Source organism: Phragmites australis, chromosome 21 (assembly GCF_958298935.1).
Source record: "Phragmites australis chromosome 21, lpPhrAust1.1, whole genome shotgun sequence".
NCBI lineage: Eukaryota > Viridiplantae > Streptophyta > Magnoliopsida > Poales > Poaceae > Phragmites > Phragmites australis.
This window is the reverse complement of record NC_084941.1, coordinates 20,219,334-20,291,422: the sequence shown is the minus strand read 5'-3', so window position 1 is coordinate 20,291,422 and position 72,089 is coordinate 20,219,334. Positions and strand designations below refer to the sequence as shown.

Genomic DNA, 72,089 nt, shown 5'->3' with positions numbered 1-72,089 from the left:
TCTCGGGACTCAGGGACCCCCGGTTCCTAATACACCGACAGTAGCCCCCGGGCCCATTGGGAGGAGATGGCACGGAGGCTGCGGATGGGCCCTTCGTCGCGGTCGAGGCCGAGGCTGGCGTGGACGCCACATGGCAGGCTTTCGAGAGGTGGCCTTTTTAGACCCGGGCCTCGGGTATGATCCAGCGGGGAGACGAGTAGACGCGTGTCCACACAACTCCCGAAGGGTATGACGACCGTACGGGCGGCACGCGCGGCCGCCGCGCAGATCGAGGAAAATACGCCTGGCAGCCGCTGACGCCGCACGATCGGCGGGAGATTCGCCTGGCGGTTGCGCCGATCGAGGGGGCGTTTCGCCGAGCGAACCGTTGGGCAGCAACATTTGAACTTTGAGATATAAAAAGGGGGAGGGGATCGGTCCGTCCCCCTCTTTACGCCTTCTTGCACTCCTGCTCTTGCCTCCTTCGTGCTCCGAAGCCCTTAGGAAACTATCAGGCGACCGGAGCACTTCTCCTTCCCTTTCTCCACCACCAAAATACCTCCACTCCTGCCGAGATGCCGAGGGTCGGAGGAGGCCATCGCGACAAGGCTCCGGACAACATTCTGCTGGAGTCTCGTCTGAGGAATGAAGAGGCGGCGGCCAAGATCAGGAAGTTGTTGGTGCCCGAGGGGCAAGAGGGAGCTGAGCCGTCGAGAGGGCGAGGTTGCCGCGGCGGCAGCGGCCGCCGCCACCAGGGGGGAGGAGAACGCGAAGCACGAGGCAAAATTAACCGCCCATGAGCGCGCCTTGTCCGAGCTGGTGGCGCAGACGAGGCAAGCTGCCAGCTCCGCAACCGACGGCAGTTCTTCTGGCCCGGCCGGGGACCAGGGACTTGAGGCGCAGCTGCGAGCTGCGAAGGAGAAGCTCGAGACCGCGTTCGTCTCGCGGGTCAACCTGCAGCACATGTTGGAGGATATACTCCGGTGGATGCGGCGGGCCGTGGAGAAGGGCGGTCTCGGACGGCTCGTCGAAGACCAGAAGAGTGACAGCCCCGCACGACAAGTCCTAGGGCTTCAGCTGGTTTGCGAGCGCCTCGAGGCCCTGCCCTGGGCCGTCCAGGAACTCGCCGCCCGGGAGGGACGCGGCTTGGCCCATGCGGTGGCCGAGCATGTCCTGGCCTGCTACCGAAGCAGAGACCCGAACTTCCCGCTGGAGCCGGCGCGGGAAGGAGTGGTTGAAGCCGAGGGAGAGGCTGCCCGGGAAGCGGTTCGGAGTACCGCTGCCGAAGTGGCGGCCGGTTTTAGGCGGGAAGTGCCGCCACCGCCAGCCCCCAGGGATGATCCAGAAGACTCGGACACCGCCTCCGCCGCCGACTAGGCTTTTTGTAGTCGTTTTTCTTTCTTTCGTTGTTGTCTTGACGGATGTAAATATGGGAGTGATCCCTCAGAAATGCTTGTATTTGCCTTGTGAATATAACGGCAACTTTTCTTTGGGCTCGCAACTCCAATGTTCTTGAGTACTTAGTGTTCCTTCCGATGTTTTGCCTTGAAGCCCCGGGGAGTACTCAGTCGGACCATTCCCGACCTTTCCATCCCCGAAAATGAAGTTGTCCCGATGTTGCTCTCGGCGCGTTCAGCCCTCGAGCCCTCGCGAGTCCGCATCATCTAAATTGAAAGACAAAGACACGAACTTCCTTGCTCGGGAGATGGATCGATCCAGCACGGAATACGCCGTGACCGGTGAACACTTTTTCACCTCGCGACCACTCAGTTAGTAGACGGGAGACGCGTGCGGGTGGAAATGTGACCAAGAGTCCCCGTGGTCCGGTGGTGCCCGGGCTTAAGATGGACCGGACCGAGCACTGACAGCCTGCCTCTGAGGCCTGAGCTCCGGACTACTCGAGCAGCTCGAGCGCTAGGATTACCCAGGGCACCCAAGGACTCGGTAGTGCTCGGGGTCCTTAAAAGCGGACCGAACACCACGACCACCACGAAGGGCTTCGGTCGGACATTACCGTACACGCGGTACACCTTTCTACGAACCGCTCTATCGTTCCAGGAAAAAGTAGACACACGGTAGGGTTTTGTGCCCGAGGTGATCATCTTGCCGAGCAGATTAAAATGTGAGGGCCCCCGAGGATGACTCGGGAACATAAAATTATTGAATGCAAATTTGTCTGAATTTAACCACTCACCGGACAGCTGTCGGCCTTTCGGCCAACCGATCCAGGAGGGGTGTGTGCTTCCGAGCTCGGGATGCCCGGGGACTTGGTTCCTTCAGCCGGAGTGCCCGAGCGCCCAGGGGTACGCGAGGATTCCGGGGTCGGGTGATCTCGACCACTCATGCCTAAGTGGTAGGACCACCCGAGGACCCTTAGGGCCGACCAGCGACCGGGGCATCGAAGCCCTCGCGGTCGAGCTGCTCTTGATTGTCGGCCTGTGACTTAAGAGAGAATAGGGAATTCCTTTACCTTGTGCGCTTTGTCAGTGCGGTACTTGTTATAGACTGCTCTCGTTTTCGACCCGAGACCTCTTGAATACCCAAACCGGCGGACGAGAGCGGACAGAGGCATAACCCAGAGGTCCTATGGTTCGGTGGCGCCCGGGTATGACAGACCAGATCGAGCACCGACAGCCCGCTCCGGGGGTCTGAGCTCCTGACTACTCGAGCAGCTCGAGCGATAGGATTACCCAGAGCGCCCCGGAACTCGGTAGCGCCCGGGAGCCTGCCACGACACCGAACACCACAGCCTACCATGCTGGACGTAGGTCAGCGGCAACTGCCCGCATGCATACCGATTGGGATTCTTTTATCAGCGGGGAAAATGAGAGAGCGAACTTTTTCTCGCACAATCGAGCATCTCACCAGACAGATTAAACATACAGAATCCAGAAAAATGAATTTGACATAGCGACTGCATATTGAGATATTGGATTTACAAATTTTACAAGGTTGGGCGACGGTGACTTACCCAAGTGGTGGTGAGCCGGGGATTCCCGATGATCCTGGGCCGGGAAAGAGGAAGCCTGGTCCTCTGCCTCGGCCTCCTGCCGGGTTTCCCGCTGGCGCTCGAGAGTGACACGAGCGTCCTCGTGGCCCCTCCGCTCGTTAAGACGCAAGCGAAGGTCCCGGGCTTCGGACACGGTCAGGGGGATGGCACTCCGCCTGGAGGCCCCCCGGCCCGTGCGGACGTTGCCCGTTGAGGAGCCAGTTCTAGCAGCGCCACGCTGGGTGGTGGTGCGAGGACTCCCGGCGAGCAGTGCCGACCAAGGCGACGACATCTTGGGTCCACCGGCCTTCCGGAGTGTTCGGCGTGGCCTAGACGGGCGGGTAACTGAGGAGAGCATGCGCTGCAAGCAGCGCGCTCCCCGGGCTGGCCTCGCTGAATGCGAGTCTGCGCCGAAGTGGCACCCGACGCTGTCCAGAGGCGGACCTGGCGGCCGGGGTCTCGACCTCCTGCTGGGGGTCGGAAAGTGCATCAGCGGCAGCGGCGGCGGCCCTGCTGGGCCCAGCGCCTTGATCCCCTTGGGAGGGAAAAACCGCGTGCGTGGATAGCGGCTGCTGTTGGAACGCAGCAGCGACTGGGGCCTCTTGGGCGTCGGGCAGCGCTCCGTCACTGGAAGTGGAGCCGGAACGCTGAAGACGATGCCCACCGGCCATCTTTTCCTGTGGAAGAAAGCAAACGAACAAATTCAGGGACATTCCCCCCTACCTGGCGCGCCAGCTGTCGGAGGATGAACTCCTGTCGCAGGGATCCCGAGAGACCCCTTTTTAAAGATTCGGCCGGGGGGATGATCCTGAACGAGTTCGTCGGGGAAATAAATGGAAACGGAAATAAATGCAACGGTCGGTGGTGGGGGATGATCGACCTAGTGCAAAAAGAAATAAATGCACCGAGGTTTAGACAGGTTCGGGCCGCACGGGGGCGTAATACCCTACTCCTGTGTGGATGCAATATACTTCCTTGAAGGGAATCCTTCAAGGATGTGTCTGGTTACAAGGGTGTATGGCTAACAGAGAGCTTGAGGCTCCCTTGCTCTAGCTCTACTCGAGCTTGCTCGTGGTGTTCTTCGTCTCAGGTTACTCGATCTCGGATCGATCTAGTTTATTCTATCTCGGTTTCTCAGAGTCTTTCGGGCGTGTCTTCGAGAGTTCTTCGAGAGTGTCGAGTTGGTTTTTGGGCCTGTCTTCCTGTGGTTCTATCTCGGTTTCTCAGGTCTTTCTTCCTGTGTTATCCATCCCTTCCTTTTATACACACGCCGACCTCGACTTACCCCAAATGGGAAAGTGGGGGCGCGAGTTCCAATACGCCACGGAGAAAGGCGTCATCATTCCGTCCGGGCGAAGTGACAGGGGCGGTGGAAAAATGCGGTGCGCATCCGACCACCCGTTACTGTGGACGTCTTGGCGCCGTTGAGAGGGCCCACCGGGTGGCCACAGAGGCACCCGGCGCTCCCACCCTGTCTTGTTCTTCTGCTAGGGCAGGGTGGCAGGCGGAATGCTTTGATCCTGGCAACGTTATCCCGAGATACCCCGGATGATACGGGACGGGACCCGTGCAATTAATGGACCCACGCCCCTCTGCCAAAGCATGGCAGGGACTGACACTGCGGCGTGGGCAGTTGGGAATGTCAGGATGTCAGGCCGCGCATGCCCATTAAATGCAGCTTCGGACATTTGACTGGCTAACACCTCGCCGACGGGTCCTTCCAGGTCGTCGGAGCGTCGGGGGCTGCCACGTGCAGCCCCGAGCACTCTCTCCCGAGCACTCCTGTAGAACCTTCGGGGAACCGAGTCCTCGGGGGCTGCCACGTGCAGCCCCAAGCACTATCTCCCGAGCCCTTCTGTAGATCCTTTGGGGAACCAAGTGCTCGGGGGCTGCCACGTGCAGCCCCGAGCATTCTCTCCCGAGCCCTCCTGTAGAACCTTCGGGGAACCGAGTGCTCGGGGGCTGCCACGTGCAGCCCCGAGCACTCTCTCCCGAGCCCTCCTGTAGAACCTTCGGGGAACCGAGTCCTCGGGGGCTGCCACGTGCAGCCCTGAGCACTCTCTCCCGAGCCCTTGGTTGTTTGGCCCATCGGGGGACTATGGTACTCGGGGGCGAGCGGGCACCTTCCGGAGCACTTTCTTCCCGGTACTTGGACTCTGCGGGTCATCGGGGAACTGGGGTGCTCGGGAACCAGAGGCTGTGGTCCCGAGCACCTTCTCCCGGAACTTAGATTTTCCTCATCCTGCAGGAGGGACTTCGCGAGATAGTGACACGTGGCGGACGATCGGCCTGGTCTCGGGACTCAGGGACCCCCAGTTCCTGATACACCGACACCCCCCCCCCCCCAAAAAAAAATAAACACACCACAACCAAAGAAAGCTTCACAGCCTAAGATGAGAGCACCTGTAAGAGAGCCTAGAGTGACCGGCAGTCGAGTTTCCGAGAGACGCTACCACTATACCTACTACTAGGGAGAGGGTCACTTGGTTGGATTTTGCTTTCTCCGTAGGAGAGATGAATGGTGTGAGTGGGAGTGGAGTAACCGAGACATGGACCGCCCCTCTATTGGTATACATAAGCCTTTTTCTCACTCTCACTCTCACCCACGCATTTCTGGCACTTTTCAGTTCTCTTCTAGAGGTGTTGCTCGGCGTGGATTTTACCATGACTCATATGGTTTTGGTCAATGTATAAGAGGCTTTGAGTCCCAGTGCTTAGGCAGACCACGTTTTCCTTATCATGGTACTCACTCCTAGCGTGTTGGTGTTAAGAGTTGCATGCACCTACTATTTCTGCTTCAGGACGGATGACCCAGTACTGGATTCCCAAGAGGTTTATGACTAACCGCAGTACTAAGACATTCACCTATTATTCTTCTCATATGTAGGTGGCAGGTGGAGGCTTAGAGAACAAGTAGCTCATTGACTTCGATTATTTGCGCCACATGACCGAAGATTTATCATGGTTCTCTAGCCTCACCTCCGTGAAGTGACATGAGTACATCACATTCGGGGATGATCGGAAAGGAAGGGTGAAAGCCAAAAGTATGATAAGGGTGAAAGCCAAAAGTATGATAAGGGTGAATGAGAGTTTCACTCTCAAGGATATGGCTTTGCTGGAGCATCTGAGATACAACCTTCTCTGTATCTCAGTTGTTGGATGAGGACTTGGAAGTGCGTTTCAAACGCAATACTTCTCGAGTTCTCGATTCTTCTGGTGTTTTGATTTGTAAGATTTCTCGAGTTAGGATAGTTTTTGGAGCTGATTTTTTGAGTTTTCTAGTTCTTCTCAGTGTTTACTTGCTCAACCTTCTTCTAAGCTTTGGATGTGGCATAGGATACTAGGGCACAAGAGCTTTAATTTAATTACTTGTTTGAGTGTCCTAGGCTCTATCTGAGGATTGCCTAAGGTCAAGTTTGAGAAGAACCTTGTTTGTGCTTCTTGTCAGCATGAGAAGATGGTTGTTGCTCCTCACCCACTAGTTGATCTGGTGATGACTGAATGACAAGGATAACTTCTCCATATTGACACTGTTGGTCCTTTTCGAGTTCGTTCGGCAGTTGAAAAGTGGTATGTACTTGTCATTGTTGATAATTACTCTCGCTACTCTTGGGTCTTCTTTCTTGTTAGAAAGGATGAAATATTCTCACACTTTCGGAGCTTGGCTTTGAGATTGTTCAAAGAACTTCCTGGTGCATTGAAAGCAATTCGCAGTGATAATGGCACCGAGTTCAATCTTTCTATCTTGAGCATGGCATTGAGCATCAATTTTTCACCCACGTGTTCCTCAGTAGAATGGTGTGGTTGAAAGAAAGAACAGGACTTTGGTGGAAATGGCTAGGACGATGCTCGATGAGTATAGGGCTCCTAGGAAGTTTTGGGCTGAGGCTATTAGTACAACGTGTTACATCTCAAATTGGATTTTCTAAAGTGTGGCATCCTAAAGTGTTTCACATTTGAGAGTTTTCGGTTGTCGGTGCTTCATCTTGAAGCGTGAAAATCTTGACAAGTTCGAGTCACGCTCTTCTAATAGTATTTTCTTGGGGTATTCTCTTCACAGTCATGTTTACAGGGTTTGTAATCTTGACACTAACACCATCATAGAATCATGTGATATGACTTTTCATGAATCAACCCCTTGTGCTAGTTCTGTCTTTGAGTGTGCAGGTGATCGGGAGATGAGTGAGAGCATCTTTGTAGATAGCGACATTCCAATTCTTGGTGATGACGAGGATTATCCACTACTTCCCTCAACTACACCTGCTCTAGAGCTGGCTCCTGCTTCTTCTACTCCAACATAGGGTCCTGTAGCCTCTACTTCCACTTCAGCTGCTCTCGAGTCTGCACCAGCTGTGTTTGAGGGAGAGGTCCTCTCAAGGTGTGAGGCTTCTCAACACATTCAACGGCAACACCCTCCACACATGATGATTGGCGATCCCGATGAGAGTGTAACTAGGTCCAAGTCTACTCACCATGCTCATTTTACTGATTCTATATTCGTTGCTTTCTTTGTGCCCCGTGATATTGGATATGTTTTATCTGATTCAAATTAGGTCAATACCATGCATGAAGAGCTTGAAATTTTTGAGAGAAATCAAGTTTGGGTCCTTGTAGAGCCACCCCATAACGTTCACACCATAGTCACAAAATGGGTTTTCAAAAATAAACAGGGGAAGGATGGGTCTATAGTGAGAACAAGGCTAGACTACTGGCTTAGGGTTTCACTCAAATAGAGGGGATATACTTTGGAGAGACCTTTGCATCGGTAGCTAGGCTAGAAGCTATTAGGATCCTTCTTGCTTTTGCAGTATCCTAGGGTTTCAAACTGTATCAAATAGATGTCAAGAGTGCGTTACTAAATGGTTTCATACAGGAAGATGTCTATGTCAAGCAACCCCCAAACTTTGAGCACCCCAAATACCCTCAGAAAGTTTACAAGCTTTAGAAAGCTTTATATGGGCTTAAGCAAGTACTTATGGCTTGGTATGATAAGCTTAGATCTTTCTTGTCAGAGCATGGGTATGTCATGGGGTCAATTGATAAAATTTTATTCACTCTCAGTCATGACAAAGATTTTTTTACTTGTTCAGATTTACGTGAATGATATTATTTTTAGTGGCTCTTCTCATGCACTTGTAGCCAAGTTTGTAGAAACTATGAGTAGGGAGTTCGAGATGTCGATGATGGGTGAGCTCAACTTCTTCCTTGGACTTAAAATCAAGCAATGCAAGAAAAGAACCTTCATCCACTAGACAAAGTACACCAAAGAGCTGCTGAAGAAGTTCGACATGAGCAACGCGACGCCCTTGGCAACCTCGATGGCCACATCGATGTTGCTTGATCCGAATGAAGATGGCGAGGCAGTGGACCAGTGCGAGTTCAGAGCATGATTGGCTCTCTCCTGTACCTGACGGCGACACGCCTGGACATCCACTTTGCCGTTTGTCTCTGCACGCGCTTCCAAGTTTCATCGAGGATATCTCACCGCCAAGTGATGAAACGCATTCTGAGGTACCTTAAGCACACTTTCGAGTATAGACTTTGGGTTTCTGCATCCTCTTCGCTTTCTCTTCGTGGCTTTTCGGATGCGGATTTTGCTAGTTGTAGAATTGATAGGAAGAGTACTTCTAGTACTTGTCATTTCTTGTGTACTTTCTCTTGTGTATTGGTCTTCTTGCAAGCAGTCTAACGCTACACAGTCTACTGTTGAAGCTGAATATGTAGCTGCTGCTAGCTATTGCTCATAGATTTTGTGGATAGTTACTACCTTGAGGGACTTTGGGTAAGATTTTAGGAGTATGCCACTTTTGTGTGACAACACCAGTGCCATAAGCTTAACTAATAACCCAGTTCAACACTCTAGAACCAAACACATAGATGTGAGATTCCACTTCCTGAGAGACCACAATGAGAAGGGAGACATTGAGTTAGGCTACATAGATACCCAACACCAGCTAGCCGACATCAAGGAGGAGCATTTGTTATTGGGGTTTTGAGAAAATTGCATTTATCTAGAAATGAAAGGAAAAAATGGAATATGTGAGATCATCAAGGAGGAGCATGTGTTATTAAGGTTTTGAGTTTTTCTTGCTCTTTTGAGATTTTTGGCTCGTTTTTGCCTCTCTTATGGCTTTTGCAACCTTTCTTATACTAAGTGACATATTTTGCTCTTTCTCAAGTTTTTTATCACTTGGATGAGCTTATCTTAATTTCTTCAAATTAAAATCTTTGTGCTTTGAAGGTTATCAATGCACTCATCAAAGAAGAGATTGAGAAACTAAGTTGAAATATGCCTTGAATTATATGTGATGAGTGATTAACAAGATTGTTGATTTGACTTATCGAGTTTTCGATTGCCTAGGATGTGCAGAGGGTCTACACATTTGTTTGGATAATCCGCATAATTGGAGTTAACTGGGATTTGCGGAGTGTCCGGATACTTTTGCAGAGAGTCCACACTTAAATAGTATTTTCAGCAATGATGAATAGTATTTTCAGCTCTGAACTTCTTCTGTACTGGAACTTTTTGGGAAGTGCTTTGAATTGATTTGAGGTTTCAATTGAGCTTTTTGATTATGGACTAACTAGAGTTGAAGTTAGAGATATGTGTTTACTTGTGACATGGTGTGCAAATGATGTATAAAACTTGACGGTTGACGGTGGGATGATCAGGACTAAGCAAGGAGCTTGGTGCCAGACGATTGAGGAGGCTGGGCGGAGTGAAGGATGATCCTAGCAGTACATATGGAGGTCAAGCAAGGCATGTGATGAAGGATGATGAAGACGGCGTGTTGACGAAGTCAAGCGAAGAGGATACCGATGCAAGTGACAAGGTGGCCCGAGGGATCGGGAGCGGGAGAGACTTGCCGTCGGTCAAGATGGCAAGATAGAGTACATGCGTCGATATCGGAGCACTTGCCTGAGGCAAAGCAAGTGGCGGCTAGTCACACTTTGAAAAGCATGCTAGGGTTCCATGGTTTGGCCACAAAATTGTGAGGACTGGAGGGTCACGTGGTATCATTGCAAAGCTTGTATTGAGGCGAAGCTAAGTCGTGAAGAAATCGTGACCGTTTGATGAACAGAGCAAAAAATAGACCAAAATGCTCCGGTAGTAGATATGAGTGCATTACCGGTGAGGGGTATTTTAGGAACAAGAAAACTTAAGGGCCAAGGCACCTCCCTAGGCCTATAAATAGAGGTATAGAGCTATAGAGAGAGGGAGAGCCAGCTATTTAAGTGCTTAGAGATATGTTTTGGAGGAGATGAGAGCGTAGGCTTAACCTTTGTAATAGCTTAGAGCTTTTGTGAGAGAAATCTTTGTAATCTGCCAAAAATAGGGCTGACCTCTGTGCTTATTGAAGATGTTTTTCTTGCATATGCTTATGCTCATCTCCTTCTAGTCTCCTACTTTTGATTCCCTTGTTTTCACTGCAAGTTTTTTCTTTTTCAAGTTGATTTTCATTTTTGCCTTTGAGCAACGGTATTTTCATCTTGTAGAATTGTTGTTCTTGTTGCTAGATACATAAATCTCACATACTCATGTATATGAGAGTGTCTTGAGTTCCCTTGCATCAAAATCGTCAACTTAGGGAGAGCATCTTCACCCGGTGACCATCTTTGATCTTTTGGTGATTCTTCTCAAGATCCGAGATTTGTGTGGGGTTGAATCATGGATTGATTTGTTGAGACACATTGTGTTCTATTCCAACCATAAGATTCACTTCTTGTTGGATCTTCAAGTTTGGTTTTTAATTTCTCGTTTGTTGTTCTGCAAAAATTTGGAACCTCCAGACACAACTTCGGAACCTCCGCATTCTACGGACTCTTCGGACAATTCTCCGGAACCTCCGCAACTTCTGTGTTGGGTGAAGATTTTTCACTACATGTTTGTGTTACGCTTTTTTGTGAAGCCTTTTTCCTTTTTTTTTTTTTGGAAAACTATAGGATCGAGGGTGGTGACTAGAGAGGGGGTGAATAGGCACCTCAACAAAGCTTCAGCTGGATCACTCTTCACTCCAGTGTTCGGAGTATCCAGTCCATTGTCCAGAGTATCCGGTCCTCCTCTGCTCATCGTCTTCCTTGGCAGACATGGCTTGGCAGCATTCGTGACACATTGGCACCTCCATGATCCGCACATCTGCCTATGGCTTACCGCTGTCACGGCCTCTAGACACAAAATTCCTGTTTCACGTGTGTCCGCGAGCGGCCTAACTCGCGAACCTCGTGTGGCTCATATAACAATCCAAGTTGCGGTCCACAGAAAACTTTTTCTCGATAACTTTTTCTCAGTAACTTTTCTCGATAACTTTTCCTCATAAACTTTTTCTCTTAAAACTATTGAGCTAGAAAAGTTTTTTAAAAAAACTTTGTAAAAAAGGAAAAATGTAGAAAAAACTTTCCCAAAAAGGAAAGTTTGGGTTCTCTGGGAGGAAGCGCTACTTCCTTTGCTCGTGCGCATGTGTGGGATAGCACCGTCCCTCTAGACACCCCTTTGCATCGGTCTGCCTCTCGACCGGTCGTGCCCTATTTTGCCTTTAATACGGATAGCACCGTCCCTCTAGACACCCCTTTGCATCGGTCCGCCTCTGGACCAATCGTGCCCTATTTTGCCTTTAATATGATTATGATTTAATTTCGACTTTTGCAAACTATTGAAATGTGAACAAAAAATTCTACAATAATTTTCAAAACTACTACGTTCTATCTAGAGTTTATGTCAAAAGTTTTTTTTCATCCAACGGAATCATTTCCAATATTCTGGCAATTCTGATTTTATTTTCGTTTCCAAGAAAAAAAATGTGTGGTTTAGGAAATGAAACTAACAGTTTTCATGGTTCCCGATTGGTTTCAGCCCTATATGGATGTACTCCCCTGCAAACACTAGCTAGGTGCTCTTTTGCACATTGACATGGTGTTGATTATCATCAACTTCTACCAGTCTAGTTTTGTTTAAAAAATGGCATACTAGTTTAATAATGGTATTCATTATAATATGCCATTGATTCCAATTAACCAAATACAACATTACAATATCAAATTTCGCCCTCTTACAATATCTGATACATGCATAAGAAAGAAAAGCACATAGTTGACCAAATCACCAAATGCAACACCACACATGACCCATCCCACGCTCTTTTTGATCAGTTTGTCGCAGACTAGCAATTGTACCACCATCAGCGACTCCTCGATTAGAGGTTCAAGCCCATGGCGCCAAGCACGGCGGAGACGCATAGAGCGACGCCAATGGCGGCGAGGCGGGCCTCAGGACCGTCTTTCCAGGCCCCACTGTCATAGGGACTGTTGTCCACCAGCGGCTGGCCGAACCCCGCCGCTACACCGCCCACGGCCGCCGCGTCGTGCTCTCCCTGCCCGAGCTCAGGGCCAGCCACCCCCGTTGCGCCACCGAAGGCCGCTGCTCCGCCGCTGACATCGGCCGCCTGCGGCAGCTCCCCCTCCGGCAGCTCCGCCACGTGGCCGTTGCCGCCGGGCTCCTGGCCGAAAGGTAGGTTGCTGCTGTGCGCGCCGAGGGGCTCGGCGAAGGGAGGGAGCGCGGTGCCAAGCCCCGGGGAGCCCGGCGCACCACATCGCTGCGAGTGGCGCGGCTCGTCGCTGGCTCGCCATGCGAGTTCACCGTCCTTGTCGCGGATGCGCATGTCGCCGTCGTCGACGAGCTCGAGCGTCTGGAGGAAGTTGGTGCCGTCGCGGTTGGTCTCGCCGTGCCACACCTCCTCGCTGCCGTCGAACACCTCCAGCCCGTCCCACGAGAAGAGCAGCGCGCACGAGTTCACCGTGCTGATCGGCCGGCACTCCGACTCCCACAAGCTCGTGCCGCCGGCGGCGCCCTCCCCCTCGGCGCCTCCATGACCGGCCGTCTTGCCGATCACCTCGACGTAGCAGAAGTCGGCGCCGAGCCCGCCGGCGCCCGGCACGGTGTGGGTGCGCACGAAGTAGGCCGCGTACTTGCCGGACGGCGAGGTGAGGAACAGCACGGGCGGGCCTCCACCCGGCGGGATGCTCGCCAGGATCCGCTGCTTGGTCACACGCTCGAGCGTCCCCGCCGGTGACGTCGCCGCCGCAAGGGAGGAGCACAGGAGGAGGAGGATGGCAATGCAAGGGAGGAGCTCCATGACTTGCTAGTTGCTTCTTGCAAGATTGGATCGGAAGCTATGTAAGTAGCAGGTGTTTCTTGTGTGGTTGTGCATGGAATGGTTGTGTCTAAATATAGTTGAGGGGGGGGGGGGTGATGATGGAGTTGGAGATGGTGATAACTTAGGGTTTGATTAATGGTGAAGGATGGATACATGGGGAGTGGTTGGTAACCTGCTCCAATACAGCACCAGTAGGGGATTGGGTGTGAGACAAAATTGTGGTGAGAGCTTGATCTGGAACATTTGGATCTGCCTAGGTTGTCAAAGTTCACACATGTTTGTTACTTTAGTGTTGATCTAGCCCAAACTAGCAGGTTATGTTATGTGCTGGTCCACTGGTTCTGGAAGGGGCCACCAACTTCACCCATATCCTACATTTATGCACCATATGGTCTAGGTGGTCATGATTTTTATACATGTCAACCGGTTCGCATTCTAATAATGTAGCACCTCGTCGACCTTAGCGATATGTGTTATTTGTGCGCATTTTTTACTATTTTTTTGCGATAAGGCTGGAATGCTATATTATATTGATAAAGCAATAATACATCCCCACTTTGCAGACAAGCCCCAGAGAAAAGATAAAATTATCAAAAATACACATGAGTCTTCTTCCTCATCCTTGTCGTCTTCACGCTGCAATACCAAATCTAAGCCTCCATAGTTGCTTGGATGAAGAAGTGCTGAAAATGAGATGCCATAGGCTTCCCAGCTTGACAAGGTAGTCCCACACATGGATTGTAGCAAGAGATGTGGGAAGACAAGCGTCGCCACATGGGTGATCTTCTCCGGCCCACGCAAATTACAATGAAAGAGCATTGATGGCTATCTCCACCTTGTTGGTAGGAACGAAAACTAGTGTCGTTCAAAATGATCGATCCACAACCCTAAAAAGCAACCAGCGGCAACGATGAGACTGTCAATGCCCTAGATCCATAAACCCAAAAAATGGGATGAGACAACTCCAACGTTATTGGATAGCAAAATCCTTACCAGATCCTTGCCAATTGGAGCACCACCAGCAATACCATCATCGAGATAGCACCACCCATCATGCCACGCTCAGAGATGAACAAGAGGAAACAAACTGCCTCATGCGACCACATCACCATGCCAAATTGGGTGCTTTATTGGCAATTATCTACCAACTAATACAAAATCTAGAGAGAGGGGGGGCCGCTCCTTCTCGCCGCTAGTAAGATCATTAGAGGGAAAAAGGAGGGGGGTAAGAGGTTGCGGCGCAACAACCCTAAGGGAGGGGCAACTCGCCTAACCTAAGGGAGGTTGCAGTTGGTGTAGTGTTACTGTTTTCAATGGTAAGTTATATTTTTTACTATATTTATTTCTGTCTGATTTGATTGTGAGCCTAGAGACTGTTGGTTACCACTTACCAGAAATTATAGTAATGAATCTGTATTTTTCGGTTGTGAAAAGGTGGTGTGGTTCCTGCCCTTTCTGACTCATGGGACCCACATTACATTTCAAAACATACTGAAGACCAATCTGGCAAGACTGCCGTTGTTAGCTTTGAGTATTTTTTACCCGTCAGTTGAAAATGTATATTCAAACTACTTTTAGGAGATTTTGAAAATTATTGGGCTCCAATGCTCCATGTATTAGGTCGGTAACTGGCAGCTATCCATGGTTTCGACTCTCTAGGTACAATGTACAAATACAAATTTATAACCCGGGTAACCAAGTGACAAATGTTAAGCAAGCCTTGCGTGCAACCTTCCCTCTCCCCTTCATTTCCCTCGCTTAATTCAGAAATTCCAATGCATCCGAATGGAATTATGAACTTCCGATTTCCATCCTATTGCTTTTAGTGGAACTCAAAGAAACATTCAAATTCAAAAATAGAACTTTCCAATAGAAATGAATGAAACTTTCAATTAGGACTTCATAGCTTTCAATTGGATCGGAGAAAAAACTTTAGAATTGGATTTTATAATTTTGAAGTAGAGTTCAGAAGAGCATTCAAATCAGGACAACTACATCAAGAAAGAACTGGTGCCCGAGGAAAAACGCTGCATATATATAAGCAGATTTTGCAGAGTACTAACCGTCCGCGGTCTAGCGTCACAGCTGCCGATATTCCGTTCCTTCCTGCAATGAAATGCTTTCGAATTGACTCATGCGAAATGTTTGGCATTGACTGTATCACGGCCGAAATGTTTGGCATTGACTGTATCACGGCCGAAATATTACGAAATCAAGCGCCACAAAGTTTGTTATTAATTTGCCACCATTGTTGCCGAAGACTTCAACTGTAATGGTCTTCAGTCGTTGGCACGTCCAATGCAACACTACTCCCTCTTCCTCTTTCTGCAGCAAGCATCAATGCATAAGCTAATATATGCTCTGAAGAGTGCTTGCGAAAAAGAACTTATTTTATTGCCAATTCTTCTATGTGATCAAGAGGAAAAAAGGGCAAATCAACTGTGTAAGGATTGCCCATTCGCTAAGGACACTTGGCAACTCATAACCATCTGGTTTGGTCCGGACCAAATCCCTCATATGGCATCCTTCCAGACAATTCGTGCTTGGTGGCACAGAGTCAACAAGCGCATCGATCATGATCACAGGAGATACTTCAATGGTATCGTCATATACTTTTGTGGCACATTTAGAAGGAACGGGATAGAAGAATTTTCTAGAATCAATCTTTACTTGCGAATAGAGTGGCTGAGCTGATTAAAGAATCTGTTGAGGTTGGGAGAGATGCTTTTGGAGGGAGCAAGTTTGATGTTTTAAAAGAAGTATAATCTGTTTCCTGCGCTGGGCCTTTTGTAGATTGCTTTCCGTCCCTGTTGTTCGTGTCTGGGTAGTTTGTGACTTGCTTCTCCGGTTCCGTTGTTCTCCTGAACCGGGAGAAACTTGTCTCGGTTTGTAGGTGCTGTGTCTTCCTTTGTATTTGACTTTCTTTTCCTTTTTTCCGATCTACGAAAAAATCAGCAGAACTCTTGCTGTCCATTTGAAAAAAAATTAATATCATTATGACATAACTATACAACCTAATATAAAGTTACTACACCAATAAAGATATGATTCTTTTGTTTTAGCTCAGCATCCTAAACTATTACCCATCATGTGTGTAATGTTTCACAAGCAGTTGGAGAGATTCAAAAAGATTCTTGAGATTATCCGTCCCGTTTCACTCGAATAGGGTACATCTAATGTAGCCAAGTAGCAAATCGAAGGGATGGAAACCTGCCAATCGTAGTGTAATTTAGAAATATTCAAATTTTAAATCTCAGTTCAAATATTTAAGGTCATTTTAAAGTGGTCACCGCAGGTAATAGGAAAAACACAATAACCGTGGTTCCGTAGATCGCCCTTGCACCAGACAACACTTGACGATGACTCATGCGAATTCGGCCAGCTTGGATTGTACCCACGGTAGTGCTCATCATCATTGTCGCTGCTTTAAATCGGTCCCGAACTGATGCATCTACCGATCCCATCCATGGGATGTTGTGCGCACCAACATCATTGAAGCTTCACACACTACTAAAGAATCTATTTGTACAAATGGTTCATAACTCCAGTGTAGAATACTTTTTCGAACCGCCTGTGAAAAAGAGTCTATACAACCTAATACAAAGTTGCTACACCAACAAAGATACGATTCTTTTGTTTTTTTTCCAGCATCCCTAAGCCAATTACCCATCATGTGTGTAATGTTTCACAAGCAGTTGGAGAGATTCAAAAAGATTCTTGAGATTATCCGTCTCGTTTCACTCGAATAGGGTACATCTAATGTAGCCAAGTAGCAAATCGAAGGGATGGAAACCTGCCAATCGTAGTGTAATTTAGAAATATTCAAATTTTAAATCTCAGTTCAAATATTTAAGGTCATTTTAAAGTGGTTACCGCAGGTAATAGGAAAAACACAATAACCGTGGTTCCGTAGATCGCCCTTGCACCAGACAACACTTGACGATGACTCATGCGAATTCGGCCAGCTTGGATTGTACCCACGGTAGTGCTCATCATCATTGTCCCTGCTTTAAATCGGTCCCGAACTGATGCATCTACCGATCCCATCCATGGGATGTTGTGCGCACCAACATCATTGAAGCTTCACAGTTCACACCTTCACTTTCCCAATTGGGAATAAATCGAAGCCTCTTACGAAAATGCAAGCACAAAAAGAGATGTGCAAACAGTGACTAATTTATTAATTACTTCATCGTTGTATTATACAAAGTAAACCTCTCACAAGTCACACTCCAGCATTAGTTATATCGATCTACACGCGGGATACGTACGTGCACGTGCACAATGAGGACATAAGCATATATGTATATACTCTGAGAAGTATACGTATACGTGGAAGTGTCAAGTGCACGGTAGCGCGAGAGGACGTTTCATCCGTAGAACGGGGCGCCGTCCTTGAGCTGGCCGCAGTCGGCGATGACGACGGGCTTCACCGTCCTGCCGCTCATGGACCCGGCCTTGTCCACGGCGCGCACGGCGTACATCCCATCGACGACGCGGCCGAACGCGACGTGCCGGCCGTCCAGCCACGGCGCCTTGTCGAAGGTGATGAAGAACTGGGACCCGTTGGTGTTGGGCCCGGAGTTGGCCATGGACACAACGCCGGGGCCGTCGTGCCGGACGGCGCCGAGCGCCTCGTCAGGGAAGTACCGGCCCTCGCCGATCGCCGACTCGCCGCCGGTGCCGTTGCTGGCCGTGATGTCGCCGCCCTGGCACATGAACCCGGGCACCACCCGGTGGAACGGCGCACCCTTGTAGTGCAGGCGCTTGCCCGACCACCGCCCCGTGCCGCGCTCGCCGGTGCACAGCAGCCGGAAGTTCTCCGCCGCCGTGGGCACCTTGTCGGCGTAAAGCTCGATCACTACGCGGCCCACCTTCTCGCCGCCGATGGTGATGTCCAGGAACACCTTGGGGTTGCGGTTGGACTTGGCCGGCGCCATGAGAGAATCAGTGTGTGAAAGCAACTTGCTAGAGACTTTTGCACAACTCGACTTGAGAGTTGTAAGGAGGTGGTGATGGCTATATATAGAGGTGCAAATGGGACTATGGACTTGGAGAACAGAACAACGGCCTACGTACCAAACAAAGGAGATGCTGAAAAACAACTGTACGCCACTTATGCATGTGGTCAGGCTTCCCTAACATTGACCACTGGTGTACGCTCCTCCGTTCTTTCTTATTCGATACTACCGACCTTTCACCATATATTACTTTTTCCAATTATATATATGTTATTAGAATTCAAGAAAAAAATTGAAGTCGTTAAAGTCCTTTTGAAGACAAATGAAATGACATAATTATTTTGCATCTGACAGTACTAATAGTTTTGAACTATTGATGTTAAGTTTTTTCGATGTCCAAGTGCAGAAATTCTAATGCATAAGTGAAATGAAACTATTGGCCATATGAAAAAATTTCTTTTTTAAAAAGTAATGCCTTGGAGACAATCGAAGGTGTTTCTCACGGCTATGATTCTAGTCGCTTCTGAGACAATCACGCACGTCAAGTTTTATTTCCTGTAAATGTGTTTTTGTTCTCTTTGTGCCAGAAATTAGGATGTTCTTGTTCACACACCTTGTTGCAATACAAATGCAAAAGTTGGATTCTGATTCGATACCGCTAGCTAGCTATGAGCCGGCCTATGACTATCATATGTGTATAGTGCATATAATGGACGATGACCTTTTTCAAAGGGAATATATATAGGACTAGATTAATTGCACACATTAGGTGGACCACTTCCACTGTCTTATCTTGGGCTCACAGCTATGATTAATATAATAAAATTGTATGAATATGGGCGCATTCATGATTACTATGCAGTGCTAATGAGACGTCAAACCACATGAGCTGATTAGTACTTTGCCATGAGGTACATCTCTTTGCTCAAATTCTGCGTACATAGCAAGCATGGTGGGTAGAATTTTAGGGATACATATTTTGGAGGCTGGAGGCAGAGGTTTTAGTTTAAGATGGAGGTAGAAGTCTTAAGTCAGTGATTTTCTCTCAGTGAAAGTACTGCAAATGCGATTTTCTGTAAGTGATAACCCGGCATTTCTATAGTAGTATAAAAGTACTGTAAATGCGCTGACATTATACCCATCTCGACCTCCACTCCTAATCTCAACTTCTTGCTGAGCATGTGTTCTTACGTTTAGTCCCTTTAATACAGTGGCGGAGATTGAATAGGAATGTAGAGGGGCCAGGCTACAAGTTTAGTGATTGGTTTAGTATGTAAGTGATAAAATAAGTGTTTTCGTTAGAATTTTGTAAAACAAGAGGGGCCATGCCCCTCTTGTCTAAGGAAACTCCGTCACTGCTTGAATTAAAAAGTTGCTTTTAGCAATGTGAGGAACGGTGATATTTTAAGAGGGGTGAATTAGGATATTTAGAAACCTAAATTAAAATAGCTATAAAAACTTCATAAGATAAACCTATATCAAATTCTATCTAAATGTGCTCTAGGTTTATCTAGTGTGCCTACTCTACCATTTATGAGGATTACAGCCTATTCTAGCAAGGTAAATTGCAAGTATGTAAATACGAAAACGTAAATAAGTTAGAGAGATAAAATTGGCACAAAGGATTTTTATCCTATGGTATTGATGATATGAATGCCGCCCTTAGTCTACGTTAGAGCTCCATAAAAGATATACTCCCGATCGGCACGACTCTTCCTGTCACGACTCTTGATCTACCAAGTCAATAAGACAATATCTCAAGCACGATGAGCCATCAAGTTACCAAAATAAGGTCTCATCACTAGCCTCTCTTCCGGACACTTGCCGCCATGATCACTTCAGAGCTTAAGCTACCAAGGCAAGGGTCTCCACGTCCTCATACACATGTCTTACCACCACTCCATACTAAGTCGGAGGGTCAACAAGTTTGAGCCACCAAGACCCAAGATACCGACGAGTCACCAAGATTCCAAAGCATCGACGTACCACTCGGTACAAGATAGGATCACTTTTTGATCCCTTCTTCAAGATGCAGCATCTGGATACAACTCACTCTAGACCTATAAGCACTAAACACTCTTTAATCTTGTGCTTAATTGCTTTAGATGATCACTTTAAGTACTTTGGTAGCTTGGATGTCTTTTCAAGTGTATATGAGCTTCGTCTAGACTCCAGTAGCATGCCACACATTAAATGACTGAGTGCAGGGGTATTTATAGCCTCAAACCCGCCAACTAGCTATTTTCCCAATGGCTTAGAAAAGCTGTTAACACCGGATGATCCGGTGAGAACAATAGTAGTAACACCGGATCATCCGGTGAGTACAAACTCAAAAACTAGCCGTTGGAACTCCACTCAAATCCTCTGTGAACACCGTACAATATGGTGTGCCTTTAAATCCATCACCGGACCTTCTAGTGAGTTATCTTGAGCTAGCTGAGCCTTTACAATCTCTCTGTGTAAAATGCTCCGGTGCATTCATCCGGTGTTCATTCCATTCACATTGGACCATCCGGTGAGTTGAGTCTTCTCTTATTTTCCCTGAAAATGCTCCGATGCAACTATCTCTATAATCACTGGACTATTCGGTGAGTTGATCTTCATTCTTTAGCACTTGTAGTCTCCTCTGCAAGAAATGCTCAAGTGCCATACTCCGATGTGCACAAACCAAGCATCGGACCTTCCGGTAGGTTGATATTCAGTTTTCTATACTCGCATTCTTCTCTGCAAGAAATGCTTCGGTGTTACCTAGTGCAGATCACCGGACTATCCGGTGAGATCATCAGTCTTCTCCCCCTTTGTCAGAAATACTCCAGTGAGTTTAACACACAGAGCACCAGACTATCCAGTGAGACTATCAGCTTCTGTGCATAATACTTCGGTGGGTGCAAACTCCTCTGCACTAGACCTTCCAGTGAGGTCAATTCTTATGGGACTTCTCTAATTCAATTAAACTTTCTCCCGGCTACGGTGGCTTATTCATGTATTGCATCCATGAGACCTACTAATATATATTCTTGACAAACATATTAGTCATAATGACTATGTTGTTATTAATCACCAAAATCACAATCATAGACTAATAGGGTCATTTTTGCCACAATCTCCTCCTTTTTGGTGACTGATGATAACACAACTAAAACAAGTGGCAAATAATAAATGATATCAATTGTAAAAAGTACAAAGGCTTACCACATTGCTTGGATGCATGTTCTTAATATTTAGTCCCCTTTTGTTGTGGCTTTCACTTTCTCTATTGCCACTATCTTCCTTGATCGACCCATACAAGAGTTTCTCCCTCTTTGTCAACCTAGGTGCCTCATGTTACTTCTTATATCTTCATCTTCTCCTCCTTTGTGAACTTCGGTATTCCTAGACATCTTGTATCTTGCTTCTTGCTTTAGCCATCAAACTTCTCCCCCTTTGTCAACAATCTCAAAAAGGGCTACAAACATATGTTGAACTCGAGGAAAAATGTTAGAGTACGTGCGAGATAGCTTCATAAATCATAATCTAATAAAATGATACCAATTGAAAAGATATACCAATTGTAAGGATAGGAGGCATTGCTATCGATTAAAAAGGACAAACAAAGATTATAATTCATGAAACTCACGTGATATAATCTAAACTTCCCTTTATATGTGTATACATATAATGAGACCTACTTATGAATACCACTTGTAGGAATGTAACAATATATGCATATATAGACAATAAGTAGAGCTATGAAGTTTAAATCATATCATGCATGGAGGTAGCTTAAATGTAGAAATAAATTGACAATGATACCAATTGAAGCATTTAAGCATTGCATACCTCCGGGGACGTGTTGTTTTCTCCATGAGACTACAAAAGATGCATCTAGCAACACATTTTAGTCTCAAAATCACAACCCATAGGATATACTCCCGCTAAATATGTACATACAAGTGTTGAATAGTTGCGAGACATATGCATTTGTTATTAATAGCAATAGGAAGGGTACTCTATAGATTGGTTCATGGCACATAAAAGATACGAATTGTGAAACTAGTGCCATCTAAGAGACCTACAACTAATAAATCATATAGGTTGCTCATAGGTTAGTGACAAGTACAAGCAACTTACCATATGAAAACCTACACTAGGCATTGCAATAAATTGAAATAAGCATATGCAATTCTAGACAAGGCAATGGCTCAAAAAAGATGAACAAAAGTCTAGCTATCATTACCTCATTACCTTTGGATGGGGATTTGTGTATATGATGATCATGATCTTCATCAAGGTGCCCAATCTTATACTTGGCTTTTTTTATTGAACATTCACTTTATCTTATGAGCCAAGTCTCCAAATCCTCGAGCTGACTTGTGCTTCAAGTCTTCTTTAGAACCCAAACTTTAGGGCCACTTCATGTTAGTGATAACTTCTTTGGGAACCCAAATGGGTTCGTTCCACCCCTAATTTTTTCTCCTAACCATATGTGTAACCACCTTGCTATTTTCCTTTTTCTTAAGCTTGTAGTGGTTGCTCTTGACTTTGATCTTGTGGTTAGCCTTGGTGTAGAAGGTGGAGGAGGTCTTGTTGGAGAGGTTCATTACTTTCTTCTTTTTCTTAGTCTCTTTCTTGACTTGCTTGCATTCGAAGGACTTGTGACCTTCTTGATGACATTTGGAGCATGTCATGGTGGATCCATCCGTGAACTTCTTCACTATGGTTGCACAGTTATCTTAAGGAGGTTGGACATGGTTTTTGCCATTTAATTTTGCCTAGTCCTTCTTGAGTTTTTTGACTTCTTGCTTGAACTCATCATTTTCTTGTGTAATGAGGTCATTAGATGTTTCTACAAAAACATTCTCAATGCATATCTCATTACAAAGGAGTGAGCTAGATAAATTAATTAAATCATCACAAGAAGTGCAAGCATCTACCTTAGGATTAAAATAAAATAGAGAGGTAGATTGCTCCAAAGGGGCCTTAGATTGAGAATCAATGCACTCAAATTTACCTTAAGCTCTTCATGATCCTTATTTATCAAATTGAAGTTTCTCAATAATTGCACGTAAACAAAGTAGCATGAATGTCATTGAGGGCATTGGATTTCTTAAATTTATTAGATTATTTTTTAAGGACTCTTTGTTACTCATTGATCAAATGAAAGAGTTCATCATATGAGGAAGAATCCTAATCGGATTCATCATCACTTACATCGTTTTCTATACCTTTGGCCATAAGGCACTTGTGTGATGATGGCTTGCGTGATGACTTGTGTGATGATGGCCTTGAGGAAGAGTTTCTCTTGGAGGAGTGGATGGCGAAGCTTTCATTATTTGAGCTTGAATCTTCATCTTCACTCACCCATCTTCCCATACTTGCAAATGCTTTGGCTCTTCCCCTTGTCTCCCTTTTGCTCTTGGTCTTCTTCTCCTTCTTGATGTGATCAATTGTTTTGATCAAGTCTTTCATAGAGATTCGATGATCAATCTTGGTATTGATCTTCTTGATGTTCTTCTCTACTTAGAGAGATGATTTTGGCGACTTCAAGATCCATTTCTTCATCACTTGATGTGCTTTGCTTATCATCTTTATTGCTCTCTTTATCTTCATCTTCATCTCCATCATCTTCGCTTAAGCTTGAATCTTACTCTTGCCTCCTCATCTTCGCCTTCATATGTGGGCATGTTGCTTGCTTGCTTGTGAGAGCAAGGTTCTTGGCGTCGGATGAGAAAGAGACTTCCACCCCTATGTTCATAGTCATCTCATGGGCGGTGATCATGCCGAGCACTTGACATCGAGTCATCTTCTTGATGTCATTGTTCTCATAGATGATGTAGACTATCAACTTGTACTTTGGAAGAAGGGCTTGAAGTATTCTTGCCACCACTTGATCATTGTCAATTGGCATCAAACCTAGCTCATTTATCTCATTACCAAGAATATTCAAACGTGAGTACATGTCATTAGCATTTTCATGAGGTAGTTGTTTGATGCCATTACATGATATTTCTCATTACGCACATCCTTTGTGCCTTCATGTATTTAAATGAGACTATTCCAAATATCATGTGCATTGGTGAGAAAGTAAACATGATTAAATGCATCTATATTTAAAGATGATAAAATGATATTCTTCGCCAATGCATCTAATTGTCTCTTCTTGTTGGTGATACGAGGTCTCATCCTTTTCTCGGTGACTCTCCAAACATCTAGACATTTGGCTTGCAAAAAGCAAGACATTAGAATTTTTCAACGGAGGAAATTTGTACCATCGAAAAGTGGAGCACTATGGGTATCCATCCCAACCCTAGACGTCAGAACTCTAGGATGTTAAGCCTATCAAGAGCACGAGATTGTGATACCAATTGTGAGGAACGATGACGTCCTAAGAGTAGGGTGAATTAGGACACTTAGAAACCTAAACCAAAATAGCTCCAAAAACTTCATCAGATAACCTATATCAAATTCTATCTAAATGTGCTCTAGTTTTATCTAATGTGTCTACTCTAGTGCTTAAGAGGATTACAACCTACTTAGCAAGATAAATTGCAAGTATGTAAATACGGAATCGTAAATAAGGTAGAGAGATAAACTCGGCACAAAGGATTTTTATCTCATAGTATCAATGGCATGAATGACACCCCTAGTCCATATTGGAGCTCCACAAAGGATATGCTCCCGGTCGGCATGACTCTTCTGGTCATGGCTCTTGAACTACCAAGTTACTAAGAAAGATCTCAAGCACGATGAGCCACTAAGCCACCAAGGCAAGGTCTCACCACTAGCCTCTCTTCCGGTTACTTGCTATCGTGATCACTTCGGAGCTTGAGCCACCAAGGCAAGGATCTCCACGTCCCCATACACATGCCTTACCGTAGCTCCACACCAAGTCGGAGGGTCAACAAGCTTGAGCCACCAAGGCCCAAGATGTCGACGAGTCACCAAGGCGCCGACGTACCACTCTGTATAAGCTAGAATCACTCTTTGATCCCTTCTTAAAGTTGTAGCAGCTAGCTACAACTCACTCTAGGCATATAAGCACGAAACACTCTAATCTTATGCTTAATTGCCTTGGATGATCACTTTAAGCACTTTGATGGCTTGGATGTCTTCTCAAGTGTATATGAGCTTCCTCTAGACTCATGCCACACATCAAATGACTGAGTGGAGGGGTATTTATAGCCTCAAACCTTCCAACTAGCCATTTTTCCACCAGCTCAGCACCAGCTCAGAAAAGCAGTTAACACCGAATGATCCGGTGAGAACAATAGTACTAACACCGGATCATCCGGTGAGTACAAACTCAGAAACAAGCTGTTGAAACTCCACTCAAAGCCTATGTGAACACCGTACAATACGATGTGCCTTCAAATCCATCATCGGACCTTCTAGTGAGTTATCTTGAGCCAGCCGAGCCTTTGCAGTCTCTCTGTGTAAAATGCTCCGATGCATTCATCCGGTGTTTATTCCATTCACATTGGACCATCCGGTGAGTTGAATCTTCTCTTCTTTTCCCTGAAAATGATCCGGTGCAACTATCTCTATAATCACCGGACTATCCGGTGAGTTGATCTTTATTCTTAAGAACTTGCAGTCTTCTCTACAAGAAATGCTCAGGTGCCATACTCCAACCAAGCATCGGACCTTCCGGTAGGTTGATCTTCAGTTTGCTGTACTTGCATTCTTCTCTACAAGAAATGCTCCGGTGCTACCCAGTGTAGATCACCGGACTATCTGGTGAGATCATTAGTCTTCTCCCCCTTTGTCAGAAATACTTTGGTGAGTTCAATACACAGAGCACCAGACTATCAACCTCTATGTACAATGCTCCGGTGAGTGCAAACTCCTCTGCACTGGACCTTTCGGTGAGGTCAATTCTCATAGGACTTCTCCAATTCAATCAAACTTTGTCCCAGCTGCGATGATTTTTTAATGTATTGCATCCATAAGACCTACTAACATATATTCTTGACAAATATGTTAGTCTCAATGACTATGTTGTCATTAATCACCAAAATTAGAATCATAGCCTAATAGGACCATTTTCGCTATAAGCAAGATAATTATCATTGGGATCTGATGAATTCAAAATTAAAACATTAATTAAGTTGAACATATTATAATCCATTAAGGCTCTTGTTTTATGGTTGGTTCCCTGTTGAAATATTTACTCTCAGTCCCACCAATCACAACACTATCGCTTTGGGATGTGTAACAACTTTGGCCATGGATGTCTTTTTAAATATTGAGATGGCAAAAATTGCAAAAAAATCCTTTACAAGTAGTCTAGATTTTCATTCTCCCCTTTACAAGTTGCATTTTGCCCCCATCTACGATTGATAAAGTCAATTACATAAATAGTTATATAAAATAGAGACACCTCGACATCAAAGGATGTATTGAAGGAGACATAAGATTTTATATTGGTTAAGGCATCTCTTAAGATAATAGCCTTACGTCCTATTTTGCTGTGATTAATGTAAGGAAAAAATAACTACAATAGGGATATGTGTAGATCTAATCCTAAGGATCTTGATGAGTTCTCTCATGTTCTAAATCTTGAAGCTCTTGTCAGATGAATCTCATCGTGGTTTGACTCTGTTGTGTATCTCAATGGGTTATCTCCGCTCCTATCCGACTAGGCTTCTTCTGTATTGCATGTTCGGCTCATTGCTAAGAATTTGATTACTTTGCTTGGGCTTCGATCTGGCTTTAGGATGTGGCTCTCTCCTTTTGACGTACCCCTCCCCCTCCTTATATAGTCAGGGTAGAGGAGTCATACCACACTTAAAAACTTCGAATGTAACCTTTTCGGATTGTATTACTTCTAGATATCTACAAGACTACTTCCTAATCTGAGGATGGTTTTCGTGTAAAACATAATGAACTGCCTGGAATATCAACATATGCCTTATTTCCTATAGTGGTTGTAAAACCTACCGAATTGGGTTAAGGACACGAGTATGGTAGGTACCCATTCTTAGGATATACTATTAAATATATATAATTAGGACACATGTTGTGGGGAACCATCTAAATAGTATTCAAGCTAATCATTAGAACAATCATTTTTCATAATCCAAATATTTCCTTAAGTAGATTAAACTTTACAACAAAATACATAACCCAAATATTTATTAGAGTAGTTACGCAGCGGAATAAGTTACATAACAACAAAAGATGAGTAGCGTCATTTCTCTTAGGCGACACCCCAAAATCTCCTCATATGAGTAGTTGACACTACTCCTGCCCATCGCCAACATCAGCGAGTGTGAAGTAGCCAAAAACTAAATCTTCCTCACCTGAAAAGAAAACAAAGCATGTGAGTACAAAGGTACTCGCAAGACTTAATTCATAATAGGTACTTATAAATAGTCCGACTCTAAGGATAATGCATATGGGTAATTTTCAAGGACTCAGCCACAAAGGTTAAGTAACTTCGCATGCAAAAGCAATTTAGACTCAAGTGTAAGCATCTACATCTAACCAAAACACACTTGTATCCTGAGATCATCAACATAATAAAGTTGTAACTTATACCATACCAACTCCTTATCAACACCACCAACCACTTCCCAACATATCATCACAATATCTCGATATCGAAAACTCGACGATTGATGTAAATGGACAGAAGCATACTTATAACCGAGATCACGGCAAATCTAATTGATCTTATACTCTATATGGGGTACATCTTTACCCACACGATACAAGGATCATTCGGCTTGTGTCATCCACTAAAGTGCACATAAGGGGGTACTCGTGTCAACCTTTTTCAATTGTGCTCCGACCGTTTGAACATGCACCTATAGGTACAGAGGTCCACTAGGGCTACTCCCAGAGCACCTACACCTAAAGGTATGGAGGCAGCTAGAATTACTCCCCAAGTAAACTAGATACCTTTGCAAGTCTATTATACCCACAACACCTTTATGACGTTACCTCTACAAGTCTATTACACCCACGACACCATAGGCCAACAAGCCAAAAGGTCACAGCTACAAAAGGTATTTGGCTTATCTTACTATTATATCGACATGTGGTAAGTACAGAAAGTGCCAAAGCCAGTTACAACAACAGTCAGTCCTTAAATGATTCAAACGGGCCTATAGCATCCGAGACTCCCTTCTCAAGCCATCCCTATGTCCTGCCCGAACCTCACCTCCTCCTTACTAACTTACACATCACTCCATCATCGTTTTCTTTGTGTAAGCAACGATGGTCGAACCACCGCTCGACTTCTACCGATGACTTAAGACTTGCTAAGCATAACATATTTATTTTAAATTAGACCATTAAGTGCTATTCTCTGAGGTTACAATGGATCAAAGAATAACAATACCAAGGAATGGTAATGCGACAATTAGAATCTACTCCCAAAAACCCGAACTTGACTAATTATCATACGTGACATACATATAGCATACTTTATCAAATTAAAGATAACATATGATCCAAAGTAATAGGTGCAACATGTTTAGATGCTTGCCTTGATCAAGTGCTTCACACACAATATCACAATCAGTTTTCACCTCAAGAATACTCCTATCACTCTCTGGTTCGCCGATCGCTAAAAGAAAGAACGGTGCATCACAATTAACGTAACGAAATTCTATGATTTATGCACCAAATGCCATGAAAATTGAATGGGATATGAGGTATTGATTAAAGAATATGAGGCAATAAGAATCATATGCATTGAAATATGAAAGCTCATGGTATAAAAGATTTATTTAAGGTCTGTTAAAAAAAGAACTGTAATTAAGCTAGCTATCAAGATTAAATAAGCTTTATAATTTAAACAGCACTTTCATACCAAAGTATATTTTTCCTAGATATCACTGATCATAATATAAATTTTCCAAGTGGTTTCATAATTTTAGGACATGTTATTAATTAAATGTGATTTAATTATTTTGAAACACAATTAATTAATTAATTATAAAAAGTGGTTTCATACCCGTATGAAGCTAACACATATGGTCTCATGATTTTTGGAGTTTGTATGAATTAACTATAAAATTTACAAGCTATCAGCAAAGTAAATAAAAAAGAAAAACCTCTGGTGAACAGTAAAATCTGGAAGTTTCGGGTTGAACTCAGAACTTCCGGGTATCAGAACCTCCGGATGAACCTCTGAGTGGGGGGTCCTTTGTTAAAAAATTCTTGGATTAACCCAAAACCTCCGGGTTGTAGCAGAACACAAGTTTTTCGATGATTCTTCAACCGATTCGACTTGCATATTAAAGTCTAACCCACATAAGTATGTATTGGCACTAATGCATGGATTATAAACCTAATATGCACACTCTACCATTACAAATCACTAGCTCTTGCTCATTCAAACATCTCATACTAGCTCCATTTTATCAAGAACGAAGCAGTGTTTCACAAAAGCAAGAATGCCGCTGTAAAACCCGTCCAAAGCCAAACTAATTCCTCCATTCCCACCATGGAAAACCTAGAGAACTTACCCAATGTTCTTGTCAAGGTTGGTAACCATCGGTTGGTGAAGAAATCGAAGGAAAATTAGCTTGGAGAAGAGGTCCAAGCTTTGCTGAAAATTTCAGTGGGGAATGGGTGAGGAAATTGGATGGGAAATCACCCAAATCCTCCTGCATGTAGCCAACACTTGGATGAAAGGGAAGCTAGAGATGTGGGGAAGCCAAAGTTGTGACATGCATATATGGAATCTTGCTCTTGAAGTTTGATTTGAGGGAGAAAGAGAAAGCTTGAGAGGGGAGAAGAGCAGCAGCTCCTGCTATCTTTGGGGCTGCTCGGTTGAGAGAGGAGAGGGAGAGTGAGCACGTGGGTGAGAGTGAGAGAGAGGGAGAAGGGCTGCTGCAGCACTTGTAAAGATGTCCAAATGGGTTGTGCCTACTGGGCTGGCCCGAAGCATGACACCGTAGGCACGGCCTAAGCACGACACGGCTCGAGACTAGACGGGCTGGGTTCGCACGACACGAGGTACCGGGTCATGCTTGGGCTGAGCGCGCGGCACAGCCTAGCCCAAGCAAGCACGAGCACGGCCCGAACCGGCCCGAGCAGACGGCGGCCTAGGAGGCACGGCCAGCCGGGCACAGCACGCGGCGGCCCAGGCGGCACAGCCGGCTCGTCTCGGCGCAGCACGGCCCAGCGGGCACGCCTGGGCCAGTTGTAGCCATTGTGCGTGGGCCCAGCACACGGAGGCACGCGGGGGCACGCGGGTTTAGCCTGTTAAATGGGCCTGGAACGGCCCGTTTAACCTGTTAACCCGGTATTTTTGAATTTTATAGCTGTTTTGTGACCGTTTGAGCTCCAAAAATTCAAAAAAATTATAAAAATCACTATTTTTCACCTATAAATAGAGGATCACCTTGTCCTTCCATTGCACACCAGCAACACCATTTGCTCTCTTGTTTCCTCCTCTCATTCTTATCTCAAAGTTCTTGAGAATTAACGATAATTTGGCAAAATAAGTTTGAATTGTTGCCAAAAATATTTGCATTTTTTGTCTGATTCTTGTCTCAAAGTTCTTGAGAATATTTGCATTTTTTGTAGTGCCATTCAAAATTGATCATGGATGCCGGTGATCATGATCATAATACATCCATTGATCATAATTTTTTTCTCCAGGGAATTATGGCCCCTATGATACCAGTGCTGCAGGTGATGATGGACCCGACGATGAACCTCCGGTTGGTTCACATGCAGGTGATGCAGCAGCACCTCCATCATCAGGCTCTACAAGTGCACATGTATCAGCAAGCATCGGCTCTAAAAGATCAAGAGCCGGTACTTCTGAAGTTTGGCAAGACTTTGAAAGGTTCTACAGAGAGGAAGATGGGGTAAGTTTCAGGTATGCTAAGTGTTATATTTGCAAACATGAATTATCTGCAAAGCCCTCTGGTGGAACGGGACATTTGAAGAGGCACGCCACAACTTGTAAGCGAAAGAGTGGAGCAGCCATGAAGCAGATGGTGCTGCAGTACAACCCCGACAATTCTGTTCGTCATTGGGAGTATGACTTTGCCAATGCTCGAAAAGAGTTATACCGTTTCATTGCAAGAGCAGATCTACCACTCAACATTGGTGAGTCTCCTGTATTTGAAGATTACATTAAGCAAGCTCATAATCCTAGGTTCACGCATGTTTCTAGACAGACAACTAGTAGGGATATGGTAAAATACTACAATACGTATCGTAGCAAGCTTAAAGAAATATTGCAAACATGTACATTTTCAGTTGCTTTGATCTCGGATATATGGGCAGGTAGGGCTAGAGAGGATTATCTTAGTGTTGTTGCTCATTTTGTTAATAATGATTGGAAATTAAAAAGGAGAATAATAAGTTTCAGGTTGATTGACAATGTACATACTGGTGAAAATATTGCTGAAAAAATATCTCAAGTAGTTGAAGACTTTGGTCTGACAAATAAAATATTTTCTATCACTTTAGATAATGCCAGTGCAAACTCTAGAGCCATGAATATTCTTACTCTGTTGTTTAGTACATATGCTGAATCTTTCTTGTTACATCAACGATGTGCTTGTCATATTATCAATCTTATAATAAAATTCGGTTTGAAGAGGTTGTCGCAATTACCTAGACGATTTTTGTACTGCAATATCTTTTGTAAACTCCTCTAACCAACGAATTGCAGGATATAATCAATATTATGTTGCAATGGGTGATGCTCTTGACCATGATTATTCTGCTTATTATATTAATGTTCGTTCTAAGTTATCCAATGTTTATAGTAAATATGAAACAAAGAATATCGGAGTTCGCTTGCAATGACCTCCACTAACACCCATAACCAGTAAGAAGACAACAACGTGGGGAAAAATATTTGGTGGAGGTTCTTCATCAAGAAGTTCAGAATCTTCATCACGATCATATACGACTACGAGTGCTGGAATTACAAGATCCGGAGGGGAGCTAACTACCTTCATCGACAACAACGTTATCCACTATGAACAAGAAAATTTTAACATACTGCAATGGTGGCATGAGCACAAGACAAATTATCCAGTGCTTTCACTGTTAGCACGAGATTTGTTAAAGGTTCTCGTATCTACAGTTTCTTCTGAGGCTGCCTTCAGTCTTTCTGGAAGGATAATCGAAGAGAGAAGAACAAATCTGTTAAGTGAGATGGTTGAAATACTCACCATAGTAAAAGATTGGGAACAAGCTGAAGTACAAATGCAACACACTGTAGAGAACACTAAGCTTGAAGATTCATTCCAAAATTTGTATCTAGATGTTGATGAGAACGTGTAATTTTTAATTTTTTGAGCTGGTTGTACTCTTTTTTCCTTTGTTAGAAAGGTTTTTAATGAGGCATCCTATCAATAAAGCTCATTTTTAGAATTAATTATGTGTCCCTATTATTTCTAAGTTTTTTATTTTATTAATAATTTTTCTTTCTTTTTTTCGAAAATGACCCACCACCCACCTCTTGTCTTGGCCTATAAATATCATCTCAAACTCCCTGTGATCCCATCGACCACTCATCTCTCTTTTTCTACTTGCTAGCCAGTAGTCACTTGCCCACTTCAAGAGATCAATTTCATATTTCCATTCATGGATCAAGACACCGAGAACTCGCGTGCATGGTCATAGGTGTGACAACATTTTGAAAAGGTATTTAGAGAAATTAACGGGGAACAGTTAAGATTTGCTAAGTGTAATATATGCAGCCATAAATTAGGTGCCAGATCTCCAAATGGAACAGGACACTTGAGGAACCATATTAAATATTGCAGGTAAAATTCTGGGGTTTTTAATGAAACCATGTAATTTTCGGAGTATAGCCATAGGTTGTACTCTTTTTTTCTTCTATTAGAAAGGTTTTTAACAAGGCAACCAATCAATAAAGCTCTTTTTTATTTATTTTCTATAAATTTTTTGAATTTTTTAGTTATTATTTTTTATTTTTTTCTATTTTTGGAGTGTTGCTGGGCTGAGCGTGCCTCCACCGTGCGTTGTTGTGCCGCCGTGCCGCCGACCTGTCACCGTGCCCGCCGGGCCCTATCGTGCCGCCGGTCCTGTCGTGTCGACCGTGCCGTGGGCCGGCCTGGCACAGCACGGTGGAAGATGGGCCGTGCCGTGGGCCGAGGGCGCGGCACACGGGCTGGCACGGCACAGCCCGTTACAGTAGTCGGGCCTATTGGGTCGTGCCGTAGCTGGGTCATGCTGAGCTGGGCCCGTGCTGGGCTGGCCCGAGTGGCCCATTTGGTCATCTCTGAGCACTTGAGAGGGGGAGGGGGAGGTGGGGTCTGCTGGTGGAACCGAGTGTGAGAGGGAGAAAAGGGGTGGGGCCAGCCATGGGTCCCACTCGCTAGAGAAAAGCTAATTTTAGTTGCAAACTTTTATAAAAGAAACATGAGCAACGATTATAACTTCTAAGCGAAAGTTAACTAAGCAAAGTTTTTAACATTGGGTATTTTCAAAAATACAAAGCCATTATCAAACCACCATTTTAATTAACAAGTAAATCCAAAATATTTAGCAATTAAACATGATGCTTATATTGCTTATGATGTACGAGTATGCTTAATGATATAATTAAAGAATTAGGTCGTGACACATCTAAAAACTGGACGTGTATGTTTAGAATTATGAGTATTTTATTCCATTTTGGACTTTTTTATATCTAGACTTGCAATATTTATCTGTGGCCTACTTCAATGTGTGGCAAAAATAGATGAATCATTTGATAAAAAAAAAATACATTTGTTCATCTACTTCTTAAATGCAGTTATGTAAGAAACTTTGTAAAAAATCGTAAGTAATTTAGAATAGATACATGAGTAATTTAAGAAATAGGTTAAAGCCATTCAAATTGGATGTTCAACAAATTTTATGAACAAATTAGAACTATTTAGAGGCAATATCATATTTTTTGCAGCTGCGTATTTTCAATAAAAGAATGAGAACAATTTGTGCACAATTTTACTTCAAGCAAATTTTAGAAAAGCAAATTGGTTCAAACTCGCAAACAATTTTACATACTTTACAAAGAAAAATAGATATACATGGCATAAAACTAAAGTATACATATACAGTTTTTAGATTTTATCATATAATTATTAATTATTTATCCATCGTCAATCCCACTTGCACATCCTGCCGTGGTTCTGGTCAAGCTAACCTGGTTAGGTCTAGCCAAGTACAATCCAACCAAGCGAATTTTCCATGCAACCTCTTATGGACCTATCTGATTTGGCAGACCAGTGTATACCAGCGTAACTTGCAAGAAAACGGGTTCAATACACTTCGAAGTAGTGTGGGTAAATTGCAACTTTTAAACTTGTAAGGGAAAAAACGTCGACTACCTTTAGGGGGGGGGGGGGGATTCGCTGTTTTATCTATTTAGATTAATTTTTAAAACGTGAATAGATTGGTATTTCACAAAATAATGATTTTTTATATATTATAATATAATTAGTGATCACATTTACGTTCTTTAGATTTTGTTTGTGTCCAAAATGATATTATTATGTTTGACCAGAGGGGGTGTATATGTTTTAAGAAAAGGTGCAGTTAGCCATAGATGCCCCAATGCATTCATTTATAAGTGTTGGCCATTAAATAGTTTTTTTACTTCAAGGAATGGAATGTTTAATTTATGGGTTTATAGGTTGCCTAAGGCCTCTCCTAATGCTCCAATATAACTAATTTTTTAAATATAATTAAATGTCCATATAAGCAAAAAGTTGATGTGACAAGCTATTTAAAGAGGGAAGAGATATAGCTTGTTTCTTATAGAAGAAATTAGTTCTTTAAACAATCTTAGATGATTATGAGACAATAAATTACTTTAGAAGACCTCAAGAATAAGCAACATACATATATGCATTAAAAATTAATTTCTTAACTCTAATTTCTTACTCTCTCTTAAAATGTCATATAAGAAACAAAACATTAGAAATAGGCTAACAAACTAGCGGCACGCCGCCACCCATCGAATCGATAACAATGCTGTAAGCGTAATAACAAGACAAAGATTCTTCTCGCGTTGTAACGCACCTATATATTCTTCGTCAAGTTTAAGTCAACAAAAATTTCAATTTTTTGGGTACGAGCCAACGAAATTTATCCATTTTTTGGCTGCATCTCACGAGCCTAAGAACCTAAAACCTTTTTTTCGGTTCTGCAATCCGCTGCACACACCGTCCTTTTTTGTTTGCTTAGCTTTCAATCCAATTGGTGGAAAATAACGTGCTAGAACTTCTGAACCGGCAAGCTTCAAAGTCCCATCGTCAGCTTCATATTGCTATTCTTCTCTCATTTACATCAGCCGAGCATCTACCAAAATTTCCTTATCACTTTACTTTTCAAAAAAGAACATATTTCACTATTTATAATAACACTCAGTTACTTTTTTTCTTCATAACTTTATATCCGTAGAACGTGATAGTAGGACGGTGGTAACTCACCCGGTAGTTGGTGCAGGGCTTGAATCATGGTTCAAAAATAGGCGTCTCTTTGTATGTCACTTTCAGAGATGCCATGGTTACTATGCTCTTGGGTGACTGTGAAGTCACATTCAGAAATGTCATGGTCCTAGGTGGCCAGTATTTGGTATCTTTTCTTAACCTTTAAATAATACCATAGTGAGCTGTCTTTCCCCATAAATAAAAATTTATAACTATATGTCTGTAAGATGGCGCAACGAAACAGAACTGTGTCACCGTAGCATGACCATAGGCTTGGTCGCGGCACCATAGCATGACCATGGGGTATCAGGGATACATGGCTTTGTCGCGATACTGCACCGTGACCAAAGTTGGCCGTGCTAGGATACCAATCACGACCAAAGCTCTAATACTACATTGAGTTTAATGCAAATGATTATTTCAAGAAAAACTACTCCAGATTTTGAAACTAACACTCCTTAGCCTTGATACTACAACCGAGTTACATGCACCAACCAAGTCATACAAAAGCTTAAACGGATGGAAAAGATACTTCAGCACACACGTCATTTAAAAATGTCAGTAGAATGCCAGGTATGACACGCCAGTTATCAGTTCTTCCAGAGAAAAGCTTTGGCCGACTAGAAAAGAAACGCGGAGCATATCCATCCCATTTGCTTGTTCTTCTTCTTCTTGTGATGACGAGACGCGCATCGAGCAGAGGAGTTAACGACGACATTGCAGCACAACATACACGGACTGAAGAATGGAATAACTCTGGTCGGCCGCGTGGAGACTCGGAAAGGCAAATTCCATGGCGATTCCCCGGCCACTTCCGGCTCCGGGGGCACGAAACCGCAGAGAGATGCGAAAACGAAGCTTCCTGGGGTGCCGTTGGCTTCAATTTGATTTGTTGTGCTAGCGTCGCAAATTGATATCTTTTCTTGCAGGAATCCACTTTGGTGAAAGTAGCATGTTAGGCCCCTATGACGCAGCGACCATGTATACTCGTAGTGCAGCAGCGGCTGCGGTGTAAATGATCAGCGTTAGAACTCGGGCCAAGAATTTTGAAGATGATGCAAATCAGTACCACACGGTTTCTTCCACTACAAAATTACTCGTTTGTTCGGGCATGAACGCAGAAGATAACGTTTCAGTGCAGAAAAAAGTACAGTAGCAAATGATAACAAACTAAAGACTGGTGTCGTGTTTCACAAACAACCGATTCTCCTTCAAGATTAACAAGTTGAGCAGCAAATTACTACTTTACAACCTGTAAAGACCGGTGTCGTGTATCACATGCAACTCTGAAGTTTCTGAATAAAGCAGACAGCGCAAACTGCGCACTTGCAGAAAGGTACAACTCAATTTTTTCTTCAGTATAACATGTACAGCATAAAACATTGATTTATACATCAGCTTATTTATTCTCAAGGCAAAGCCAAGTTTCAGGCAGAACACAGATAAAAGACGTGATGGAAGAAACCAAACAGCATGCCACATCCTTGTAATTAAAAACCTGCTTAAGTAGCGCGGTAAGGTAACTCCAACTGTAACACATCGTAATATGCTCACAAACAGCATAAGCTGAGGTTAATTGAATTCCCAGAAACACGTAGGCAAGCTTCCTGTCAAAATGGGAAAGCTTCTTGGTTCCAATCTATGAAGCTGTAACCTAATTTTTACACGGAGTGTGACTGTTGATTAGTTTACCAATTGTAAGATGCTTTTGATGTGCTTCAGTGGGTACAAATAGCTTTAGACTGCATATAGTTGCCACAGTACTACAATCATAATTTGCATCTACCTTGCAACATCTCCCAGCTTGATGTCAACTACAAAATGCAACTCTGTAATTTTTCTTTAAAAAAAACTATGTCTAAAATATCACAATAATACTTTCTATACATTTTCCACCCCTAGACCATGCAATATCAATGAAGAAACGCTCAGTACAATAAACTGAAACAAGTACAAGGTCACTCCTAACGTGTGTACATCCATCCCCATAGAATGGTCAATTTTGACAGTATATGTTCACTGTGTATGCACCTCCATCAATGGAAGTTAGCCAACACATTTCATTAACGGAGATACAATTTACAAGAACTACATGAGAATGTTACTTTGCACAAGCCCAGGATACAGAAGAGAAGTAATTTGAAGTAGTGACCTGACCAATGGTTTAAAACTGGAATGCTTCTCTATAGCTGCAAAATATTAAGCAAAAAGTAAAACAGTAAGTATTGAAGTATACTATTGAATTAATAAATATGAAACCTGAACCATTCAGAATTCTCATTTCAAGTACTGTAAGAGTTCATCGTTAAATGAAGGTTACCTTGAAGCATAGCCTTAATTCCCTTGCAGAAATCTTCAGATCGACCCAGTATTGGCCTGATGCCACAGGATTGGGATACACATAGTTCCATGTGAAGTGATGTTTCAAGTATCACCAAGAGGAGGTGACATACCCTCTCTGCCTCAGGATTTAGAGTGCTTGACCCATTTGCCTCAAATACTTCAGTGACAATAGAAACCACTTGATCCTGAAAAGAGTAAACACTGATGAGAAGAGGGAATTATACACAAAAAATGTCTTTCCTATTTCTAATACAGAATTAAAAGCCTTTTTCATGAGAAGATGTAGATTTGAACATGATCCGTGTCAAACAGAAAAATGGTGCATAGCATTTGATATCCCTTCAGAGGTGGACTTTAATCATACAGTTGAATGCAGATAAATCAGTTGAACTAAGTTTGAAGTTAATACCATGTTGTGCTATGACTTCCATTCTTTACAATGCAAGGCTAGACATCTTTATTTAGATCAGTTTATTTACTTTTCATTACTACCAGTTAGGAGCTTTCAGTGAAATTTGTACCGAGATACAGAACTGAAACAGAGCAAACCAGTTAACTTAAATGATTTAGCTAGAATAGCATACAAAACTAAAGCAGCTTCACATTTGTTTAGTATCAAAAGTACAATTATACAGATCTCTGCCAAAAAAAAGGCACAGTAGAAAATAAGCACAAGTAGTGCTTTATTGAACTTAAATTATCATGTTGTAGAAAGCGACAAATAGAGGCACAGCAGTAGCCAAAGTTACCTGTAGACCGTGAAGAATATCTGGCATGGGAAGCTCAGGAAAATGAGCAAGGTCAAGAAACTCCAGTTCTTCAGCCCTTTTTACTGCCTCTTTTGCTTGACTACAGAGGAACTTCATAATAAGAAAAGCAATCCTGTAAATTTGAACAGCTAACATCTCAGTAAAACGAGTTTGCCTTATAGCATCAGAAACTCCTGGACTTTTTTCTCTGATCGCTAGGGATAACGCTGCACTGGAAGAAACTGAAACACATGCAGTTGACAAAGTACTACTTGCGGCAAGTTTGAACCAACCATATTTGCTCCAAATGAGTGGTGGCTTCTCATTAAGCGCTAATTCCTCTTTAACAATAGCAGGGCAAAGAAAAGACGAGTTCCAGTTTGAGGAATCACCAGTTTTTATACTTCCTTTGCTTATAAATGCAAGCAGGTGGATAATAATCTCTCTTAGTTCTGAATCTACTTCCTTCATTCCTGTGTCGCGTGGAAAATGATATTTTGCCAACATACAGAGAAGTATGAGAATATTCTCAGTAAGACCGAGGGCTGAAAGTGATGTCTGTGACTTCTGCAACAGTGCCCTTTTCTTGCTCTGATGAGCAGTAACACTATGTGCAGATAGATAAGATGACATCAAAGGCACCTGTCCTGAAAGGAAGCTGATAGTACTGTTCACAACATTGTTACGAGAAATGTCATCATCTAAACAGTGGTTCAGCGACGCAACAATAGCAAGACCCAAACCCCATAGATTCACATCCTTCGCTTGGGCGCTCAACGAATTTCTCAAACAGGAGTCATCCAGAGACAACTGACTCAAAAATGCCTTTAAGAAAGCAAAAATATTGGTGGACTGAATAATTTTTGCACCATCCTTTGTTCGACCCAAGGTTAAGAGGAAATTCAGTATAACTTGAGTAGATAATAAATCCCCATTCTGGCATTTATGCAGTATAGCCTGGAGACGAAAATGCTTTTGTAGAATAGGCACCCATACATTAGAAGGTACAAAGCCCTTCAATATTATATCCATTGATGAAATAGCAAGATCTGAACATTCCCTATTCTCTGCCAATTTGCACAGTACAGGTAACAAACTCACACTTAAAAGGGATAATTCACCAAACAAGTTAACATCATCTGATTGATCTTTTATGTCATCCTTGTTGTAAATGAACTCATATGAAGACAAAAGCAGAACAAGGAGGGCTTTCACTGGTTGCTTAAGAGCATGACTGGATGACATGAGATCAACTAAAAAAGATGTGCTGGCACCTGATGTTTTCATTAGAAGTACAACATCTGGATAGACAAAACTTGTGTTCTTATTTTGCTTTGATTGATGAAATAATATCCTGGCTAGAGTAAGCAATAATTCCACTTGCTCAGAAAGAAGGGGAAACAAAACCTCATTTGTATCAACTTGAGGAAGTAATGAATCAACAGTTGACTCAAACGATTTGCATGCATATCTAACCGCCAATCGTGTGGTTGTTACTGAAATCCCTCCATCAGGTGAGTAAAAGTTCTTGTTGGAACTCTGCATGGTTTTAAGATTAGTCGACAAATAAAATCATGAGTAAATTGCAACTTTGTCATTTAGCTCAAGTCTACCTTGGCAAGTACCTAAATTTTCCTAAGTGGGCCACCTAGGCCCTGCCAAATCATTTTTTTACATCACTTAACTGACAGATGGACCTCAGAGACACATAGCACATGTTTATGGGATGAGAAAGAGAAGGTAAAACTGAAGTTTAGTGATCTAAGTGAAATAAAACAGCATGTTTTTTAGACCTTTAGTGAAAATATGACAGGACAAAGTAGAAAACAGTATGTTGAAACAGTAGTCTAGAAAATTAGAAATGTAAGAATTTCAAGAGGTAAATTAACTTACCGCTCCGGTACAGACAGATAAAAATGTCAAGAAGGACCTCAATGTAGAAAGCTTTGCATCAGCATAACACTTCATCTGATTTGCTTTACACATAATATACAGCATTTTTTCAGCTACTTCTTTAGAGGTCTTCCAGTCTGAATGAGTCCAAAGATCAACTCCAAGCTCGTCACGTATGTGTGCAACATCGAACAAAAATTTGTCATTTGCCACTAGATAAGTGTTCTGTAGTTGCTCCGAAGGATTGTGTTCAAAAACTTTAAAGTGGAGAAGGAAATTAAGCAGCTCCTGAAAAGGGCCAGAGGTAATCTGACGACCCTCAAGTTCTCCATGTATATGATAGTAAAGATCATTGATAACCAAATTGGTAAGTTCTTGTTCACCACTGCACATTCAAGGGAGAAAAAGATGAGAAAAACACGAATCAATAAAAAGAGCAACTATTTTATTCACCAGATATGCATAACAGATCAGAGAAAACATATTTTTTAAAGAAAATGGAAAATCATTTCGTGTCTGCAAAAAAAATACATTAAATTGTGCAAAACATTTCAGTGTCTGCACTGGGTTAACACACAGTTGGGCAATAATCCTCGTCAAAAGTTGCACTACTATTACTCCCCACAATGCAGGGAGTTTGGCATAAAAAATTATATTCGTAACAAGGTGTATAAACAAATGTCAGTTCTACTAAATCATATACTCAATTGAGTAGATTTAGCACATTTTTCCTACAAGAGTCTAAAACAAAGTGAAACAAAAGAATACACCATTGAATTCCACCTCGCTCAATAACTGGCTCTAAAAAATTGCTGTTTCTAGTTTTGTAACTGCAAGCAACCACTTTTCTCTAAAACAAGACAAACAGTTTCAGAAAGGACCTTCAGCCAACTCCATCCTACTCTATGAAGGTTAACACAGGTCATAGTTACAAAAGGAGGATTAAAAAAAATTCTGAACTCAGCAACCAATGTATACAGACACAGGAAATACAATATTCAATTGAGAAATAAAGTCAACAATGCCTCAACTAAATGGAAACAAAACTTAGTCACAATCATGGATCATGAGAAATTAAGAAGGATACCTGTAACCATGCAGGGAATATTGCGACAGGAGAGCTAAGAACGCATGATGTTGTGACAACTGCATAAATAAAAGTGTAAGTAGCTCAAAAATGTGTGCATAACAAAGTAAAATCTAGTAGCCCAAAGAATTCAACAGGAGTCAATCAGTAAGCCTCTTTGTTCAGTTTCATTTAAACTAGCATACAGTAACTTTATCATCTCTAAGCCACGGAACCCCCAGCTGGGCCGTCGTTGGCCTGCTTGCGGCCCTTCTTGCGGTGGTAAGCATTCCTGATGAAGGTGCCGACAATAGGTAGTGCGGTGTCATGTAGGTAGTGGGCACCCCATGAGAAATTACATTCTGATCATACAATTTGTATTTTTAATCGAGTGTTTCATTTTTCCATACAACTTTTATTATGAAAAGTAGTATTGGGAGATAAGTAATTTTCTAGAAAACAGATAGAAACAAGATAAAAGTAAAAAGGAGATGTCAAAGAACGAACTTCAAAGATGCCTTACTTTTGTAGATATGATCTGAATCTTCTTCATCACTGAGAAAGACAAGCTGCCAGTACCACCAGTGGACAACTTTGTTATTAGATGGATGATACAAAGGCAGGCAGCTACCTGTCAAAGTAAATATAATATCAATAAGCAGGTCATAGTACCTCACCACTCCTATAAGCATGATTAGGAACCGCAATTAAAGAAAAAAAGGAGGAAAAATACCACATTTCAACCCTTAACTCTTGCTACAGTTTATTTTTCAATCCTAAATTCTAAAACCGTTTGAAACACAACACTCCTACCAATAACAATGCAAACTTTCTCCTTGGCAAAAACCACCATTATCTTGGCTGACATGGAAATGGCCGACGGTTTTGGCTGATGTGAACTCTTATTAATTAAGTTCCCCTGATGTGCTCACTACAGGGATCAGAGATTCAGGTTTAGCTGACACAGATATGCCAGGTAGACAAAATCTCCAAATCCGCTCCATCTTCCTCATCAGCTGACACAGATATGCCAGGTAGACAAAATCTCCAAATCCGCTCCATCTTCCTCTCCCTCCTCTATTTCCCACATTGCATCGCTGCCCCACATCGCCCTCCACCACCTCCCCTCTCTCTCACACTGTGATGATGCCCCTCGTCTCCACCTCCATCGGCACCATGCACGCCAAACTGCCATGCACAGCCTTGCCGCCGCCCTCATGCATTGGTTATCACCATAACCCGCTGAGTTCGTTGTGGTGTGCATACCAGCCAGACAAGTAACACCTGCTGGTGGATGTGGCTCGTGCTGCGGTCAGGGAGACCGTCGCCATACTTCGAAGTGCAGGCAGATCTACATGGTCATGTGGGCATCATGCTGTTACAAGTGCTGTGCTGAGAATGCTACAAGTGTGTGCACTGCTACAAGTGAGTGAGGACTGAGGAGGCCGAAGTAACAAGACATCATGCTGTGCTGGTGCTGTCAAGAAGATAGAGGAAAAATAGAGAGAGGGATGGGCTACCACAAATAGGACAGAGAAAAAAGGGGCATAAGCGAGTGTTGACTGCCTACCCCAGCTTGTATGGGACAAAAAGGCGTTGTAGTTGTTGATTTGTGCTGAGTGGTGTGGCCATGTCGGCAACAAAATGCGCACTTGGACACCACATCAGCTAAAACCAGGTCACGTCAGCCAAAACCACCAGCTTTGGCTCAAGAGTGCTTTGCACCGGTTTCAAGAGTTGAGGGTTGTGTTTTAGACAGTTTCAAAGTTCAAGGTTGAAAAACAAACTGTGACCAGGGTTGAGGGTTGAAAACTGGACCTCCCCCCCCCCCCCCACCCCCACACACAAAAAAAAATAAACAAGTATATGAAACCTAAGTGGCTTTTTGACCAATTTTGTCCCCAATTTTGGCATGCCGAAGTTTGTCTAGGCAACTTAAGTGGCAAATTTGGATGGAAACCTAACTGTCCCTGAATCCACCAGGTCAAAACTAAAATGAAATAACCAAGAAAATAATAAAAGAAACAATGACATTATCTTCTTCAGTTCATCAGGCAAGAACAAGAGAGCTACCTTAGCACGATGAAGAAGCTCCTTTTTGTATGAATTACTTGACAAATGATTGATCAGATCTTCCAAAATAACAGTATCAAACCATTTCAAAAGCTCCTTTGAACCATCTGGGACAGGATTAGAAGTCTCTGCAAGCAATTTTCCTTGCAAGAACAATTCATGTGACATGATCTCAAAAATTTTGCCCTGACAATGGTACCTGCAAATCAAAAACCTTTCAAGGTGACATGATTCTTTTGGTTAAATAACCAGATTTACTATAAAATTCTACAACTTAACTCAGAAGCTAACTCTAAAGGCAACAGTACTAGGATTCTAGTAAAAGCAGTTTTAGTAGAGTAAACCCAAACTGTGTTAGAAGTTTCATAAGATATTATTTGATAAAATATCAAGGATAGATGATTCAATGAGCAATTATACATTAAAATACTAGAGCTCAGTGACCATACCTCAACGCAAATTTCTCATCAACAGCGTCAACATTATCAGCAGGACAGGTATCAAGGGTAACATGAATACACTGTGATAAGCTACCCCAGAATGTTATAGAGCTTCTCAGCTTCTCTAAAATGTATACAAACTGAATACCATTTCCCCATAATGCCTTCAGTAAGTCGAGAATACTAAGTAACACAGAAGGAGATCTGCAAAGAATGTAGTTCCCAACATGGGTCTGTGATTCAATTCAACATTTCAACTGCATAAATAAATTGATTTAAAAAGGTATCATTTATCCTTAGGTGTCAGAACAAAATAGGAGTAACCATGAAGGCACGAGGAACCTGTTAAGGGTTTTTGTTAAACGAAGCAGGAATGATTTTATTCTTATTGGAAAAGAGGAACAATTCTGCTTGCTTAAGATCAGATAATTTTTTTAACCTTTTAAAAATAAACCCTTGATAACTAAATGTCCAAATCAGGCCTTGCAGTGGTTAAATGGGCTGCCATTCCAAGGATAGGACCAGGTCACGGCCCATGGTGTGGGTAAATGGGCCGTCACACCAAGGCCCATGGCGTGGCAAGATCTTGTCATGTCCTGGGCCTCCACAGGGCAGCCCATGTAGTTACGCCACGGCCCACGGCCCATGGCATGGCCAAAAGGTTCAGATCTGGAAATTTAGTGGTCAGGGGCTTGTTTAAAAATACTAATTATTTTTTTAAAAAAAAAAATCCAAGATCAGATCACTCGAAAATTAACTTAAAGAAATCGCACACCACGACAACAAAAATAGTGACAAATTAATAAATCCATTACCTATTCATAAGCTCAGTAGACCTTATAATATAACCTGAGATTTGATCAACAAGTCTAGCATTATTTTTTGAAGTAAGAACAGTAAGTCCATTGATCTTATTATTTGCAGCAGTGTTACGATCAGTAGGCTTCCTACTCTGCTCTGTCAAGGAAATAAGAAAAGCAGGCTGCAACGAAACAAATGCCAGGTTAATTCACATGTAAAACTTTAATGATAAATGGCAACATAGAAACATAATAGACTTGAAAGAAAAGAAAATTAAAGTTGGAGGTGACAGACAATAACAATTTTGCATCATATAGAGTTCAAATTCATTAACAAGAAGTCTAACAAATAATCACTGAAGACAAGTATATCAAGATAATGGATAAGGGCAGCTTTATAGCAGTTCAACAAAATTGACACAATTAATGCTGCAAAACTCATGGTTGCTTATATTGTCATAACACAGAACTAGTACTTACACTTTGCAGTCCTGACTCCCTGTACAAACATCACAATTGGCTCTGGAGCAGGTATCATATGTTAAAACTTGGGCAAACGTAAAGAAGGGCAGCCTTTTTGTTCTTTGGTATACAAGTAAGGCCTGGCTGGGGTGGATGCTTGCAATTCATGCTTATCGCTTTATTATCAGTGGACTACAAGAACTCGCATATGTTACTGCCCATGTTAATTGTAGACATAAGCAAGAAGGACCTAACAAACAAGAACCAACTACCAAGTATATGCTTAAGTTTAGAATGTAGTCTTAGCAAAACTCTAGAAATACCTACCCTATTTGTAAATGCAGTCAGTTACTGCTAAGGGTCAGACTTTTAAGTGATCCACCATCATGCCTTTAAACAGAAGCAAAATTTGATCAAACTACGTTTCTCTTCCTTTATCGAACGGTTTATTAATTCATTGGTCTGAACAAGAACCAATTGTTATTATAATTCAAATTTCAGAATGGCTACTAGCAAAAAAAGATGGAACTGATTGTTCTCTCTTTCACAATTACATTTAAAATAAAATAGCATATGAATCAACAACAACAACAACAACAAAGCCTTTCAGTCCCAAACAAGTTGGGGTAGGCTAGAGATGAAACCCATAAGATCTTGCAAGTCTAGTCATGGCTCTGGCACATGGATAGCTAACTTCCACGCACCCCTGTCCATAGCATATGAATACCACTACAAAATAGTTTGTACAACAAAATATGATGTCTGAGACTCAGTATCTCAATGGTGTTATATAAATTCAATAAAATAGAGATGCAAGAGTTGTGACTTATGAGCATTATATAATAATACGTACATCTTAACCACACAAAAAAAAAGTGTTACAGCTGGGATCAACTTTTAACTTGCAAAGACGAAGTAACAGGTTATTTATATACAGCTTATGCAGAAAATGAACACTATGGAAGAAACAATACCTGATAACGAGCAGCAGAAGTCAGAAGGTTGAATACAGCCACAACCAAACAATCATCAGTTTTCTCTTCCTCGTCGAGAATGCAGGAAATACTTGCTCGCAATCTCTGAATCTGGGTGCAATCATGAAAGAAATAAGGAAAAGAAAACATAAGCAAAGTGACATCACTACATCAGCACATGAAGGTAGTGAGAGGGACAGTTAAAAAGGTTACCAAGAACATGAAGCACTGAACATTGGATAATACAGTACTTACCTCTGAAACATCACCAGTAAAGCTGACATTATCTGTCAATTGAGGTTGGGCTTTATATGCAGTGAAACACAATATTGATAATGCTCTAGCGGCAGCTACTTGTATATCCTTGAGAAACAAATAAGGACCCTCAGTCTCAACTTCAAAACACATTGATAAGAAACAGGCATCACAAAGAAAATAGAACAAAGAAGATGGCATCAAGTTTCATGAACTGTCTTTTTTCAAGGGCATTCAGCTGGGCATTCATAAGTAGTTTTTGCCTCTATCAACCAATAAATTATCTTAAGTGACAAATAAACATAAATTCACTATTGAACCATTGAACATTCCAGCTGACATAACATCCTCACCAGCAAAAATTCCAACATAAAGTTATCCAAACTAAAGTTCAGTGAACATGAGAGTTCTTTACTAGAATGTTCCTTCTACACATACATGTGGGCACGTGCACCATCATCACCATCAATGTATTCCGATATTGGTGCAAACTTTCAAAATCCAAACAAACCAACCAATCTTATATCAGTTGTAATGTTCTTGCACAAATAAGATGCATTTCTCTTTCTTTTTCATTTCCTTTGTTTCCTTCTAAAATGGAACAAAGAGACCTTGTTTCTCATGGATGAAATGTCATGAGCATACTTTAGACGGCCCTGAACCCAAGCAGCGCAACCATACCGATGCCTGGTGACCGCACCACAAGGGCAGAGATATAGGAGATTCTAATAACCTTGATATATTTCTTGCTTAATGAAAACCGATACAATCCCCATCTATATATAGATGAGATGACTTGACCTTTAAGAAACGTATCTCTAAAATTAAGAAAATAGATAACAGCTCAATCTGATCTAATCTAATCTCTAAGTTAACAAACCAACACTGGGCCTGGCCCTAAGAAGGTTCAGTGCTGCGTCCATCGTATGGGCCCTAATGGGCTAGACATGACATGAATAGTGCTACATGTGAGCCCATGGGCACATTTATACATCGACCTAGAACCTAGACATGCCCCTCAAAGGCTTATAACTATGAAATAAGCCTAACATCGTAAACATAGAATTAAACAATATTACGTCATGTATCAAAAATATTACTTCTTAATGGGCCAGAATTAAACAATAATGCGTCCTGTGTCAAAAGTATTAAACTCGGTACAATAAATGTGAAGAGTTTTTTATTCTAAAAAATGTGAAGACTTTATTTCAGAAAGATAATGTAAAAACTTACAGAATTCCAAAGGGACATCAACGATATTAGAGCTGTGACAAAACAAAATGGCTTTGGTGAAGATGACAGAATCATAGTAACAAATGGTGGATTTGGCAGTGAATCCTGAAAGAATAAGAATAGTCAAGAAAAAATGCAAAAAAGAAAACAGCATTACCATAAAATGCTATTGCTCATCCGAGCAAAACTATGGCAAGCAGTAAATCAGACATTAAATTAAGGATCATATCAAAGATAATTAAGGACTGGATTCATTGGGCATCTTGGTACTTTATGTAGAATCTCCATGTAATTTTATAAAGCAGGGGCATGAATACTTTTACCTAGAATTTATTAGGTTTTTTTAGTTGGTTCTCATTATCATGAGGAACTTAGGATCTCGTAATATACTTGGAAGGATTCCGTGATGTTGGTTTCCTTATCTGTACGAAAAGTACACCATATAAGGAGGCACATTGTAATCATTAATGGCAAGGAAAAACCAATAAGGATTGAAGGTGCATTAGATTCCGTGATGTTAGTTTCCTTATCTTGACCCAAATTTATACAGCAGTACTATAGAATTGAGGTGCATTAGATTCCACAATTTTTCAAGACAACTGTTCTAAATTGGTAAATGGTTAATAAACATCACCCCACCTTTTAGCTTTACATGGTAAATTACTAAATGGCCTTGCAGACCTTGTACATGGATTCACTATTAAAAATTTAGACAAATATCAAAATACATATGAAGCAACAAAATAAGTATCTAATAGATCATTCGTGCACATAGAATGGAACTCCCAACGGTTTATCAACGAGGACAGCAGAAAAGAGAAGACTCGACAATTTCTTGCTTGCTACATACAACATAGTAGGTGTTCCATGCTACGTGAGAAACACATATTTGTACTATAAAATGACCCTAGTAAGTGTTTTACACCTAATAACCATACAAACAGCCCTTTATAATGGTTTACTCTTTAAATTTAAGTAAAGTAACGATAACTGCCTTTACATTGAAATTGCCTTTATTTAGAACAGTAATAAACACCACATGAAAAGCAAAGTAATGCATTTCAGGAACCCAGCATGCTCTAATCAGCGTTAAGCAGTTAACGGGCAGCCATCGCACGTTGTACCTTCTAAGCAGTTGTACAATTAAAAATACAATATTTATATTGTGCAGTACAGTAGACTAAATTTAGATCTCTACATACTAAAAAGGAATTCTCATGGGATTCAAGAAAGCCTTTTCAGTTAGAAGTTGAATTTAACAAGCTGGCAGGCCACTTGTCACTACCTGGATGCTTTAGAAAAAAATATATTGTTATTATCTGTCCTATTTAATATAGCAGACATTGACTACACCCAATAATTAGTCCATTCCAGCTCTTTGACTTCATAAATGTAGTTCATGATTAGTATTCAATATTTAGTACAGCAGTATGCCGTGCACATACTTGTAGCAAAAGATATTGATGAAAATAGTTCTCTAGTAGCTCTGTTGTTAGCGTAGTTCAAATTTACAGCAATCCATCAAATGTGATGTCTGAAATCATATTTTACAATGATGAAAAGGAAATTAAAAAATATAAGAAAAATATCAATGTGACAACTGGAACTTGTAATATGTACAGTGAAAATGACATCACAAGATTCCATACTTGTTTTACCTCTGGTAAATTGGACAGCATGTAATATATAATATCAAGTCCACTGCAAAGGACGAGTTGTATATCCTCAATATCCTTAAGACCATAATAATAGTTGCCATATGAGTGCTGAAAACATTTTAACACATTATCACATAAAAGGTCAGAAAGCCAACGAACAGCATAATACTCAATGAAAGAATGTCCTTACTTTCAGTAGTTGTGTTGACATGGACAAAATCTGCCAAAGTACACTGTGGACAGAAGAATCATATAATAGAATTTCCCAAATGATGCCACCAAGCTTTGATGAGAAAGGTTTGACTTGAATACAGCTTTTCACCAATTCAAAGACCTTGTCAATTACAGTTCAGTGGCAATATTTAATTTCCTCGATATGGACAGCACCAAAAAATGAAAAGAACTCAACAAAAATTAAATATTTTAAGAAGAAAATTTTGAAACGAAACAAGAAAACCGGCCAAACTAGTAAGGGAACAAACCTTTGTGACGACTCAACTTCAATCAACAGAAAAAAGGGCCACAATCAACAAGTACAAAAAATAAATTAAAAATGTACCTGAAGAGTTGTCTTCCAGCGACTAAATTTCTTGTATTTCCAGTTCATATGATTAACCATAAAGTATTGAATTGAAAAAACAATTAATGGTGATATTATATGATCAGCAGCAGCTCCTTTCCGAAGAACCTGAATGGAAAAATCAAGCACTGGGAAAGTACAGAATAAATCAGGTCATCATTTATATAAGAAAAAGGAATAGGAAAACACAGGTAGAGGAAAGATAAGTGAAGAAGGAACACACTCCATAGTGCTCTCAACTGACAGACCTAATATCCTTGCATAAATTCAAATAAAAAACTTTCTTATGCATTATGGGTACAACACATGTCATGAGCTAGTTCCTTGATATTTCAACTAATCCGTGTATGTTACTGTTTGCAATAGCACCTCAGTTACTGTAGGAAACAGTACGTATGTTACTGTAGCAGCCGCTTTACTGTGACTGCCGTAGGCTGGTCCCCCCCCCCCCCCCTAAGGTGTGCCGTATGCACTTGATGGAAGCTCAGGATGTGCTTTTGGATGTTGGAATAAACATCGGAAGCTGCAGGCAACAAGAAAAGCACCGAATGTGCTTCATCCGATGTAATCCATTAGAAGCTGTTAGCAGCTATAGGCTTTTGGGCGTTTGAATAAACATCACAAGTTGTTGGCAACAAGAAAAAATCATGTGTCGAGTGTGTGCTAGCGTGTGTTCTTACGACCCATCCCTCGCAGGATCAATTCCAACACAATTAAGCCAAAAGCTTCCATCTTTTTCCAACTTCTTCCATATTTTTCAATTACATAGTTGATTCATGTGCTCAACTGAGCTGACTGTTGACTTGTTGAGTGCGCAAAATTGCTCAATTCATCAGTGTAAATCAAATATTTTACACATATACGGTTAGGATAAACTCATCTCTAATCCAACTCTAACTTATCTCTAATCTTATCTCTAACTCCTATAACAGATATAAACTAATTGATGTCTAATCTTATCTCTAACCAGATCTGATTCAAACTAACAAACCAATCTAACTTACCCTATCGCTAACCAATCTAACCGCGGGCTACAGTACCGCACATGCACAGTATGGCGGGTGAACATATACGGACAGCTGTTTTTCTAGGATCAGGACAATTCAGGTTGTACAGTACATACCTGACGATGTAAGTGAAGAACAATCTCCGTTTTCCTCGGAGGCAGCAAAAAGCATTCTAGCTAGTGCACCAGAAAGTAACCAATCACTGCAGAGAGGTAATTGCAGTAGTTATCTTTTGGAAGTCCACTTTCAAGAATTAGAAAAACTACAGAAACTGAAAATACACCAAGAATTTGGATTTTCCAAAATTGATGCACCATGTTGATAGAGGGAATATATAAAATTGTGCATATTTTATTTCGCTAGCAACTAGAGGTATGTATACACGTCATTGCCCACCTCAAAGATGACCTTAGCTAGAGGTGTTCAAAATCACACCGAACAATGCTATGGGTAGGTGTTCAAAATCACACCGACCAAATCACACCGCCCTCACGGAGTCATCATTGCTTGTCTGCCCCGTGCCGATTCATCCACCCGCCCTCGCCGAGTCACCGTCGCCCATCTGCCCCGCGCTGATCTGTCCTACCCTAGTCCCCAAGCCCACGACGCATCAACACCGCCATCCCGCCCTCACGGAGTCGTTGTCTCGCCTCCTCAGCTCCTCCAGCCATTTTGTGCTATAGAGGCGCCGAGTCACCAACACCCGATGAATGTTTCCAGCCCGCCTTGTCGTCTCACCTCCTTGGCTCATCCGACCGTCGTGCGCCACGGAGCCGCCGACACCCGACGAACACCACCGCCCTCCGTCACCGTCACCTACCCACTCCCCGCCGCCACCAACGTAGAGTATTGCAGTAAGCACAAAGTCTTGATGTAGTAGTTGGGTGCTTTTGTTCTCCAATGAATTTGGTCTAGTACTTTGAACTACAGAAGCGATTAGTAATTGGTCAGTTAAGTTCGTACTACTAAAATTTAATTGGAATTTTACCAGAGTATTTAAGTTTGTAGTAGTAGTGGTGGTGGTTGTACTAGTACCTTGAATGCTTTTGCAATTTCTTGTGTATGTCCGGGGTTGTTCACGATTGGGATTTCCTATTACTTTTGTCCCTTGTGTACCATGGACGAATTATCGTGTGCTTTGGAGAGTATTTTGAGGTGTTCGATGTTGTGTTTAGTGTATGATTATTGTGTGGTTGATTGCTTCAAATAATTGCAGTTATCTCTTGTAAGTGTTATAAATTTCTCCTCCAGTGACACTATACAGAAGGGTCCAATGTTATGCCAACCATGCTGTGTTGGTTTCTCGAGGTCACGTTGATGTCGAATGATATCCAGCCTTAGTGGGAGTGTTAGAAGCCTAAAGCATAGCTTGCAGAATTTCTCTTAAGACTGCATCTGAATGTAACATTATAACTTCATTATAAAGTGTGCATGCATTGCTTCAAATTTTGTCTTAGTTGAATCAACAGGATGTCAGTTAGCACCTGCTAGGAACCAGTTCTTCGATACTTAAAAAGTGTGCATGCATTGCTTCTTAACCCCTTGAGCCTTGGTTCTACCATGCTGTGTTGGTTTCTCGAGGTCACGTTGATGTCCAATGATATCCAGCCTTAGTGGGAGTGTTAGAAGCCTAAAGCATAGCTTGCAGAATTTCTCTTAAGACTGCATCTGAATGTACCATTATAACTTCATTATAAAGTGTGCATGCATTGCTTCAAATTTTGTCTTAGTTGAATCAACAGGATGTCAGTTAGCACCTGCTAGGAACCAGTTCTTCGATACTTAAAAAGTGTGCATGCATTGCTTCTTAACCCCTTGAGCCTTGGTTCTACCTCCCGATTTTAATCACCGGTTTTCGTGCGGTACCGACATATTTCCGTTCAGATTTGTTCGTTTTCGTATAACCGGTTTTCGTATAACCGGCATTCCCATGATCGTTTTCGGCTTCGGCTTTCCCGTTTTCGTTTCCGTCCGATTGAGAAAATGTGAAAGTGAAAACTGTTAGGGTGTTTTCCTGACCATTCCTATCCGTTTTCATCCCTAGCTCCAGGGTTACTCCAAGTATGACTAATAATTCGAACAAAATAAACAACAAAAAATACCTTGATGGACCATTCAATTGTGAAGTGAAGATGTTGGACTCAAACGCCGCATCAAACACATGATATGGAGCACTAAATAGACATCAAAGTAAAAGTGCATTAACCAAAGTGATTTTAACAAAGAATAATCAAGAACTTTATAGAAATGACAGCTTCACTGGACAGGAACACAGGAAGAGCCATTTTACAATGCTTGTAAGTCCAAGCAATTTTACTACAATTGTTTCGAGTTCCTACCAAAACAATAGGCATCACTTATGGCGAGTGATAAGCATACTGATTACTTAACAACATGAATAGAACCAAAAAGGAAATTCGACATAAATGTATGCACCGAACAAACTTCATAAACAATAAAAAATGGAATTTGGGCTGAACTAAGGATAGAAAGAATATTTGGCTAGTCGCCACAAGCCATAACAAAAGCACAATTTCTTACTGAGTTTGTCTATACTCCAGATTTCTACTATGTAAGGTTGATATTAATACACGAGTTCACATAACAAAAACTCATTTCTTCATGTACTGAGTGCATTTTGCTTAGGGATCTATGTAAATATTAGGACATACAATAGTGATAGCCCAGGAATAGCTGGTATTGTGTTTGCTTTGCACTCTTTTTTACCATCTGCTATATGGTCTACAATAAACACAGCAACAATGGTTAAATGGTGCAAGCGGCATCCCCATACACACAACCATAATGCCTAGTCTTTGCCAGCACGGTACCAAGAAAAATGCTCCATTACAATAATTCATTGCTACTTCAACTACATGAAAAAACCAAGAGGAATTTAACTTACCATTTGAGCATTTCTGCTAGCAGACCAAGGGTTTTGGACAATATGCTGGAATTATTAACATCTTGCCCATATTTGAAAATGGAATTGCAAAATACATTAGCAATATCAATCCTGAAAAAGACAATGAATATTATTTGATATTCTGTTCCAAAGCACTACATTGAAACTGAGTATATGTTTCAAACCTAACATGCTTTTCGATTTGTCCCAAGTTCTTTGATGTTTGAACAGCAAGTGACTTGTCAGCATGTAGCAAAGCAAAGCACAGATCCTGAAGGAAGGAGAATATTTGGTGAATTGCTGCACACTTGGTATTGCAGCCTTGCCATGTTTATAAAGGCACACGGCAGGCATAAATCTGGAAGGAAATAATCCTACGATTACAAGGATAACTATCCTATTAATTGACGGTTAATGCAATTAAATGCTGTCCTATAATTAGGCCTAAATATTCTATGAAATATCCCTGATTTTGTACAGCCGAGAGGGCATATTCCAACAGCCCCCCTGCAGTGTCAACCGGGAGCAGAGCAGATGTTGAGGCTGGACTGAAATTCAGTGAAGATGGCAGTCGGCAGGCCCTTGGTGAAGATATCCGCATATTGGAGAGTCGTTGGAACGTGTAGGACACAAACGTCACCGAGAGCGACCCGCTCACGAACAAAATGCAAGTCAATTTCCACATGTTTGGTGCGTTGATGATGCACCGGATTAGTGGAGAGGTAGGCTACACTGATGTTGTCGCAGTAGACGATCGTGGCCTTTGTGAGGGGCCGATGGAGTCTGGCAAGAAGTTGACGAATCTAGCAAGCTTCGGCCACAGCATTTGCAACACCACGGTACTCGGCTCTTGCACTGGAGCGAGACGTGTGTTGCTTCTTAGAGGACCAAGATATGAGGTTGTCGCCAAGAAAGACGCAATAGACGAGCCACGAATTATGTCGGGGTAGCCGGCCCAATCGGCATCGAAGTATACGATGAGGTTGCTGGTGTAGCCTTAGGGCAGTTGAAGACCATGTCCCAAGGTGCCTTTGATGTACCTCAAAATCCGCTTGATGAGAGAGATATCAGGGTGGACTTGCTGTGCAGGCAGACTTGCTAGACAGCATGGCTGATGTCAGGGCGGGTTAATGTGAGGTATTGGAGGGTGCCGGCGAGACTGATAGAGGGTGGGATCAGGTACTAGTTGACCGGTAGCTGCAAGAAGTTTGGATCGAACCTCAATTAGAGTGGCGTAAGGGTTGCGGTGTGACATGATGGCCCGCTCAAGTATTTATGTGGCATACTTCTCTTGAGAAAAGAAGAGGCCACTGGTTGAGCCATGAGCGGTGACACCGAGGAAGTAGTGGAGAGCTCCCAAATCAGTCATGGCGAACTCTTGGTGAAGCGCTGCAATGACTCGTTGGAGAAGGATCGTGCTGGATGCTGCCAAAATTATGTCATCGACGTACAGTAGTAGGTAGGCGACTTCGGACTTGTTATTGTAGATGAAGAGATGTGTCACATTTGGACCCGGTGAAGCCGATGGAGAGGATGAAGTTGTGGAACTGGCTATACCACGTATGTGGTGCCTGTTTGAGCCCATAGAGAGACTTGTCGAGGCAACACACGTGGTTGGGACGTGCTGAGTCGACGAAGCCGGAGTTGCTAGCAGTATACAGTCTCAGCAAGCGTGCCATGCAAGAATGCATTTTTTTAACATCCAATTGATGGATGGGCCAGTTGCTAGAGACCGCGAGGGATAGAATGGTGCAGATGGTGGCCAGCTTGACGATGGGGTTGAACGTCTCGTCGTAGTCGAGTCCAGGCTGCTGTGAGACGCCCCGCAACACGCATCAGGTTTTGTACCGAGCCAAAGAGCCGTCGAAGTTGAACTTGTGGCGATACACCCACTTGCTGGAGACGATGTTAGCGTGCGGAAGAGGGGGGGGGGAATGAGATCCCATGTCTGATTGCTGGCAAGAGCGTTGAACTCTTCTACCATGGCCGCACGCCAATGGGGATCAGCGAAGGCGTCACTGTACGTACTCCGTAAAGGAGAAGGTGTTCGTCATTGAAGCCTTGAAGGTGTTGAAGGCACTTGGCACCTGAATGCCATCCTTGCTACGGGTGCGCATGGGGTGAGCATTCGTCGTCGGTGGAACTTGGGCCACCGGATATTGGTGCAGCTCCGCAGTTGGTGCAGCAAGTGTTAGTGCTGCAGTTAGAGGGTTGATTCCGACACGAATAGACGTGTCACTGGTGGCAGTGGCACGCCGACCAAATCAGGACGATTTCGACCCGTGTATACATGTCACTGGTAGCAGTGTCACGACAATGACAGTGATGCGGCGCTCGCCTAAGCCGCGCCTCTGTGCGATGGAGCCCCGGCCGCAGAACACCGCAGGCGACGGGTAGAGGTGCACATGCGTCGTTGTCGCCCAGGCATGGGAGGTCGTCGCCGCACGGGTGAGGGAGTGGCACGTCGCTGTTGCGCGCATCAGTGCCTGTGCTGTCGTGCGCCAGTTGTTGGAGCTGTAAAAGGGACAACCGAGCCATATGTATCAAGGAAGGAGTATGTAGGGGGGAAGGAGTCAAGGTATGGGCAAATGGAAATGTTAGTTCATCAAAAATAACATGCCAGGATATGATGATGCGATTTATGGAAAGATTGAGGCATCTGTAACCCTTGTGATTTGCGAGGTAGCCAAGAAAAATGCATTTGACAGAGCGATGTGCAAGTTTATGTGGAATGGTGGAGGACACGTTGGGATAATAGCAACCGAAAATGCGAAGATGATGTTATGTGAGGGCGAGCCAAAGAGAGATTGATGTGGAGTAGAGTGTTGCAGGGTTTTTGTGGGGTGTAGGTTGAAGATATATGTGGCTGTTTGGAGTGATTCAACCCAGGACGAGAGAGGGAGGGATGCTTGGAAAAGCAAGGTGTGCATAATGTTGTTGGTAGAGCGGATAACGCACTCAGCCTTGCCGTTTTGCTGGGATGTATGTAGACAAGTCGTTTTGCTGGGATGTATGTAGACAAGAGAGGCAAAGCAAGATGCCATGTGTTAGGAGGAAGTCACGCCCTGCGAAGTTGTCAAATTTGCGGTCGTTGTCACATTGTATGGACTGAATGGGACAATTGAATTGAGATCTAACATACGAGTTTTAGTTTTTGAATGTGGGGAGAGTATCTGATTTCAATTTGAGGGGAAAAGTCCACAAATATGTGTAAAATCGTTAAGACAAACTAGGTACTCCCTCCGGTCATAAATACTTGTCGCTTTGACCAAGATCCAGTCAAACTTTTAAAACTTTGACCGTCAATAGCTTCCAAAATATTTAGTTTAGAAACATAAAAATCACACCTGTAGATTTGTCTTTAAAAATACTTTCATAATATTATATTTTTATTAGAATTATAACTATATTCTAATAGAAAATAATGATCAAAGTTACAGGTCGAAGACCATGAGAAGTCAAAAATGTCATGTATTTTTGACCGGAGGGAGTAATATTTGAAACCAAAAATGCTCAGAATAGGTGAAGTCCACAAATCACGGTGAAAGGGTTTTGATGCTATTGACATAGAATTGGAAAGGGGGGGTGGGAACATGGCGTCCCAATTGGCATGCATGACAAAGTGGTGTGGCATCATTATTTTTATTGGTGGAGACGGCATTTGAGGATTGCAACCGGGAAATGACTTGGACGCTAGGGTGGCTGAGGCAACGGTGCCAAATTGTTACAAAAACGGTGGGTACATCGAGTGTGCGGTGTGTGTATGCCGGCAGGAATGGTAAAGATCACCAGAGCTATTGCACCTGTGAATGATGGCCTTGGTCTGTTGTAGATCCTTCACAGAAAACCCAAAGAGATCAAATTCAACGGAACACATGTTGTCTATTGTAAATTTGCAGACTAAAATGAGGTTGGTGATGAGTTTAAGGGAAACCAAGAAATTAGATAAAGAGAGGGCGAGTGGGAGATGAGAAATGAACGTTGCCGATGGCAGTGATGGGAATAGCGAAGCCATCACCAATGACACGTGTTCTTGTAGACATGGAGGGTTGGATGGTGAAGAGGTTACCGGTGTTGGATGAGAGGTGTGAAGAAGCACCCAAGTCCATGTACCAAGTGGGTTCCGATTGTTGCAGTGCCATTGTGTTCATTGCATGAACCAGAGACACCTAATCCTAGGATGGAAGCGTTGTTGGGGTGGTGCTAGAGGTGGGCGTGTCATAGTCAGCCTGTGGCAAGTCGTAAAGGAGGCATGAGGAAGGGGCGTCGCCGACAAAGAAAGCACGTGGTGTACCCGTCAGGTGAGGGCCAAGAATACCCTGACTGGGGTGCAACACAGGCATGGGCCACACCTGGAACATCCCTGTCATTGGATTGTACATGGGACGTCCAACGTTGAAAGGGGTGCCAAAGTTGGGAGGCATCTGGGAGCCGCCGGAGGAATTGTCGCGCCTGTTGTTTCCTTGCCCTTGTTCTTCCCCTTTGGGCGCTAAGGGTTGGAGTGGTTGCTGGTGGAGGCGACAAGGGCAATTGCATTGGTAAGCTTTTGGCACTTAAGGTCCGACTCCTCCAGAAGGAGAGAGCGAGCCTAGAGAAAAGACGACAATGGTGTCTTGGTCTTGATGAACGACGCCATGTGCCGGAATTTGTCGTTGACACAGCAGAGTAGGGTGAGGAGGGTGTCGTCCTCCGGTCAAGGTTGACCAATGTCGGTCAAGGCATCAATGTACGACTTCAGGCACTAGGAGTATTAGAGGATCGACATGTCCCCTTGCGCAAGGTTGCAGAACTCCACTTCCAAGGACAACATGCGAGAGGCCTTGTTGTCGTGATAGGGCTCCTCGATTTCACATCAGATGATACGGTAGGTGGCGCCGAGCTTGAGGATGATTGCTAGAATCTCCTCGGAGACGGAGGCGTAGAGGAGGGAGCGGACGGTGTAGTCCGTGGTCTGGTTTGGCTGGTGCCTCCTTGGTGTTGTCGATGTGGGATGCAACACCGAACTTGCCCATGAGTGTGAGGAAGAGCTCGCGCCAGTGAGTGTAGTTTGGTGGGTCAAGTACAAGGGAGAAAGGAATGTACGTGCGCACGTTGATGGTGGAGAGGGTAGAAGCTAAGCTGGGGGGAGGTGGTTGCTGCGAGAGAGCCGCAACAATGGTTGTAGCAAGGGCAGCGGTAGGGTCTGCATGGCCGTCGGCCATGGTGGCGAGCAGAGGAAGGAGAAGATGGGAAGGATCTGAATTAGGCTGATACCATGAAGGAGAATATTTGGTGAATTGCTCTACACTTGGTATTGCAGCCTTGCCATGTTTATAAAGGCACACGGCAGGCATAAATCTGGAAGGAAATAATCCTATGATTACAAGGATAACTATCCTATTAATAATTTTGTACAGCCGTGGGCATATTCCAATAGATCCTAGAGGGAAAAAAATAATATTCAAGTTTAAAAAAAATTATGTGAAGCATAGAACCGCATTAAAATGAATAATCCTAAAAGAAAGAGAACCGATAGGAACAAACAAAGACTGAATGAGTTAAGGTGACCTTTTAACGGATAATTCTTTGTATGCCATTGCAATTTTGCACAATCCCTTATTTGCCACTGTCAGTGACACAGGTAGGTCTCACATATCATTGGCACATCGATGGCAAATAAGGGATCAAAATTTTTTGCCGTGGCAAATAAGGAATTGCCCCTAATAATAAACACATTAAATTGATGATACAACCATCAGGTCACCAAAACAAACTAGAACTCATGATGTGGGCCACAGAACAAGAGTTGGTACCTTGTTTGATGACACCATCCGAAAAAGTAGGTCCATGATATCAGAGGCTTCCTCATAATTGCATGAATGGAGATCTTGCGCCAAAGTTATGAGCAAAAAGAAAACACCAGAATGTGGGAACTAGACCAGTATAGCTTGTCAGAAAAATTAACCAGAAAAACAACTAATAGAGTTTGGGCAGCAGAAGCAATCAACATTTTCCACAGTAGAACTACAAATAAAATATTATATACAGAAAATAGGCACATGCATTTAAAATAATGCATAATACCTCCCTTTTTTCAACTCATTCCTACCATTATTGTTACATTAACATGTACAAGACTTGTCCTATCTAGGACAGGGTCCGATGTGAAATCAATGCCAGTGTCATATACAAAAGCAAGGAAGAAATTACTCAGGCATGCTGTAGGAATAACAAATATAATATCCAAAGATACTATAGCTGTAAAGCGTTAATGTTAACACTATGGATGTAGAGCTAACAGATAGAGACATTGATCGAATACTTTACTACTTTAGTCAAAGGCAAAATTGGCTCTACAACACTGCAATTCCGCAAGTGTGGCATTAGCTGGAGCACACTCAAAATCGATAATTCACTGATGGACAAGAGAAAAATTAGGATCATTTACCAGAACACACTGTTCCCATTAAAAGTGTATATTTTGGAAATTTGGTGTTGTGTGCATCATTGGTTGGTTAGGGATCTGAGGACTAAGGGTAGGTCACTTGCCCTTGAACGGACAACCACGCAAAGGCTATGAGGCCTATTTGAGGTGGGAGAGAAACTAGACACATTAATTGATTCTTCTTGTTTGCGATTACAGTATGCATCCTTATGCAGAGGAATTATGAATAAATCTAACTAATAACCGACCTAACTAAATAGATAATATAAGTTATCTTAAGGAAATAGATATTCTTGTTGGGAGAAGCTGGGAAGGCAAAGCCTTCTTAACCCTCGACATGGCCAAGCTGATAGATGAGTAATGCCGCTACAATACCATAACATTTGGAGCAACAAGGCACATAAAGTCTTATTTGCCCTTGACTTGGAACTTTCCATGCCCGACACAAACCCAACATCATCCAAACCAATCTCAAGCCCAACAGCACCTAGATGGGTTCAAAATACGAAGGCAAATAAGACGTTTTCTTCCTCTTCTCTCATTAATTTTAATATAATAATATTTACTGGGTTGGCGTGTTCAACCAATGACGACAATTTTTTAACGTCCATTAGCAAGTTATCAATTTAAGGTTGTGCTCCAGAAAATGACAACTTTTGTGGTGTCCTCGAGCCAATTGAGTTAGATAAAAGTAATTAAATGTGAGTTTCTTCTGATTCATCATAAAGTTCTGAACATGGCAGAGTAATTGAGTTAGACGAATCAAGAGCACTAAGACTTATACAAGAAAGATAGTGAAACTTCACAAGAGTTACAATAAATTAATAAGGTCATAAACAAGGATGAAAATTTACAGATCATGAGAACAGCAAAGACATAAAACAAGTCTGCTGTCGCTGGTCCTGATTATGAAAGCACTTTTCAAAACAAATCTACACATGATTTTAATGTTTCCAAACTAAATATTTTGAAAGCTATTGTTAGTCAAACTTTTAAAACTTTGACTGAACCTTGTCCAAAATGTCATGTTTTTATGACAAGTAGGAGTACATCTTTATCTGATCAGTTGTCATCGAACTGAACCTTGAAATTCCCTATTCATATGACTAATCCCTAGCCCGGCACAACAAAATGGACATGCAATCTGCCAGCCGTCACAGACTTTGAATCGAAGGAATATAATGTAGAGAAAAGAGCTCAAGGCGAATCTATGGGTGACCCAATAACACTTAAAAGAACAAACAATTTAGAAGCAGCAAAGAGAATTTTCTATAGTGATAATAAAATTAAAAATATGGCATAAAGATGCACCACATGAAACTAACTAACTTCAACAGGCAAGGGATGCTCCAGAAACATGTAAAAGTGTACAAATATATAGTGAAATATAGTAGCACAAAGAAGGTAGTTACCTCCCAGCGTACTAATGCAGCATCCTCTTGAAGGACTTTCAAAATGTAACCATGGCTCCCTCGGGGAATTGCAATGCCTTCAATACCAGGAATGCTGATTGGATGATGAATTTCAATTTGATGGCGGTAATTCACATTGTCAGCAACACTATTAGAGATGGCATATGATGTTGTAACCCCATTCATCCTCTCAAGATAATTATATCTGCAACCAAGTAAGGCCCAGAAAATATTAAAAATGCATAACGAGATTGCAAGTGGCAAATAAGCAAGACACTACAAGTATTATGAGCTTATAAGGCTCATAATGAATATAGTCAAATTGCATTGCTGTTATTTAGCCGCAAAGTTACGCATAACCACACCAACACCTCTTGAAATATTAAAAAAAAAATTACAGACATATCTAGTTAAGATAAAATCACCTGACAAGAGAAAAAATTTGTTGGCGAGCTTGTATAGTATTTTCTAAGTGGGTAACTGACATTATCAAGAGCTCTGAATATGTTTTACACGTTCACAACAACAGAAGACAAGGGCATTAGAAAATCATGCATGTGACATAAACACAGAAAAATATAAACATTATTGCAAAAACTAGAAATTGGAGTATTAACAATATTTTGGAATAGCAGTAATCACTCAAAGCATGACATGAATTTGAGATGAGATCATAAAGTTTCTCTTCCTCAAATACACCGAAGTAATCATCCTGTATTTTAGTTATGTTAGCCTGGGTAAACCACATCATGCAGTAAGAATACACACAAGAAAATTTAAGCAGAACAAAGATAGGCAGAATAGAAATTGGAAAGGAGCATCAGAATCCGCACAGTAGTACTACAACAAAATAAACAGAGATGAAAAGGATAATTACATACACACATTGAGCAGGCCAGCTTCCATGGCAAACAGCTGATAAGAAGCGAATCAGTTCTGATATTTGGAAAGGATACTCCTTCTCCACCATATGAAGAACAGATCTGATAGGACCATCAACAAAACTCTCTTTATCCCAGAATTGCATGCAGAGTGATTCCTAGACAATTAAAAGTTCATAAGATGATTTCTATATGCTAACACATGAACGATTCCGCATCAACAGTCACAATAATGGTATTCAAACCTCTCCATCATAAATTTCACACACGATATTTAAAATCGTATCAAGAGAACTGTCTTCTGTCTGCGCCAGAAAAAATAAAAAACGACCAGTTAAGCACCTATTTGAAGCTTTGCCTTCACCAAACACGACTATAACTAACCAACAGGTTTGCATTTACCTGATAAGAGATCTCATATGAAGCAATGAATGCTGAAATGAATGCTCGCAATGCACTTCGATAACCAGAAACAGGACCCTGAAATTAAACTTTGCATGAAATTAATGAAACTATGTGCTAGTTAATAAATAGATCTAGAGTGCATTTCAGAAAATCAACATGGACTGAATAACTGGTGCTGAAATTCAATCTGCAGTTCATTTTCCATTTCTAAAAGCAGAAGATAGAAAAAATGTGTCCCTTCGGATCTTTTATCAACTCAATGTCATTTTCATAGTGAAAGCAATTGATCTTATTATCTTTTGAATTGAGTAAATATGACACAGGAGTGACAGGAGGTCATTTTGAACAGTATTTACAGAATTTTAACAAATATTTATTATCTACAAGAATATAAAAATAACAAAAAACAATATTTCACATCCCTCCAACACATTAAAAAAGATTTTTCATGTAGAAAATTAGCCACCTGAGCACCTCATATGGATTGGACCAAGAATATAGCTTCCTTCATCAGGAAGTTTAATCACATTGATCAACTGTTTAGTGCTTCCCAATCCCAAAAGAAGATAGAAAGTGAAAATTTTAGTGGAATTGCACTGTTGCAAGCTTTAATGACAGCAATGACTCATTGACTGTTACCATACCATCCCCAATACAAATTAGTATAGAGTTCACAAGGCGCCTCATCTATAGCTCGGAAGAGCTGAAAACAACACAGAAGACAACTTAACTCTGAGTTTAAGCATACTAGAGCATATCATACACCTAGGGTAATTTTAGTTAAAATCCAAATGTATTACTTTGTATATATTGGGGGATTTGCTAGATATGAATGAACTATGGACCATACGGAGGGCATTTAAGAATACTGCAACCATTTATTTAAAGTACTAAGCATTTCACCCATTAAATTTGTACTAAACATATCCCCACATGGGTTTTATCTCTTGAAGTTTTCTCAGACTCCCCACTTTTATTTCCTCACTGAAAGCTGGTTTTATTTCCTCATTGAAACCTTGCAATGCCAACGAGAACTTCTTCTGGATGGGAATAACTAACATCCGTTAAATATATTACTCCGTAAGGCTATTCAAGACTTACAACAATTAGGAGCAATATTACTGTCAGAAACAGAAAGTTAAATCAAACTTGTAATTGTAGAACACTTACATCTGACTCCTTGAAGATGCTTGAGCAAAGAACTCCTAGTAAATAATTGAATGGTGCAAACTCAAAGGCCCGTTGGGCATAAGATGTATGATCAATTTCCTGGGAGCATTAAAACTAATAAGAGATACAGTACTTGTCTACTGTAATGGCATTGTAGATGTATCAGGTAGAATATAATAATTACCAAGGTGGTATTACTTTCTGGAAGAGACAAAACTAAGCAAAGAAAAACTGCCCAAGCCAGCATAAGTGGTCCTGCTTCCACCATTGAAAATTCAGGAAATTTTGATATTTCAACATCCATCTCAAGAATATCACCGACAGAAAATGCAGAACACCCTCCACTGAGACAAAAACAAAAAATAATGTAAGCTCCTAAGAAAAATTTAAACTGAAAGGCCATGAATATGTCACATGTTCCAATACACTAACATGGCAGTGAAAAAAATCAACGGAGTAGATGAGACCTGAAAGGAACTTCATCACGAATCATTTGGAGGAGATTTTCGAAGTCCAAAGTTTCAATAAGAATAAGAAGTAGCTGAGCTTTAGCATAGTGAAATGAATTCTTTGCCTCAACAGATACAGCAAATTTCCCATCATAAGAACCACAGAGAATATCCTAAAAGGATAAGCATTCACGAAATCAAAATCATAACATCAAGTTTAACTGCACCGTCCAAAAAAAACTAACCTTAAAAATTGAACACAAAGTTATCCACAGTCCACCATTACATCTTGAGAAGTTATCATAGAAAGCAAGAAACAAAATGTCAAGAATCAAGTTAGTTTCAATCAAAGTTTCTTCCAGACATGAAACTGTAAATTCTGCTTCCTGCAAAATAGTGAAGTTATATCAGACCATTGTAAGACTGGGAAACTTTTCAGAAGATATAACAAGAATGCCATGGGAGAAGAATCCAATTGTGTATGTAGTACATTATGCCCTTGCAAGGGGTTTTATTGCCTGTAAAGTTATAAACACATTTCACACAAGGAAAAACTTAAAGAGGAAACTATGGCCCCATAACCGCGAAGAACTTCTATGGAAACTGCAAGGTGTACTACAGTTCAAATCTAGTCCAGCCAAGGTGCAAGAGGAAAATTTGTATCAGAATAGATAGCTCCACCACATAACAAGATCAAAAGCTTAGCTGAGAATCGGAGTATGCAAAACTTCTTTGTCATCTATGTGTCTCTACTGCGTAGATCAAGGTAACTCAACAAGCACTTGCTGAGTTAATATAACTGCTAATTTTGGGAGAAACTCAAGCCAAGTGGATTTCTATTTCAATAGCCCAAAGGGCATATGTATATAGAGTAGAAAGGATACCAAATCTAGCTAACAATGCAATACCAAAAATACCTCTAACAGCAAGATAAAAGAGAAAGTTAAAGTTGAATTTTTGAAATTATCATCGCAGCGTCCAACTCTTCAAAAAATTTGTCAAGTAGCAAACAGTCTCCCTCACAAACTATCCATCGGCAAAAAGCCAAAGCAGAACTATGCCTGAACAAGCTCACACTCCATATGCCAATTTTTCGCTCATTTTCTATAGCCTAAACAAACCAGATTAACATTAGCTAAAGTTAGGCTACATATTACAGAGTTCAAAATGCAAAGCATAATCTGCTGACCAGAAATGATACAGATTTGTTATCCTCAATAGACTAGCCAAGGCATGTCCTTCAAATGTGGGTCTCCAGCAATTACATTGAAGTAACAAATTCATATAGAAATCAAGAGCAAAGCAACAAAGAGAATTACATATATGTTTGTCAAGTTTAGTTGATTCCTTCAGACCTTCACAATTTTGTTCTTATGTATAAATGAAGTCTATAAGTGTCAGCAATGTGCCACCTAATCACTTAGAATATTAGCGACAAATCTTGCTTGTAAAAGTTACTAACTCTCAAGTTATAATGCAAAACAGGCTCCTTTAATACATACTTGTTTTGCTAATAGTTGAGAAATCTCAAGCATATCAAGCTAGAGTGAAAAGTATAGGGAACTCAGATTTAATCACGATATATAGATATCCTGACTTGATTAGGTATGCACTGATGCACAGGTGGAGGCAATAGAGCCTCACTATTAGTAGACCAGGTAGAAGGTATGCAAGTATGGGCTGCTAAGAATGATAAGTTAGTTGTGACTAAGAATTTAAGGCTTAATGACATGCAATGTTACTCATTCCATTAAATTAGCACTAGATTCGTGATATACCATACCACTTTTATAGAAGATGCAGTTGAAAAAGAATCTTCAATGATGGATATCAGTTTTCGTTCTATCTCTTCACTAATCAATAGTGAAGCCTCGTCTCGAATGGCATCAGTTGAATCAGAACCATCACCTGTATGTGGTGACAACGGAAGCATGAGATATATACAGTTTGAACACAAATAGGCTAACAAACAAATTTGATTTGTTTAAGAAAAGCATGCGTACATTAGAGATCTGAAACTTCATTCTTTCTTGACAGTTATTATTAAAATGTAGGGTAATAATAAGATTTAGACATAGGAGATATTAAATACATACAGGATATATTGAAATAGTTCAGGAGATCTTTTTAGGGGTGATTCATGACTTAATTTCCTTGAGAAATGGCAAACATGGATTGGGTTATTTGGATATATGCCACTCAAGAGAATGACAAACAAGTATTGGGTTTTGAGCTATGCCACCACAAAGTATTTTCGTTCGGAAATGACGCTAAGTGTTCATTTTATGAATATGCCATTATGAATAACTTTACACCATAATGCACCTATCTTATTCCTCACCATCCTTCCTCATCCATAGCCGTTTCCTCCACAGTCTCCCATGGCCAGGATTCTCAACAGCACCACTAGAGTTGACTCACCGAAAAATCCCTCCGGGCGGCCAGGCCATGCTGCTCGCAGCAGCAGTAACTGCCACAACGAATGCCTACGCTACCCATGTACATGTGCCCCATCCACTGCCACAAGTGGCCCTTGCACCTGCGCAGACCATTGTTATCAAGTCGCAAGATTAGTAGCGACTAATCATCGATTAGTCGACAAGTCAGCCTGGGTGCACGACTAGAGGCCCTCGGCTCGACTTGCCGCCGCCACCCCCTCCCCCTTCTCGCTGCCGCCGCTGCCCCCACCCCCTTCCCGTCGCTGCCCCCTCCCCTTCCTGTCGCCGCCGCTGCCGCCCCCTCCCCCTTGCCGTCACCGCCCCCTCTTGCTCTTTTTTGTAGCTCTCAATGGTGTGGACTAGTCGCAACTAGTCAACCAAGTTAACAAGTCGCCCCTACAGCGAATCGACTTGACGACTTGATAACTATGGCACCGACTGCCATGAGGCGCAGCGAGACAGGTACACACGAACCTCAGGTCAGTGATCAGCCACCTCATCGCTAACATCCATGACCTATGTGCAATAAGTTTGCACCAAGTATATGTTGTCAAATCGAATCCCCAGCCATAATGTCTAACCACAACGCATGGCTTATGTAAACAAGGGCATCGGACCATTTTCTAGACCACAAATAAGGTGAAAATAATATGCAGATCCCAATCACACAAAATAGAATTTTCGGCACTACATAAAGAACTATGTGGGTGGAAAGTTAATTTCATTGAAAAATGTTTATTAAAATGTATAGTGGAAACAATAATCAAAACTTGATAAGAAAGACATGCAAATTACTCACTCCTTTCATTAAGACATGCAAATTACTCACTCCTTTTATTAATATATGATTTTTATTTTTATTGAATTTTGTGCTCTCCAAGACAAATGTGGACCATTTATTTTTTATAACTACCTGCTAGTATTGATAAGTAAAAATATTATTTTATGGAAATATTTTCAATGAGATATTCACACAGTTTTACTTTCAATACATTTTTTTAATGTATGGATGGTCGAAATTGAAGATTATGTCCAAACAGTTTCAAAGACATCAACCCATCAGTCATAGAAGAATGGAGCCAGTAACCAAGTTAAAAGAAAATAAAGGCAGTAGGTGAAAAATGGAAATTTACACTGTTATAATGTAATTCTTTCTAATGTAGCTCAATAACGTTACAAGCTTACTTGCATGAACAAAGATTCTTCTGATGCACTTCAGTAAGCATTGACGCTCAAGGTAATATTGTACAGATACCTTCAGAAGAAGAAAAAAAGGGGGCAATGTTATCTAAAAGGAAGTGAGTACTTGGCCATGTCACATAAACAATCACAATTATAGAATCTTCAAATTATAGAAAAATTTAAGTAGTACGAATCCACAAGCTAGCAAAATGACTAACAACTCCGGTATTCTCATCATGCACACCAAAAGTTTTAACTCTATCATGGATAAGATACAGTTGAGAATATCAATGTAACATATGGCATTCCTTCTCAGTTAGAGAAAGATTACAACAAACAGATAGCATTTGAAACTGATAAGAGTATAAGTGATAAACCATTACTTGACACAAAAGATGTATTTTATGGACAACAGAGATGCTACCTTTAGAGATCGCGAACCCCACTCACTAGATGAACTTAATTTGTTCAACTACATTAGAATGACCAGTGTTCAAAACATCTGAGGTGCAGCAGAGTGCCCAGCAGCAATATACAAACGATTTAACTATAGGTAGATGACTGTAACTAACAGAATATCTATTATACAGATGGCAAACAGAACTTCTAGCAATATGTTAAATAAAATTGAAGAAAACGAGACTTGAAGGTTGAAATGATGTGAAAAGATAATTGCAATTGTATCACATTGCAGAGCAAACTATACTACAGCATTGGCCTTCTAGTTCAATCAACAGAACTGAGGGTAGACAGGTAGAACATCTTTAAAAAAATTATCTTACAGAAATATACCATACGAAGAAACTCTTGAGCATCAGCATCATGGAATGTTGAAGATGTTTCTGAAGATCTCTTGACCAGAATGTATGACTGCACCTCATCCAAGTTCTGAGGGGAAAAAATAAATTTAGCACTGCAGCAGCACTTTTTGTTTGAAAGGCAAGATACTATAGATATTACACAAAAATGATCAAAATTTACATCAATCGGCAGGAAATTATGGATAGTATTGAAATTTTGATCAAAATTTGATCAAGAATGACATTTGTCTCAACCAATGTTTGGTTGACAAAAACTGAGGCAAAGAACATGTGACAAATATTTTGGCCAAAAATTAGAACTCTATCATATTATTACAAATATCGTGTGTGCCATGTCAGACAGTCGATGGTAACATGCTACAATTTGAGACAATCGTCAGTGACTAACCAGTCTTATGAAGAACTGCAAACACTCAGGTATATAATATTATAATGCAAGGGCATATATCTGACAGGAACCAAGATTAAAATAAGAGAACGTAAACAACAAATATCAGCCCACATATGTAAAATGTACACTGCAGATCAAGGCAAAATAGCCATGTCCCTAAGTGGAAGGGAGCGCGCACAATGAATAATCAAGGATCTTCATAGGACTTCCATTGGTTATTTGGTTTTAGTGAAAACTGTGGCATCTATGTCAAATAGACATCCAAGTTACTTCAACTACGGAGGCAAATAAATAGGCGTCATTAACTCTGTCTTTCAAGAAAACAGTAGGCTATATTTGACAGAAGAACCACATAACCAAGTGCATAACTCCACAATTAAGGTAAACAATGAGCAATATCTGGTCACTACCCAGCACTCGAGCAATTCTCCAAATACCAAGCCAATTACACTAATCTTAGGGACCTACATGGTTTCAATACTACATACAATTTTGAGCTAAACAGCTCAGCATTTTCAAAACTCGAATTAATGGGCATCTCAACCCAGAATCTACTGATTATACTCATCCAAAAAGTGGGACAGGGGAAGCAAAATTACCAGGCATTTGCTCGCGCGAAGCGCAGCCTCCTTGAGCTCCGGCTTGATAGTGAGGCGGTGCTCCCCGACGGCGATCTCGCCAGCGCCCAGCGCGCTCCTCGACGCCTCGTTCGGCTTCCCGAACATGGAGACGGACCCGCGGAGCCACGCGTGGTGGCTCTTGATCCGCTTCGCCTGCAGCACCGGAGCCAACTGTTACAGCCGCTGGGGTTTGGGGACGAGGTGGGAGGTGGGGGGAGCTTACGAGGACGCCCGGGACGGAGGGGGAGGCGGCGGCGCGGTCGAGGTCGTCGGCGAGGACGACGAAGGAATCCCACCAGAGCGAAGCGGACACGGAATTGGTGGTGCCGCCGCCGGCGGTAGCGGGGGTGGAGGTAGCGGCCCCGCCGCTCGCCATGGCTAGTGAAGGGACTGGTGAGGAAACGCTACGTGAGGAGGGGAGGCGAGGGAATGGAGAGAGAGAGAGAGAGAGAGAGAGAGAGAGAGAACAAAGTGAGCGAGGGTTTGAGCAAGGAGAGGGGGTTTGGCGTTGCGCAAAGGGCGGAGGTGCAATTTACAAGGGTTTAGGCGTTGTTGGGTTTGGGCCGCTTGTCCCTTGGGCTTGGGCTTTGCGATCTGTTTAGAGAAATTTTTTATTTTTATATTTTTAATAAAAATTTGTGAATATATGTGTTTGTTTTGAAGTAATGCAAAACTTGACTCCTATCACCCGTTGGAAGGATGATAGGTTGCGGTATAAAAAACCGCAAGCAACCTCCTTGTCACTCGATAACTCATTTTAATCGTGAGCTAGCACTAGCAGACAGAGAGGAAAAGAAGAGGAGAGGAAAGAGAGGAGGGAGAGAGAAAACGGCGAAGCCCTGTCAAAATTTATCATTGGTGAAGATAATTTTTCTTATCTTAGTATTTTTTTCACATACCAGTTAGATTAGCGATCGTATCTAGTTTTGGATATAAGTTAGGTACAAAATTTAGAATTTAGTGGTATTAGACATAGTGTTTTAGGGATGGTTGTATTTTTTGATGTAGGTTTTTAGAATAGTTGTAACGGTTGGATCTAGTGTTTTCGAGATAGTTGTTACTTGTTAGGCCTAGTGTTTAGGGATAGTTGTATTGTTTTGATGTAGATTTTTTTATAGTTCTAACTACTGGACCTAGTGTTGTCACGATAATTACATTTTTCTATATAGGTTTTATAGAGATAGTTGTAACTGTTGTACCTAATGTGTTAGGGATAGTTGTATTTTTTATGTAGGTTTTTAGGTAGTTGTACCTGTTGGATCTAGTGTTTTCGACATAGTTGTTACTCATTGGATCTAGTTTTTATGGATAGTTATATTTTTTTTCTGATGTAGTTTTTTTAAGGATTGCTATAATGGTTGGGCTAGTGTTTAAGAGAGAGTTGTTACTAGTTGGATCTAATTTTTAGGAATAGTTGTACTTTTTTACATATGTTTTTTTCAGATAATTGTAGTTGTTGGGCCTAGTGTTAAAGGGATAGTTGTTACTTGTTGGATCTAATTTTTCGGGATAGTTATACTGTTTTGATATATGTGTTTTTAAGATAGTTGAAATCGTTGAACCTAGTGTTTTAGGATAGTTGTACTTTTTTACGTAGGATTTTTAGGGATAGTTGTAACTATTGTACCTAGTATTTTAGGATTTTTAGGGATAATTGTAACTGTTGTACCTAGTATTTTAGGAATAGTTTTATTGGCATTTGATAATTGTTTACAGCAATGATCATAGGCAGGTATGGTTGCTGACCACCCATGACTCCTTGACCCACTCGTGGATGAGAGGCACCACACGTATCTGATCGTCGTTAAGGCAGCTGAGCTCTCGAAACTTTGACCTTGGGTTCTGGACGAGCTTATGAGGTTGGACAAGCGTTGGATCCCTAGGTTTGTAATTCATTCCCTTCATGTATTTCTGGTGTTCATGAGGTACTCCAACTTACATTATATTTTGTTTATAGGTTGCACGAGGCACAG

General features: G+C 42.0%; 3 protein-coding genes across 5 annotated transcripts; all 3 read right to left on the bottom strand.

The window, feature by feature from the left end:
- Positions 1-11,967: 11,967 nt before the first annotated feature.
- Positions 11,968-13,149, bottom strand: LOC133903772 (uncharacterized). Its single transcript, XM_062345231.1, has one exon. It carries the CDS (start codon positions 13,096-13,098, stop codon positions 12,160-12,162), a length of 939 nt encoding a protein of 312 aa, XP_062201215.1. The 5' UTR covers positions 13,099-13,149; the 3' UTR covers positions 11,968-12,159.
- A 4,128-nt stretch (positions 13,150-17,277) lies between these two features.
- LOC133904110 (peptidyl-prolyl cis-trans isomerase-like) lies at positions 17,278-18,126 on the bottom strand. The gene has a single exon (XM_062345597.1). It carries the CDS (start codon positions 18,057-18,059, stop codon positions 17,490-17,492), a length of 570 nt encoding a protein of 189 aa, XP_062201581.1. The 5' UTR covers positions 18,060-18,126; the 3' UTR covers positions 17,278-17,489.
- A 19,106-nt stretch (positions 18,127-37,232) lies between these two features.
- LOC133903312 (uncharacterized) lies at positions 37,233-70,576 on the bottom strand. 3 transcript variants are annotated; one of them, XM_062344620.1, is made up of 33 exons: positions 70,340-70,576; positions 70,096-70,269; positions 69,077-69,172; positions 68,288-68,357; positions 66,448-66,572; positions 64,910-65,050; positions 64,683-64,837; positions 64,400-64,559; positions 64,216-64,314; positions 63,043-63,120; positions 62,886-62,945; positions 62,641-62,798; positions 61,760-61,964; positions 59,716-59,835; positions 54,109-54,194; positions 53,924-54,034; positions 53,121-53,192; positions 51,135-51,220; positions 49,991-50,139; positions 49,622-49,765; positions 49,423-49,539; positions 47,774-47,878; positions 46,541-46,648; positions 46,286-46,396; positions 44,865-45,031; positions 44,059-44,253; positions 43,610-43,808; positions 42,060-42,167; positions 41,558-41,616; positions 40,471-40,855; positions 38,578-40,116; positions 37,806-38,013; positions 37,233-37,674 (listed from the first exon to the last, which is right to left on the bottom strand). In XM_062344620.1, exons 1-33 carry the CDS (start codon positions 70,490-70,492, stop codon positions 37,574-37,576), a joined length of 5,844 nt encoding a protein of 1,947 aa, XP_062200604.1. In that variant the 5' UTR covers positions 70,493-70,576; the 3' UTR covers positions 37,233-37,573. The 3 variants fall into 3 exon arrangements, with proteins under 3 accessions (XP_062200604.1, XP_062200605.1, XP_062200606.1); XM_062344621.1 differs by having other exon boundaries at positions 49,432-49,539; XM_062344622.1 differs by lacking the exons at positions 37,233-37,674; positions 37,806-38,013 and having other exon boundaries at positions 39,713-39,878; positions 39,985-40,116.
- Positions 70,577-72,089: the final 1,513 nt, after the last annotated feature.

Excerpts from the sequence above, each read along its gene's own strand:
- LOC133903772 (XM_062345231.1), bottom strand. The coding sequence starts at position 13,098 with ATGGAGCTCCTCCCTTGCATTGCCATCCTCCTCCTCCTGTGCTCCTCC.
- LOC133904110 (XM_062345597.1), bottom strand. The coding sequence starts at position 18,059 with ATGGCGCCGGCCAAGTCCAACCGCAACCCCAAGGTGTTCCTGGACATC.
- LOC133903312 (XM_062344620.1), bottom strand. The coding sequence starts at position 70,492 with ATGGCGAGCGGCGGGGCCGCTACCTCCACCCCCGCTACCGCCGGCGGC. Across the intron at positions 61,965-62,640 it reads AGCTGGCCTGCTCAATGTGT|ATATAATTATCTTGAGAGGA; the intron begins GTATGTAATTAT and ends ACTTGGTTGCAG. Across the intron at positions 38,014-38,577 it reads ATATTCTTCACGGTCTACAG|GATCAAGTGGTTTCTATTGT; the intron begins GTAACTTTGGCT and ends TACTCTTTTCAG.